General features: G+C 41.1%; 1 protein-coding gene across 2 annotated transcripts; it reads right to left on the bottom strand.

Moving 5' to 3' along the window:
- Positions 1-41,700: 41,700 nt before the first annotated feature.
- Positions 41,701-54,076, bottom strand: LOC306940408 (uncharacterized protein). 2 transcript variants are annotated; one of them, XM_079525471.1, is made up of 8 exons: positions 53,961-54,076; positions 53,353-53,584; positions 52,580-52,708; positions 51,971-52,153; positions 51,444-51,591; positions 44,760-44,964; positions 43,975-44,270; positions 41,701-41,988 (listed from the first exon to the last, which is right to left on the bottom strand). In XM_079525471.1, exons 4-8 carry the CDS (start codon positions 52,120-52,122, stop codon positions 41,980-41,982), a joined length of 810 nt encoding a protein of 269 aa, XP_079381597.1. In that variant the 5' UTR covers positions 52,123-52,153; positions 52,580-52,708; positions 53,353-53,584; positions 53,961-54,076; the 3' UTR covers positions 41,701-41,979. The 2 variants fall into 2 exon arrangements, 1 of the variants encoding a protein (XP_079381597.1); XR_013792011.1 differs by lacking the exons at positions 51,444-51,591; positions 51,971-52,153; positions 52,580-52,708; positions 53,353-53,584; positions 53,961-54,076 and adding an exon at positions 45,074-45,124.
- Positions 54,077-72,089: the final 18,013 nt, after the last annotated feature.

The following is a 72,089-nucleotide window of genomic DNA, read 5'->3' as shown; positions in this document are numbered from 1 at the left end:
TTTAAATTGGAAAGATACAGAGAAGATTGGGATCAAACCAATAGGAACTGAAATTGGAACGATATAGAGAAGATTGGGATCATAGGAAGTGAAATTGCAACGATACAGAGAAGATTGGGATCATAGGAAGTGAAATTGGAACGATACAGAGAAGATTGGGATCATAGGAAGTGAAATTGGAACGATACAGAGAAGATTGGAATCAAACAAAAGGAACTGAAATTGGAACGATACAGTGAAGATTGGGATCATAGGAAGTGAAATTGGAACGATACAGAGAAGATTGGGAGGAACTGAAATTGGAACGATACAGAGAAGATTGGGAGCAAAACAATAGGAAAGATCCCGGCCATTCTTCTCTGTTTTGCTCCCCTGCCGTATTGGCTCCCGAAAAGCGTGCGGTCTCCCATTGGCCCAACCGTTTCAACTCCCTCGGCCAACGGGAGACCTCCCTTGTTCCACTCGCGTTGCCACGTCTATCTATCTATCTATCTATCTATCTATCTATCTATCTATCTATCTATCTGGTCAAGCCAGGGTGCTCCTGTGTCAGCTTCTGCTGCACATATAATACAATTGGAACAATACAGAGAAGAATGGGATCAGACCAATAGGAACTGAAATTGGAACGATACAGAGAAGATTGGGATCATAGGAAGTGAAATTAAAACGATACAGAGAAGATTGGGATCATAGGAAGTGAAATTGGAACGATACAGAGAAGTTTGGGATCAAACCAATAGGAACTGAAATTGGAACGATACAGAGAAGATTGGGATCATAGGAAGAAAAATTGGAACGATACAGAGAAGATTGGGATCATAGGAATTTAAATTGGAACGATACAGAGAAGATTGGGATCAAACCAATAGGAACTGAAATTGGAACGATACAGAGAAGATTGGGATCATAGGAAGTGAAATTAAAACGATACAGAGAAGATTGGGATCATATGAAGTGAAATTGGAACGATACAGAGAAGTTTGGGATCAAACCAATAGTAACTGAAATTGGAACGATACAGAGAAGATTGGGATCATAGGAAGTAAAATTGGAACGATACAGAGAAGATTGGGATCATAGGAATTTAAATTGGAACGATACAGAGAAGTTTGGGATCAAACCAATAGTAACTGAAATTGGAACGATACAGAGAAGATTGGGATCATAGGAAGTAAAATTGGAACGATACAGAGAAGATTGGGATCATAGGAATTTAAATTGGAACGATACAGAGAAGATTGGGATCAAACCAATAGGAACTGAAATTGGAACGATACAGAGAAGATTGGGATCATAGGAAGTAAAAAGATCCCGGCCATTCTACTCTGTTTTGCTCCCCTGCCTTATTGGCTCCCGAAAAGCGTGCGGTCTCCCATTGGCCCAACCGTTTCAACTCCCTCGGCCAACGGGAGACCTCCCTTGTTCCACTCGCGTTGCCACATCTATCTATCTATCTATCTATCTATCTATCTATCTATCTATCTATCTATCTATCTATCTATCTATCTATCTATCTATCTATCTATCTATCTATCTATCTATCTATCTATTTGGTCAAGCCAGGGTGCTCCTGTGTCAGCTTCTGCTGCACATATAATAAAATTGGAACGATACAGAGAAGAATGGGATCAGACCAATAGGAAGTGAAATTGGAACGATTCAGAGAAGATGGGATCAGACCAATAGGAACTGAAATTGGAATGATACAGAGAAGATTGGGATCATAGGAAGTGAACTTGGAACGATACAGAGAAGATTGGGATCATAGGAATTTAAATTGGAACGATACAGAGAAGATTGGGATCAAACCAATAGGAACTGAAATTAGAACGATACAGAGAAGGTTGGGATCATAGGAATTTAAATTGGAAAGATACAGAGAAGATTGGGATCAAACCAATAGGAACTGAAATTGGAACGATACAGAGAAGATTGGGATCATAGGAAGTGAAATTGCAACGATACAGAGAAGATTGGGATCATAGGAAGTGAAATTGGAACGATACAGAGAAGATTGGGATCATAGGAAGTGAAATTGGAACGATACAGAGAAGATTGGGATCATAGGAAGTGAAAAAGATCCCAGCCATTCTGATCCCAGCCATTCTTCTCTGTTTTGCTCCCCTGCCTTATTGGCTCCCGAAAATCGTGCGGTCTCCCATTGGCCCAACCGTTTCAACTCCCTCGGCCAACGGGAGACCTCCCTTGTTCCACTCGCGTTGCCACGTCTATCTATCTATCTATCTATCTATCTATCTATCTATCTATCTATCTATCTATCTATCTATCTATCTATCTATCTATCTATCTATCTATCTATCTATTTGGTCAAGCCAGGGTGCTCCTGTGTCAGCTTCTGCTGCACATATAATACAATTGGAACGATACAGAGAAGAATGGGATCAGACCAATAGGAAGTGAAATTGGAACGATTCAGAGAAGATGGGATCAGACCAATAGGAACTGAAATTGGAACGATACAGAGAAGATTGGGATCATAGGAAGTGAAATTGGAACGATACAGAGAAGATTGGGATCATAGGAAGTGAAATTGGAACGATACAGAGAAGATTGGGATCAAACCAATAGGAACTGAAATTTTGGAACGATACAGAGAAGATTGGGATCATAGGAAGTAAAATTGGAACGATACAGAGAAGATTGGGATCATAGGAATTTAAATTGGAACGATACAGAGAAGATTGGGATCAAACCAATAGGAACTGAAAATGGAACGATACAGAGAAGATTGGGAGCAAACCAACAGGAACTGAAATTAGAACGATACAGAGAAGATTGGGATCATAGGAATTTAAATTGGAAAGATACAGAGAAGATTGGGATCAAACCAATAGGAACTGAAATTGGAACGATATAGAGAAGATTGGGATCATAGGAAGTGAAATTGCAACGATACAGAGAAGATTGGGATCATAGGAAGTGAAATTGGAACGATACAGAGAAGATTGGGATCATAGGAAGTGAAATTGGAACGATACAGAGAAGATTGGAATCAAACAAAAGGAACTGAAATTGGAACGATACAGTGAAGATTGGGATCATAGGAAGTGAAATTGGAACGATACAGAGAAGATTGGGAGGAACTGAAATTGGAACGATACAGAGAAGATTGGGAGCAAAACAATAGGAAAGATCCCGGCCATTCTTCTCTGTTTTGCTCCCCTGCCGTATTGGCTCCCGAAAAGCGTGCGGTCTCCCATTGGCCCAACCGTTTCAACTCCCTCGGCCAACGGGAGACCTCCCTTGTTCCACTCGCGTTGCCACGTCTATCTATCTATCTATCTATCTATCTATCTATCTATCTATCTATCTATCTATCTATCTATCTGGTCAAGCCAGGGTGCTCCTGTGTCAGCTTCTGCTGCACATATAATAAAATTGGAACAATACAGAGAAGAATGGGATCAGACCAATAGGAACTGAAATTGGAACGATACAGAGAAGATTGGGATCATAGGAAGTGAAATTAAAACGATACAGAGAAGATTGGGATCATAGGAAGTGAAATTGGAACGATACAGAGAAGTTTGGGATCAAACCAATAGGAACTGAAATTGGAACGATACAGAGAAGATTGGGATCATAGGAAGAAAAATTGGAACGATACAGAGAAGATTGGGATCATAGGAATTTAAATTGGAACGATACAGAGAAGATTGGGATCAAACCAATAGGAACTGAAATTGGAACGATACAGAGAAGATTGGGATCATAGGAAGTGAAATTAAAACGATACAGAGAAGATTGGGATCATATGAAGTGAAATTGGAACGATACAGAGAAGTTTGGGATCAAACCAATAGTAACTGAAATTGGAACGATACAGAGAAGATTGGGATCATAGGAAGTAAAATTGGAACGATACAGAGAAGATTGGGATCATAGGAATTTAAATTGGAACGATACAGAGAAGTTTGGGATCAAACCAATAGTAACTGAAATTGGAACGATACAGAGAAGTTTGGGATCATAGGAAGTAAAATTGGAACGATACAGAGAAGATTGGGATCATAGGAATTTAAATTGGAACGATACAGAGAAGATTGGGATCAAACCAATAGGAACTGAAATTGGAACGATACAGAGAAGATTGGGATCATAGGAAGTAAAAAGATCCCGGCCATTCTACTCTGTTTTGCTCCCCTGCCTTATTGGCTCCCGAAAAGCGTGCGGTCTCCCATTGGCCCAACCGTTTCAACTCCCTCGGCCAACGGGAGACCTCCCTTGTTCCACTCGCGTTGCCACATCTATCTATCTATCTATCTATCTATCTATCTATCTATCTATCTATCTATCTATCTATCTATCTATCTATCTATCTATCTATTTGGTCAAGCCAGGGTGCTCCTGTGTCAGCTTCTGCTGCACATATAATAAAATTGGAACGATACAGAGAAGAATGGGATCAGACCAATAGGAAGTGAAATTGGAACGATTCAGAGAAGATGGGATCAGACCAATAGGAACTGAAATTGGAATGATACAGAGAAGATTGGGATCATAGGAAGTGAACTTGGAACGATACAGAGAAGATTGGGATCATAGGAATTTAAATTGGAACGATACAGAGAAGATTGGGATCAAACCAATAGGAACTGAAATTAGAACGATACAGAGAAGGTTGGGATCATAGGAATTTAAATTGGAAAGATACAGAGAAGATTGGGATCAAACCAATAGGAACTGAAATTGGAACGATACAGAGAAGATTGGGATCATAGGAAGTGAAATTGCAACGATACAGAGAAGATTGGGATCATAGGAAGTGAAATTGGAACGATACAGAGAAGATTGGGATCATAGGAAGTGAAATTGGAACGATACAGAGAAGATTGGGATCATAGGAAGTGAAAAAGATCCCAGCCATTCTGATCCCAGCCATTCTTCTCTGTTTTGCTCCCCTGCCTTATTGGCTCCCGAAAATCGTGCGGTCTCCCATTGGCCCAACCGTTTCAACTCCCTCGGCCAACGGGAGACCTCCCTTGTTCCACTCGCGTTGCCACGTCTATCTATCTATCTATCTATCTATCTATCTATCTATCTATCTATCTATCTATCTATCTATCTATCTATCTATTTGGTCAAGCCAGGGTGCTCCTGTGTCAGCTTCTGCTGCACATATAATACAATTGGAACGATACAGAGAAGAATGGGATCAGACCAATAGGAAGTGAAATTGGAACGATTCAGAGAAGATTGGATCAGACCAATAGGAACTGAAATTGGAACGATACAGAGAAGATTGGGATCATAGGAAGTGAAATTGGAACGATACAGAGAAGATTGGGATCATAGGAAGTGAAATTGGAACGATACAGAGAAGATTGGGATCAAACCAATAGGAACTGAAATTTTGGAACGATACAGAGAAGATTGGGATCATAGGAAGTAAAATTGGAACGATACAGAGAAGATTGGGATCATAGGAATTTAAATTGGAACGATACAGAGAAGATTGGGATCAAACCAATAGGAACTGAAAATGGAACGATACAGAGAAGATTGGGAGCAAACCAACAGGAACTGAAATTAGAACGATACAGAGAAGATTGGGATCATAGGAATTTAAATTGGAAAGATACAGAGAAGATTGGGATCAAACCAATAGGAACTGAAATTGGAACGATATAGAGAAGATTGGGATCATAGGAAGTGAAATTGCAACGATACAGAGAAGATTGGGATCATAGGAAGTGAAATTGGAACGATACAGAGAAGATTGGGATCATAGGAAGTGAAATTGGAACGATACAGAGAAGATTGGAATCAAACAAAAGGAACTGAAATTGGAACGATACAGTGAAGATTGGGATCATAGGAAGTGAAATTGGAACGATACAGAGAAGATTGGGAGGAACTGAAATTGGAACGATACAGAGAAGATTGGGAGCAAAACAATAGGAAAGATCCCGGCCATTCTTCTCTGTTTTGCTCCCCTGCCGTATTGGCTCCCGAAAAGCGTGCGGTCTCCCATTGGCCCAACCGTTTCAACTCCCTCGGCCAACGGGAGACCTCCCTTGTTCCACTCGCGTTGCCACGTCTATCTATCTATCTATCTATCTATCTATCTATCTATCTATCTATCTGGTCAAGCCAGGGTGCTCCTGTGTCAGCTTCTGCTGCACATATAATAAAATTGGAACAATACAGAGAAGAATGGGATCAGACCAATAGGAACTGAAATTGGAACGATACAGAGAAGATTGGGATCATAGGAAGTGAAATTAAAACGATACAGAGAAGATTGGGATCATAGGAAGTGAAATTGGAACGATACAGAGAAGTTTGGGATCAAACCAATAGGAACTGAAATTGGAACGATACAGAGAAGATTGGGATCATAGGAAGAAAAATTGGAACGATACAGAGAAGATTGGGATCATAGGAATTTAAATTGGAACGATACAGAGAAGATTGGGATCAAACCAATAGGAACTGAAATTGGAACGATACAGAGAAGATTGGGATCATAGGAAGTGAAATTAAAACGATACAGAGAAGATTGGGATCATATGAAGTGAAATTGGAACGATACAGAGAAGTTTGGGATCAAACCAATAGTAACTGAAATTGGAACGATACAGAGAAGATTGGGATCATAGGAAGTAAAATTGGAACGATACAGAGAAGATTGGGATCATAGGAATTTAAATTGGAACGATACAGAGAAGTTTGGGATCAAACCAATAGTAACTGAAATTGGAACGATACAGAGAAGTTTGGGATCATAGGAAGTAAAATTGGAACGATACAGAGAAGATTGGGATCATAGGAATTTAAATTGGAACGATACAGAGAAGATTGGGATCAAACCAATAGGAACTGAAATTGGAACGATACAGAGAAGATTGGGATCATAGGAAGTAAAAAGATCCCGGCCATTCTACTCTGTTTTGCTCCCCTGCCTTATTGGCTCCCGAAAAGCGTGCGGTCTCCCATTGGCCCAACCGTTTCAACTCCCTCGGCCAACGGGAGACCTCCCTTGTTCCACTCGCGTTGCCACATCTATCTATCTATCTATCTATCTATCTATCTATCTATCTATCTATCTATCTATCTATCTATCTATCTATCTATCTATCTATCTATCTATCTATTTGGTCAAGCCAGGGTGCTCCTGTGTCAGCTTCTGCTGCACATATAATAAAATTGGAACGATACAGAGAAGAATGGGATCAGACCAATAGGAAGTGAAATTGGAACGATTCAGAGAAGATGGGATCAGACCAATAGGAACTGAAATTGGAATGATACAGAGAAGATTGGGATCATAGGAAGTGAACTTGGAACGATACAGAGAAGATTGGGATCATAGGAATTTAAATTGGAACGATACAGAGAAGATTGGGATCAAACCAATAGGAACTGAAATTAGAACGATACAGAGAAGGTTGGGATCATAGGAATTTAAATTGGAAAGATACAGAGAAGATTGGGATCAAACCAATAGGAACTGAAATTGGAACGATACAGAGAAGATTGGGATCATAGGAAGTGAAATTGCAACGATACAGAGAAGATTGGGATCATAGGAAGTGAAATTGGAACGATACAGAGAAGATTGGGATCATAGGAAGTGAAATTGGAACGATACAGAGAAGATTGGGATCATAGGAAGTGAAAAAGATCCCAGCCATTCTGATCCCAGCCATTCTTCTCTGTTTTGCTCCCCTGCCTTATTGGCTCCCGAAAACCGTGCGGTCTCCCATTGGCCCAACCGTTTCAACTCCCTCGGCCAACGGGAGACCTCCCTTGTTCCACTCGCGTTGCCACGTCTATCTATCTATCTATCTATCTATCTATCTATCTATCTATCTATCTATCTATCTATCTATCTATCTATCTATCTATCTATCTAACTATCTATTTGGTCAAGCCAGGGTGCTCCTGTGTCAGCTTCTGCTGCACATATAATACAATTGGAACGATACAGAGAAGAATGGGATCAGACCAATAGGAAGTGAAATTGGAACGATTCAAAGAAGATGGGATCAGACCAATAGGAACTGAAATTGGAACGATACAGAGAAGATTGGGATCATAGGAAGTGAAATTGGAACGATACAGAGAAGATTGGGATCATAAGAAGTGAAATTGGAACGATACAGAGAAGATTGGGATCAAACCAATAGGAACTGAAATTTTGGAACGATACAGAGAAGATTGGGATCATAGGAAGTAAAATTGGAACGATACAGAGAAGATTGGGATCAAACTAATAGGAACTGAAATTGGAACGATACAGAGAAGATTGGGAGCAAACAAACAGGAACTGAAATTAGAACAATACAGAGAAGATTGGGATCAAACCAATAGGAACTGAAATTGGAACGATACAGAGAAGATTGGGATCATAGGAAGTGAAATTGCAACGATACAGAGAAGATTGGGATCATAGGAAGTGAAATTGGAACGATACAGAGAAGATTGGGATCATAGGAATTTAAATTGGAACGATACAGAGAAGATTGGGATCAAACCAATAGGAACTGAAATTGGAACGATACAGAGAAGATTGGGAGCAAACCAACAGGAACTGAAATTAGAACGATACAGGGAAGATTGGGATCATAGGAAGTGAAATTGCAACGATACAGAGAAGATTGGGATCATAGGAAGTGAAATTGGAACGATACAGAGAAGATTGGGATCATAGGAAGTGAAATTGGAACGATACAGAGAAGATTGGGATCATAGGAAGTGAAATTGGAACGATACAGAGAAGATTGGGATCAAACCAATAGGAACTGAAATTGGAACGATACAGAGAAGATTGGGATCATAGGAAGTAAAAAGATCCCGGCCATTCTTCTGTTTTGCTCCCCTGCCTTATTGGCTCCCGAAAAGCGTGCGGTCTCCCATTGGCCCAACCGTTTCAACTCCCTCGGCCAACGGGAGACCTCCCTTGTTCCACTCGCGTTGCCACGTCTATCTATCTATCTATCTATCTATCTATCTATCTATCTATCTATCTATCTATCTATCTATCTATCTATCTATCTATCTATCTATCTATCTATTTGGTCAAGCCAGGGTGCTCCTGTGTCAGCTTCTGCTGCACATATAATAAAATTGGAACGATACAGAGAAGAATGGGATCAGACCAATAGGAAGTGAAATTGGAACGATTCAGAGAAGATTGGATCAGAACAATAGGAACTGAAATTGGAACTATACAGAGAAGATTGGGATCATAGGAAGTGAAATTAAAACGATACAGAGAAGATTGGGATCATAGGAAGTGAAATTGGAACGATACAGAGAAGTTTGGGATCAAACCAATAGGAACTGAAATTGGAACGATATAGAGAAGATTGGGATCATAGGAAGTAAAATTGGAACGATACAGAGAAGATTGGGATCATAGGAATTTAAATTGGAACGATACAGAGAAGATTGGGATCAAACCAATAGGAACTGAAATTGGAACGATACAGAGAAGATTGGGATCATAGGAAGTAAAAAGATCCCGGTCATTCTACTCTGTTTTGCTCCCCTGCCTTATTGACTCCCGAAAAGCGTGCGGTCTCCCATTGGCCCAACCGTTTCACTCCCTCGGCCAACGGGAGACCTCCCTTGTTCCACTCGCGTTGCCACGTCTATCTATCTATCTATCTATCTATCTATCTATCTATCTATCTATCTATCTATCTATCTATTTGGTCAAGCCAGGGTGCTCCTGTGTCAGCTTCTGCTGCACATATAATAAAATTGGAACGATACAGAGAAGAATATGATCAGACCAATAGGAAGTGAAATTGGAACGATTCAGAGAAGATGGGATCAGACCAATAGGAACTGAAAGGAATGATACAGAGAAGATTGGGATCATAGGAAGTGAAATTGGAACGATACAGAGAAGATTGGGATCATAGGAATTTAAATTGGAACGATACAGAGAAGATTGGGATCAAACAAATAGGAACTGAAATTGGAACGATACAGAGAAGATTGGGAGCAAACCAACAGGAACTGAAATTAGAACGATACAGAGAAGATTGGGATCATAGGAATTTAAATTGGAAAGATACAGAGAAGATTGGGATCAAACCAATAGGAACTGAAATTGGAATGATATAGAGAAGATTGGGATCATAGGAAGTGAAATTGCAACGATACAGAGAAGATTGGGATCATAGGAAGTGAAATTGGAAAGATACAGAGAAGATTGGGATCAAACCAATAGGAACTGAAATTGGAACGATACAGAGAAGATTGGGATCATAGGAAGTAAAAAGATCCCGGCCATTCTACTCTGTTTTGCTCCCCTGCCTTAATGACTCCCGAAAAGCGTGCGGTCTCCCATTGGCCCAACCGTTTCAACTCCCTCGGCCAACGGGAGACCTCCCTTGTTCCACTCGCGTTGCCACGTCTATCTATCTATCTATCTATCTATCTATCTATCTATCTATCTATCTATCTATCTATCTATCTATCTATCTATCTATCTATTTGGTCAAGCCAGGGTGCTCCTGTGTCAGCTTCTGCTGCACATATAATAAAATTGGAACGATACAGAGAAGAATATGATCAGACCAATAGGAAGTGAAATTGGAACGATTCAGAGAAGATGGGATCAGACCAATAGGAACTGAAAGGAATGATACAGAGAAGATTGGGATCATAGGAAGTGAAATTGGAACGATACAGAGAAGATTGGGATCATAGGAATTTAAATTGGAACGATACAGAGAAGATTGGGATCAAACCAATAGGAACTGAAATTGGAACGATACAGAGAAGATTGGGAGCAAACCAACAGGAACTGAAATTAGAACGATACAGAGAAGATTGGGATCATAGGAATTTAAATTGGAAAGATACAGAGAAGATTGGGATCAAACCAATAGGAACTGAAATTGGAATGATATAGAGAAGATTGGGATCATAGGAAGTGAAATTGCAACGATACAGAGAAGATTGGGATCATAGGAAGTGAAATTGGAAAGATACAGAGAAGATCTATCTATCTTTCTATCTATCTATTTATCTATCTATTTGGTCAAGCCAGGGTGCTCCTGTGTCAGCTTCTGCTGCACATATAATAAAATTGGAACGATACAGAGAAGAATGGGATCAGACCAATAGGAAGTGAAATTGGAACGATTCAGAGAAGATGGGATCAGACCAATAGGAACTGAAATTGGAATGATACAGAGAAGATTGGGATCATAGGAAGTGAACTTGGAACGATACAGAGAAGATTGGGATCATAGGAATTTAAATTGGAACGATACAGAGAAGATTGGGATCAAACCAATAGGAACTGAAATTAGAACGATACAGAGAAGATTGGGATCATAGGAATTTAAATTGGAACGATACAGAGAAGATTGGGATCAAACCAATAGGAACTGAAAATGGAACGATACAGAGAAGATTGGGAGCAAACCAACAGGAACTGAAATTGGAATGATACAGAGAAGATTGGGATCATAGGAAGTGAACTTGGAACGATACAGAGAAGATTGGGATCATAGGAATTTAAATTGGAACGATACAGAGAAGATTGGGATCAAACCAATAGGAACTGAAATTAGAACGATACAGAGAAGGTTGGGATCATAGGAATTTAAATTGGAAAGATACAGAGAAGATTGGGATCAAACCAATAGGAACTGAAATTGGAACGATACAGAGAAGATTGGGATCATAGGAAGTGAAATTGCAACGATACAGAGAAGATTGGGATCATAGGAAGTGAAATTGGAACGATACAGAGAAGATTGGGATCATAGGAAGTGAAATTGGAACGATACAGAGAAGATTGGGATCATAGGAAGTGAAAAAGATCCCAGCCATTCTGATCCCAGCCATTCTTCTCTGTTTTGCTCCCCTGCCTTATTGGCTCCCGAAAATCGTGCGGTCTCCCATTGGCCCAACCGTTTCAACTCCCTCGGCCAACGGGAGACCTCCCTTGTTCCACTCGCGTTGCCACGTCTATCTATCTATCTATCTATCTATCTATCTATCTATCTATCTATCTATCTATCTATCTATCTATGTATCTATCTATCTATCTATCTATCTATCTATCTATCTATCTATCTATCTATTTGGTCAAGCCAGGGTGCTCCTGTGTCAGCTTCTGCTGCACATATAATACAATTGGAACGATACAGAGAAGAATGGGATCAGACCAATAGGAAGTGAAATTGGAACGATTCAGAGAAGATGGGATCAGACCAATAGGAACTGAAATTGGAACGATACAGAGAAGATTGGGATCATAGGAAGTGAAATTGGAACGATACAGAGAAGATTGGGATCAAACCAATAGGAACTGAAATTTTGGAACGATACAGAGAAGATTGGGATCATAGGAAGTAAAATTGGAACGATACAGAGAAGATTGGGATCATAGGAATTTAAATTGGAACGATACAGAGAAGATTGGGATCAAACCAATAGGAACTGAAAATGGAACGATATAGAGAAGATTGGGAGCAAACCAACAGGAACTGAAATTAGAACGATACAGAGAAGATTGGGATCATAGGAATTTAAATTGGAAAGATACAGAGAAGATTGGGATCAAACCAATAGGAACTGAAATTAGAACGATATAGAGAAGATTGGGATCATAGGAAGTGAAATTGCAACGATACAGAGAAGATTGGGATCATAGGAAGTGAAATTGGAACGATACAGAGAAGATTGGGATCATAGGAAGTGAAATTGGAACGATACAGAGAAGATTGGAATCAAACAAAAGGAACTGAAATTGGAACGATACAGTGAAGATTGGGATCATAGGAAGTGAAATTGGAACGATACAGAGAAGATTGGGAGGAACTGAAATTGGAACGATACAGAGAAGATTGGGAGCAAAACAATAGGAAAGATCCCGGCCATTCTTCTCTGTTTTGCTCCCCTGCCGTATTGGCTCCCGAAAAGCGTGCGGTCTCCCATTGGCCCAACCGTTTCAACTCCCTCGGCCAACGGGAGACCTCCCTTGTTCCACTCGCGTTGCCACGTCTATCTATCTATCTATCTATCTATCTATCTATCTGGTCAAGCCAGGGTGCTCCTTTGTCAGCTTCTGCTGCACATATAATAAAATTGGAACAATACAGAGAAGAATGGGATCAGACCAATAGGAACTGAAATTGGAACGATACAGAGAAGATTGGGATCATAGGAAGTGAAATTAAAACGATACAGAGAAGATTGGGATCATAGGAAGTGAAATTGGAACGATACAGAGAAGTTTGGGATCAAACCAATAGGAACTGAAATTGGAACGATACAGAGAAGATTGGGATCATAGGAAGAAAAATTGGAACGATACAGAGAAGATTGGGATCATAGGAATTTAAATTGGAACGATACAGAGAAGATTGGGATCAAACCAATAAGAACTGAAATTGGAACGATACAGAGAAGATTGGGATCATAGGAAGTGAAATTAAAACGATACAGAGAAGATTGGGATCATATGAAGTGAAATTGGAACGATACAGAGAAGTTTGGGATCAAACCAATAGTAACTGAAATTGGAACGATACAGAGAAGATTGGGATCATAGGAAGTAAAATTGGAACGATACAGAGAAGATTGGGATCATAGGAATTTAAATTGGAACGATACAGAGAAGTTTGGGATCAAACCAATAGTAACTGAAATTGGAACGATACAGAGAAGATTGGGATCATAGGAAGTAAAATTGGAACGATACAGAGAAGATTGGGATCATAGGAATTTAAATTGGAACGATACAGAGAAGATTGGGATCAAACCAATAGGAACTGAAATTGGAACGATACAGAGAAGATTGGGATCATAGGAAGTAAAAAGATCCCGGCCATTCTACTCTGTTTTGCTCCCCTGCCTTATTGGCTCCCGAAAAGCGTGCGGTCTCCCATTGGCCCAACCGTTTCAACTCCCTCGGCCAACGGGAGACCTCCCTTGTTCCACTCGCGTTGCCACATCTATCTATCTATCTATCTATCTATCTATCTATCTATCTATCTATCTATCTATCTATCTATCTATCTATCTATCTATCTATCTATCTATTTGGTCAAGCCAGGGTGCTCCTGTGTCAGCTTCTGCTGCACATATAATAAAATTGGAACGATACAGAGAAGAATGGGATCAGACCAATAGGAAGTGAAATTGGAACGATTCAGAGAAGATGGGATCAGACCAATAGGAACTGAAATTGGAATGATACAGAGAAGATTGGGATCATAGGAAGTGAACTTGGAACGATACAGAGAAGATTGGGATCATAGGAATTTAAATTGGAACGATACAGAGAAGATTGGGATCAAACCAATAGGAACTGAAATTAGAACGATACAGAGAAGGTTGGGATCATAGGAATTTAAATTGGAAAGATACAGAGAAGATTGGGATCAAACCAATAGGAACTGAAATTGGAACGATACAGAGAAGATTGGGATCATAGGAAGTGAAATTGCAACGATACAGAGAAGATTGGGATCATAGGAAGTGAAATTGGAACGATACAGAGAAGATTGGGATCATAGGAAGTGAAATTGGAACGATACAGAGAAGATTGGGATCATAGGAAGTGAAAAAGATCCCAGCCATTCTGATCCCAGCCATTCTTCTCTGTTTTGCTCCCCTGCCTTATTGGCTCCCGAAAATCGTGCGGTCTCCCATTGGCCCAACCGTTTCAACTCCCTCGGCCAACGGGAGACCTCCCTTGTTCCACTCGCGTTGCCACGTCTATCTATCTATCTATCTATCTATCTATCTATCTATCTATCTATCTATCTATCTATCTATCTATCTATCTATCTATCTAACTATCTATTTGGTCAAGCCAGGGTGCTCCTGTGTCAGCTTCTGCTGCACATATAATACAATTGGAACGATACAGAGAAGAATGGGATCAGACCAATAGGAAGTGAAATTGGAACGATTCAAAGAAGATGGGATCAGACCAATAGGAACTGAAATTGGAACGATACAGAGAAGATTGGGATCATAGGAAGTGAAATTGGAACGATACAGAGAAGATTGGGATCATAAGAAGTGAAATTGGAACGATACAGAGAAGATTGGGATCAAACCAATAGGAACTGAAATTTTGGAACGATACAGAGAAGATTGGGATCATAGGAAGTAAAATTGGAACGATACAGAGAAGATTGGGATCAAACTAATAGGAACTGAAATTGGAACGATACAGAGAAGATTGGGAGCAAACAAACAGGAACTGAAATTAGAACAATACAGAGAAGATTGGGATCAAACCAATAGGAACTGAAATTGGAACGATACAGAGAAGATTGGGATCATAGGAAGTGAAATTGCAACGATACAGAGAAGATTGGGATCATAGGAAGTGAAATTGGAACGATACAGAGAAGATTGGGATCATAGGAATTTAAATTGGAACGATACAGAGAAGATTGGGATCAAACCAATAGGAACTGAAATTGGAACGATACAGAGAAGATTGGGAGCAAACCAACAGGAACTGAAATTAGAACGATACAGGGAAGATTGGGATCATAGGAAGTGAAATTGCAACGATACAGAGAAGATTGGGATCATAGGAAGTGAAATTGGAACGATACAGAGAAGATTGGGATCATAGGAAGTGGAATTGGAACGATACAGAGAAGATTGGGATCATAGGAAGTGAAATTGGAACGATACAGAGAAGATTGGGATCAAACCAATAGGAACTGAAATTGGAACGATACAGAGAAGATTGGGATCATAGGAATTTAAATTGGAAAGATACAGAGAAGATTGGGATCAAACCAATAGTTACTGAAATTGGAACGATACAGAGAAGATTGGGATCATAGGAAGTGAAATTGGAACGATACAGAGAAGATTGGGATCATAGGAAGTGAAATTGGAACGATACAGAGAAGATTGGGATCAAACCAATAGGAACTGAAATTGGAACGATACAGAGAAGATTGGGATCATAGGAAGTAAAAAGATCCCGGCCATTCTTCTGTTTTGCTCCCCTGCCTTATTGGCTCCCGAAAAGCGTGCGGTCTCCCATTGGCCCAACCGTTTCAACTCCCTCGGCCAACGGGAGACCTCCCTTGTTCCACTCGCGTTGCCACGTCTATCTATCTATCTATCTATCTATCTATCTATCTATCTATCTATCTATCTATCTATCTATCTATCTATCTATCTATCTATCTATTTGGTCAAGCCAGGGTGCTCCTGTGTCAGCTTCTGCTGCACATATAATAAAATTGGAACGATACAGAGAAGAATGGGATCAGACCAATAGGAAGTGAAATTGGAACGATTCAAAGAAGATGGGATCAGACCAATAGGAACTGAAATTGGAACGATACAGAGAAGATTGGGATCATAGGAAGTGAAATTGGAACGATACAGAGAAGATTGGGATCATAAGAAGTGAAATTGGAACGATACAGAGAAGATTGGGATCAAACCAATAGGAACTGAAATTTTGGAACGATACAGAGAAGATTGGGATCATAGGAAGTAAAATTGGAACGATACAGAGAAGATTGGGATCAAACTAATAGGAACTGAAATTGGAACGATACAGAGAAGATTGGGAGCAAACAAACAGGAACTGAAATTAGAACAATACAGAGAAGATTGGGATCAAACCAATAGGAACTGAAATTGGAACGATACAGAGAAGATTGGGATCATAGGAAGTGAAATTGCAACGATACAGAGAAGATTGGGATCATAGGAAGTGAAATTGGAACGATACAGAGAAGATTGGGATCATAGGAATTTAAATTGGAACGATACAGAGAAGATTGGGATCAAACCAATAGGAACTGAAATTGGAACGATACAGAGAAGATTGGGAGCAAACCAACAGGAACTGAAATTAGAACGATACAGGGAAGATTGGGATCATAGGAAGTGAAATTGCAACGATACAGAGAAGATTGGGATCATAGGAAGTGAAATTGGAACGATACAGAGAAGATTGGGATCATAGGAAGTGAAATTGGAACGATACAGAGAAGATTGGGATCATAGGAAGTGAAATTGGAACGATACAGAGAAGATTGGGATCAAACCAATAGGAACTGAAATTGGAACGATACAGAGAAGATTGGGATCATAGGAATTTAAATTGGAAAGATACAGAGAAGATTGGGATCAAACCAATAGTTACTGAAATTGGAACGATACAGAGAAGATTGGGATCATAGGAAGTGAAATTGGAACGATACAGAGAAGATTGGGATCATAGGAAGTGAAATTGGAACGATACAGAGAAGATTGGGATCAAACCAATAGGAACTGAAATTGGAACGATACAGAGAAGATTGGGATCATAGGAAGTAAAAAGATCCCGGCCATTCTTCTGTTTTGCTCCCCTGCCTTATTGGCTCCCGAAAAGCGTGCGGTCTCCCATTGGCCCAACCGTTTCAACTCCCTCGGCCAACGGGAGACCTCCCTTGTTCCACTCGCGTTGCCACGTCTATCTATCTATCTATCTATCTATCTATCTATCTATCTATCTATCTATCTATCTATCTATCTATCTATTTGGTCAAGCCAGGGTGCTCCTGTGTCAGCTTCTGCTGCACATATAATAAAATTGGAACGATACAGAGAAGAATGGGATCAGACCAATAGGAAGTGAAATTGGAACGATTCAGAGAAGATTGGATCAGAACAATAGGAACTGAAATTGGAACGATATAGAGAAGATTGGGATCATAGGAAGTAAAATTGGAACGATACAGAGAAGATTGGGATCATAGGAAGTGAAATTAAAACGATACAGAGAAGATTGGGATCATAGGAAGTGAAATTGGAACGATACAGAGAAGTTTGGGATCAAACCAATAGGAACTGAAATTGGAACGATATAGAGAAGATTGGGATCATAGGAAGTAAAATTGGAACGATACAGAGAAGATTGGGATCATAGGAATTTAAATTGGAACGATACAGAGAAGATTGGGATCAAACCAATAGGAACTGAAATTGGAACGATACAGAGAAGATTGGGATCATAGGAAGTAAAAAGATCCCGGTCATTCTACTCTGTTTTGCTCCCCTGCCTTATTGACTCCCGAAAAGCGTGCGGTCTCCCATTGGCCCAACTGTTTCACTCCCTCGGCCAACGGGAGACCTCCCTTGTTCCACTCGCGTTGCCACGTCTATCTATCTATCTATCTATCTATCTATCTATCTATCTATCTATCTATCTATCTATCTATCTATCTATTTGGTCAAGCCAGGGTGCTCCTGTGTCAGCTTCTGCTGCACATATAATAAAATTGGAACGATACAGAGAAGAATATGATCAGACCAATAGGAAGTGAAATTGGAACGATTCAGAGAAGATGGGATCAGACCAATAGGAACTGAAAGGAATGATACAGAGAAGATTGGGATCATAGGAAGTGAAATTGGAACGATACAGAGAAGATTGGGATCATAGGAATTTAAATTGGAACGATACAGAGAAGATTGGGATCAAACCAATAGGAACTGAAATTGGAACGATACAGAGAAGATTGGGAGCAAACCAACAGGAACTGAAATTAGAACGATACAGAGAAGATTGGGATCATAGGAATTTAAATTGGAAAGATACAGAGAAGATTGGGATCAAACCAACAGGAACTGAAATTGGAATGATATAGAGAAGATTGGGATCATAGGAAGTGAAATTGCAACGATACAGAGAAGATTGGGATCATAGGAAGTGAAATTGGAAAGATACAGAGAAGATTGGGATCAAACCAATAGGAACTGAAATTGGAACGATACAGAGAAGATTGGGATCATAGGAAGTAAAAAGATCCCGGCCATTCTACTCTGTTTTGCTCCCCTGCCTTAATGACTCCCGAAAAGCGTGCGGTCTCCCATTGGCCCAACCGTTTCAACTTCCTCGGCCAACGGGAGACCTCCCTTGTTCCACTCGCGTTGCCACGTCTATCTATCTATCTATCTATCTATCTATCTATCTATCTATCTATCTATCTATTTGGTCAAGCCAGGGTGCTCCTGTGTCAGCTTCTGCTGCACATATAATAAAATTGGAACGATACAGAGAAGAATATGATCAGACCAATAGGAAGTGAAATTGGAACGATTCAGAGAAGATGGGATCAGACCAATAGGAACTGAAAGGAATGATACAGAGAAGATTGGGATCATAGGAAGTGAAATTGGAACGATACAGAGAAGATTGGGATCATAGGAATTTAAATTGGAACGATACAGAGAAGATTGGGATCAAACCAATAGGAACTGAAATTGGAACGATACAGAGAAGATTGGGAGCAAACCAACAGGAACTGAAATTAGAACGATACAAAGAAGATTGGGATCATAGGAATTTAAATTGGAAAGATACAGAGAAGATTGGGATCAAACCAATAGGAACTGAAATTGGAATGATATAGAGAAGATTGGGATCATAGGAAGTGAAATTTCAACGATACAGAGAAGATTGGGATCATAGGAAGTGAAATTGGAAAGATACAGAGAAGATCTATCTATCTTTCTATCTATCTATTTATCTATCTATTTGGTCAAGCCAGGGTGCTCCTGTGTCAGCTTCTGCTGCACATATAATAAAATTGGAACGATACAGAGAAGAATGGGATCAGACCAATAGGAAGTGAAATTGGAACGATTCAGAGAAGATGGGATCAGACCAATAGGAACTGAAATTGGAATGATACAGAGAAGATTGGGATCATAGGAAGTGAACTTGGAACGATACAGAGAAGATTGGGATCATAGGAATTTAAATTGGAACGATACAGAGAAGATTGGGATCAAACCAATAGGAACTGAAATTAGAACGATACAGAGAAGATTGGGATCATAGGAATTTAAATTGGAACGATACAGAGAAGATTGGGATCAAACCAATAGGAACTGAAAATGGAACGATACAGAGAAGATTGGGAGCAAACCAACAGGAACTGAAATTAGAACGATACAGAGAAGATTAGGATCATAGGAATTTAAATTGGAAAGATACAGAGAAGATTGGGATCAAACCAATAGGAACTGAAATTGGAACGATATAGAGAAGATTGGGATCATAGGAAGTGAAATTGCAACGATACAGAGAAGATTGGGATCATAGGAAGTGAAATTGGAACGATACAGAGAAGATTGGGATCATAGGAAGTGAAATTGGAACGATACAGAGAAGATTGGAATCAAACAAAAGGAACTGAAATTGGAACGATACAGTGAAGATTGGGATCATAGGAAGTGAAATTGGAACGATACAGAGAAGATTGGGAGGAACTGAAATTGGAACGATACAGAGAAGATTGGGAGCAAAACAATAGGAAAGATCCCGGCCATTCTTCTCTGTTTTGCTCCCCTGCCGTATTGGCTCCCGAAAAGCGTGCGGTCTCCCATTGGCCCAACCGTTTCAACTCCCTCGGCCAACGGGAGACCTCCCTTGTTCCACTCGCGTTGCCACATCTATCTATCTATCTATCTATCTATCTATCTATCTATCTATCTATCTATCTATCTATCTATCTATCTATCTATCTGGTCAAGCCAGGGTGCTCCTGTGTCAGCTTCTGCTGCACATATAATAAAATTGGAACGATACAGAGAAGAATGGGATCAGACCAATAGGAACTGAAATTGGAACGATACAGAGAAGATTGGGATCATAGGAAGTGAAATTAAAACGATACAGAGAAGATTGGGATCATAGGAAGTGAAATTGGAACGATACAGAGAAGTTTGGGATCAAACCAATAGGAACTGAAATTGGAACGATACAGAGAAGATTGGGATCATAGGAAGAAAAATTGGAACGATACAGAGAAGATTGGGATCATAGGAATTTAAATTGGAACGATACAGAGAAGATTGGGATCAAACCAATAGGAACTGAAATTGGAACGATACAGAGAAGATTGGGATCATAGGAAGTGAAATTAAAACGATACAGAGAAGATTGGGATCATAGGAAGTGAAATTGGAACGATACAGAGAAGTTTGGGATCAAACCAATAGTAACTGAAATTGGAACGATACAGAGAAGATTGGGATCATAGGAAGTAAAATTGGAACGATACAGAGAAGATTGGGATCATAGGAATTTAAATTGGAACGATACAGAGAAGTTTGGGATCAAACCAATAGTAACTGAAATTGGAACGATACAGAGAAGATTGGGATCATAGGAAGTAAAATTGGAACGATACAGAGAAGATTGGGATCATAGGAATTTAAATTGGAACGATACAGAGAAGATTGGGATCAAACCAATAGGAACTGAAATTGGAACGATACAGAGAAGATTGGGATCATAGGAAGTAAAAAGATCCCGGCCATTCTACTCTGTTTTGCTCCCCTGCCTTATTGGCTCCCGAAAAGCGTGCGGTCTCCCATTGGCCCAACCGTTTCAACTCCCTCGGCCAACGGGAGACCTCCCTTGTTCCACTCGCGTTGCCACGTCTATCTATCTATCTATCTATCTATCTATCTATCTATCTATCTATCTATCTATCTATCTATCTATCTATCTATCTATCTATCTATTTGGTCAAGCCAGGGTGCTCCTGTGTCAGCTTCTGCTGCACATATAATAAAATTGGAACGATACAGAGAAGAATGGGATCAGACCAATAGGAAGTGAAATTGGAACGATTCAGAGAAGATGGGATCAGACCAATAGGAACTGAAATTGGAATGATACAGAGAAGATTGGGATCATAGGAAGTGAACTTGGAACGATACAGAGAAGATTGGGATCATAGGAATTTAAATTGGAACGATACAGAGAAGATTGGGATCAAACCAATAGGAACTGAAATTAGAACGATACAGAGAAGATTGGGATCATAGGAATTTAAATTGGAACGATACAGAGAAGATTGGGATCATAGGAATTTAAATTGGAACGATACAGAGAAGTTTGGGATCAAACCAATAGTAACTGAAATTGGAACGATACAGAGAAGATTGGGATCATAGGAAGTAAAATTGGAACGATACAGAGAAGATTGGGATCATAGGAATTTAAATTGGAACGATACAGAGAAGATTGGGATCAAACCAATAGGAACTGAAATTGGAACGATACAGAGAAGATTGGGATCATAGGAAGTAAAAAGATCCCGGCCATTCTACTCTGTTTTGCTCCCCTGCCTTATTGGCTCCCGAAAAGCGTGCGGTCTCCCATTGGCCCAACCGTTTCAACTCCCTCGGCCAACGGGAGACCTCCCTTGTTCCACTCGCGTTGCCACGTCTATCTATCTATCTATCTATCTATCTATCTATCTATCTATCTATCTATCTATCTATCTATCTATCTATCTATCTATTTGGTCAAGCCAGGGTGCTCCTGTGTCAGCTTCTGCTGCACATATAATAAAATTGGAACGATACAGAGAAGAATGGGATCAGACCAATAGGAAGTGAAATTGGAACGATTCAGAGAAGATGGGATCAGACCAATAGGAACTGAAATTGGAATGATACAGAGAAGATTGGGATCATAGGAAGTGAACTTGGAACGATACAGAGAAGATTGGGATCATAGGAATTTAAATTGGAACGATACAGAGAAGATTGGGATCAAACCAATAGGAACTGAAATTAGAACGATACAGAGAAGATTGGGATCATAGGAATTTAAATTGGAAAGATGCAGAGAAGATTGGGATCAAACCAATAGGAACTGAAATTGGAACGATACAGAGAAGATTGGGATCATAGGAAGTGAAATTGCAACGATACAGAGAAGATTGGGATCATAGGAAGTGAAATTGGAACGATACAGAGAAGATTGGGATCATAGGAAGTGAAATTGGAACGATACAGAGAAGATTGGGATCATAGGAAGTGAAAAAGATCCCAGCCATTCTTCTCTGTTTTGCTCCCCTGCCTTATTGGCTCCCGAAAATCGTGCGGTCTCCCATTGGCCCAACCGTTTCAACTCCCTCGGCCAACGGGAGACCTCCCTTGTTCCACTCGCGTTGCCACGTCTATCTATCTATCTATCTATCTATCTATCTATCTATCTATCTATCTATCTATCTATCTATCTATCTATCTAACTATCTATTTGGTCAAGCCAGGGTGCTCCTGTGTCAGCTTCTGCTGCACATATAATACAATTGGAACGATACAGAGAAGAATGGGATCAGACCAATAGGAAGTGAAATTGGAACGATTCAAAGAAGATGGGATCAGACCAATAGGAACTGAAATTGGAACGATACAGAGAAGATTGGGATCATAGAAAGTGAAATTGGAACGATACAGAGAAGATTGGAATCATAAGAATTGAAATTGGAACGATACAGAGAAGATTGAGATCAAACCAATAGGAACTGAAATTTTGGAACGATACAGAGAAGATTGGGATCATAGGAAGTAAAATTGGAACGATACAGAGAAGATTGGGATCAAACCAATAGGAACTGAAATTGGAACGATACAGAGAAGATTGGGATCATAGGAAGTGAAATTAAAACGATACAGAGAAGATTGGGATCATAGGAAGTGAAATTGGAACGATACAGAGAAGTTTGGGATCAAACCAATAGTAACTGAAATTGGAACGATACAGAGAAGATTGGGAACATAGGAAGTAAAATTGGAACGATACAGAGAAGATTGGGATCATAGGAATTTAAATTGGAACGATACAGAGAAGTTTGGGATCAAACCAATAGTAACTGAAATTGGAACGATACAGAGAAGATTGGGATCATAGGAAGTAAAATTGGAACGATACAGAGAAGATTGGGATCATAGGAATTTAAATTGGAACGATACAGAGAAGATTGGGATCAAACCAATAGGAACTGAAATTGGAACGATACAGAGAAGATTGGGATCATAGGAAGTAAAAAGATCCCGGCCATTCTACTCTGTTTTGCTCCCCTGCCTTATTGGCTCCCGAAAAGCGTGCGGTCTCCCATTGGCCCAACCGTTTCAACTCCCTCGGCCAACGGGAGACCTCCCTTGTTCCACTCGCGTTGCCACGTCTATCTATCTATCTATCTATCTATCTATCTATCTATCTATCTATCTATCTATCTATTTGGTCAAGCCAGGGTGCTCCTGTGTCAGCTTCTGCTGCACATATAATAAAATTGGAACGATACAGAGAAGAATGGGATCAGAACAATAGGAAGTGAAATTGGAACGATTCAGAGAAGATGGGATCAGACCAATAGGAACTGAAATTGGAATGATACAGAGAAGATTGGGATCATAGGAAGTGAACTTGGAACGATACAGAGAAGATTGGGATCATAGGAATTTAAATTGGAACGATACAGAGAAGATTGGGATCAAACCAATAGGAACTGAAATTAGAACGATACAGAGAAGATTGGGATCATAGGAATTTAAATTGGAAAGATGCAGAGAAGATTGGGATCAAACCAATAGGAACTGAAATTGGAACGATACAGAGAAGATTGGGATCATAGGAAGTGAAATTGCAACGATACAGAGAAGATTGGGATCATAGGAAGTGAAAAAGATCCCAGCCATTCTTCTCTGTTTTGCTCCCCTGCCTTATTGGCTCCCGAAAATCGTGCGGTCTCCCATTGGCCCAACCGTTTCAACTCCCTCGGCCAACGGGAGACCTCCCTTGTTCCACTCGCGTTGCCACGTCTATCTATCTATCTATCTATCTATCTATCTATCTATCTATCTATCTATCTATCTATCTAACTATCTATTTGGTCAAGCCAGGGTGCTCCTGTGTCAGCTTCTGCTGCACATATAATACAATTGGAACGATACAGAGAAGAATGGGATCAGACCAATAGGAAGTGAAATTGGAACGATTCAAAGAAGATGGGATCAGACCAATAGGAACTGAAATTGGAACGATACAGAGAAGATTGGGATCATAGGAAGTGAAATTGGAACGATACAGAGAAGATTGGAATCATAAGAATTGAAATTGGAACGATACAGAGAAGATTGGGATCAAACCAATAGGAACTGAAATTTTGGAACGATACAGAGAAGATTGGGATCATAGGAAGTAAAATTGGAACGATACAGAGAAGATTGGGATCAAACTAATAGGAACTGAAATTGGAACGATACAGAGAAGATTGGGAGCAAACAAACAGGAACTGAAATTAGAACAATACAGAGAAGATTGGGATCATAGGAATTTAAATTGGAAAGATACAGAGAAGATTGGGATCAAACCAATAGGAACTGAAATTGGAACGATACAGAGAAGATTGGGATCATAGGAAGTGAAATTGCAACGATACAGAGAAGATTGGGATCATAGGAAGTGAAATTGGAACGATACAGAGAAGATTGGGATCATAGGAATTTAAATTGGAATGATACAGAGAAGATTGGGATCAAACCAATAGGAACTGAAATTGGAACGATACAGAGAAGATTGGGAGCAAACCAACAGGAACTGAAATTAGAACGATACAGGGAAGATTGGGATCATAGGAAGTGAAATTGCAACGATACAGAGAAGATTGGGATCATAGGAAGTGAAATTGGAACGATACAGAGAAGATTGGGATCATAGGAAGTGAAATTGGAACGATTCAGAGAAGATTGGGATCATAGGAAGTGAAATTGGAACGATACAGAGAAGATTGGGATCAAACCAATAGGAACTGAAATTGGAACGATACAGAGAAGATTGGGATCATAGGAAGTGAAATTGCAACGATACAGAGAAGATTGGGATCATAGGAAGTGAAATTGGAACGATACAGAGAAGATTGGGATCATAGGAAGTGAAATTGGAACGATACAGAGAAGATTGGAATCAAACAAAAGGAACTGAAATTGGAACGATACAGTGAAGATTGGGATCATAGGAAGTGAAATTGGAACGATACAGAGAAGATTGGGAGGAACTGAAATTGGAACGATACAGAGAAGATTGGGAGCAAAACAATAGGAAAGATCCCGGCCATTCTTCTCTGTTTTGCTCCCCTGCCGTATTGGCTCCCGAAAAGCGTGCGGTCTCCCATTGGCCCAACCGTTTCAACTCCCTCGGCCAACGGGAGACCTCCCTTGTTCCACTCGCGTTGCCACGTCTATCTATCTATCTATCTATCTATCTATCTATCTATCTATCTATCTATCTATCTATCTATCTATCTATCTATTTGGTCAAGCCAGGGTGCTCCTGTGTCAGCTTCTGCTGCACATATAATAAAATTGGAACGATACAGAGAAGAATGGGATCAGACCAATAGGAAGTGAAATTGGAACGATTCAGAGAAGATTGGATCAGACCAATAGGAACTGAAATTGGAACTATACAGAGAAGATTGGGATCATAGGAAGTGAAATTAAAACGATACAGAGAAGATTGGGATCATAGGAAGTGAAATTGGAACGATACAGAGAAGTTTGGGATCAAACCAATAGGAACTGAAATTGGAACGATACAGAGAAGATTGGGATCATAGGAAGTGAAATTGGAACGATACAGAGAAGATTGGGATCATAGGAATTTAAATTGGAATGATACAGAGAAGATTGGGATCAAACCAATAGGAACTGAAATTGGAACGATACAGAGAAGATTGGGAGCAAACCAACAGGAACTGAAATTAGAACGATACAGGGAAGATTGGGATCATAGGAAGTGAAATTGCAACGATACAGAGAAGATTGGGATCATAGGAAGTGAAATTGGAACGATACAGAGAAGATTGGGATCATAGGAAGTGAAATTGGAACGATTCAGAGAAGATTGGGATCATAGGAAGTGAAATTGGAACGATACAGAGAAGATTGGGATCAAACCAATAGGAACTGAAATTGGAACGATACAGAGAAGATTGGGATCATAGGAAGTGAAATTGCAACGATACAGAGAAGATTGGGATCATAGGAAGTGAAATTGGAACGATACAGAGAAGATTGGGATCATAGGAAGTGAAATTGGAACGATACAGAGAAGATTGGAATCAAACAAAAGGAACTGAAATTGGAACGATACAGTGAAGATTGGGATCATAGGAAGTGAAATTGGAACGATACAGAGAAGATTGGGAGGAACTGAAATTGGAACGATACAGAGAAGATTGGGAGCAAAACAATAGGAAAGATCCCGGCCATTCTTCTCTGTTTTGCTCCCCTGCCGTATTGGCTCCCGAAAAGCGTGCGGTCTCCCATTGGCCCAACCGTTTCAACTCCCTCGGCCAACGGGAGACCTCCCTTGTTCCACTCGCGTTGCCACATCTATCTATCTATCTATCTATCTATCTATCTATCTATCTATCTATCTATCTATCTATCTATCTATCTATCTATTTGGTCAAGCCAGGGTGCTCCTGTGTCAGCTTCTGCTGCACATATAATAAAATTGGAACGATACAGAGAAGAATGGGATCAGACCAATAGGAAGTGAAATTGGAACGATTCAGAGAAGATTGGATCAGACCAATAGGAACTGAAATTGGAACTATACAGAGAAGATTGGGATCATAGGAAGTGAAATTAAAACGATACAGAGAAGATTGGGATCATAGGAAGTGAAATTGGAACGATACAGAGAAGTTTGGGATCAAACCAATAGGAACTGAAATTGGAACGATATAGAGAAGATTGGGATCATAGGAAGTAAAATTGGAACGATACAGAGAAGATTGGGATCATAGGAATTTAAATTGGAACGATACAGAGAAGATTGGGATCAAACCAATAGGAACTGAAATTGGAACGATACAGAGAAGATTGGGATCATAGGAAGTAAAAAGATCCCGGCCATTCTACTCTGTTTTGCTCCCCTGCCTTATTGACTCCCGAAAAGCGTGCGGTCTCCCATTGGCCCAACCGTTTCACTCCCTCGGCCAACGGGAGACCTCCCTTGTTCCACTCGCGTTGCCACGTCTATCTATCTATCTATCTATCTATCTATCTATCTATCTATCTATCTATCTATCTATCTATCTATCTATCTATCTATCTATCTATCTATCTATTTGGTCAAGCCAGGGTGCTCCTGTGTCAGCTTCTGCTGCACATATAATAAAATTGGAACGATACAGAGAAGAATATGATCAGACCAATAGGAAGTGAAATTGGAACGATTCAGAGAAGATGGGATCAGACCAATAGGAACTGAAAGGAATGATACAGAGAAGATTGGGATCATAGGAAGTGAAATTGGAACGATACAGAGAAGATTGGGATCATAGGAATTTAAATTGGAACGATACAGAGAAGATTGGGATCAAACCAATAGGAACTGAAATTGGAACGATACAGAGAAGATTGGGAGCAAACCAACAGGAACTGAAATTAGAACGATACAGAGAAGATTGGGATCATAGGAATTTAAATTGGAAAGATACAGAGAAGATTGGGATCAAACCAATAGGAACTGAAATTGGAACGATATAGAGAAGATTGGGATCATAGGAAGTGAAATTGCAACGATACAGAGAAGATTGGGATCATAGGAAGTGAAGTTGGAAAGATACAGAGAAGATTGGGATCATAGGAAGTGAAATTGGAACGATACAGAGAAGATTGGGATCAAACCAATAGGAAGTGTAATTGGAACGATATAGAGAAGATTGGGATCATAGGAAGTGAAAAATATCCCGGCCATTCTTCTCTGTTTTGCTCCCCTGCCTTATTGGCTCCCGAAAAGCGTGCGGTCTCCCATTGGCCCAACCGTTTCAACTCCCTCGTCCAACGGGAGACCTCCCTTGTTCCACTTACCTTTGTTTGTTTGTCATGTTTATTTCAAATATGCCAATAAAAAATAAATAAAAACAGTAACATTTCTTGCATTTTCTAATCACAAAGAAAAACAATTTAAATAAATAAATTCAAATATAGTGAGTGAGTGAGTGAGTGAGTGAGTGAGTGAGCGAGTGAGTGAGACGTTAAGTATGTGTTAAAGGATCAGTTCGCCACTATAACATGGCCTTTGTCATGCTTTAGTATGACATTCGTTCATGAAAGAAATCTAAATATTTTCGTTTGGCGAAACAGCGGCTGAGAACGAGTCATGTAACCAGCCGAGGCACGGTAATATAATTTCCTACAGTACCCACAGTGCATTCCGCTCCGCTCCCGCGAAGCAAAAAAAGCGCGCCGCCCGAGTCCGCCCTTTGTAGCGTGTAGGAGTTTTGAGAGCAAAGTTGGAAGCCGTAGTTGAAGCAGTAGTTGTGATAGAAATAGTAAGTTATACCTTTAGATTTAGACATTTAGTAGTAGTAGTTGTAGCAGCAGTAGTAGGAGTAGTAGTAGGAGTAATAATAATAATAGTAGTAGTAGTAGTATTAGTAGAGGAGACGGAGGAGTAGTATACGGAGGAGGAGGAGGAGGAGACGGAGTAGTAGTAGTAAGTTGTACCTTAGATTTAGACATTTAGTAGTAGTAGTAAGTAGGAGTAGTAGTAGTAGACGGAGTAGTAGAAGTAGACGGAGTAGTAGACGGAGTAGTAGAAGGAGTAGGCAAGTAGGAGTAGGCAAGTAGGTGTAGTAGAAGGAGTAGGTGTAGTAGGAGTAGGAGTAGGCTAGTAGTAGCATAGTAAGGACTCGGTGATCAACAGACAACATGCCTATGTTTTGTGTTGTTCCTGGGTGTGACGACCCCAGAAAGAAGAAGAAGGAAGGAGTACTGTCGTATCACCGTTTCCCTAAGTCGGATCGGCGGGAGCTTTGTAAGCAGTGGCTGAGAGCTATTAAAAACCCCCGGTACGACGAGAACACGGATGAAGGCGTTCTCTTCCCTCTTCGCGTGTGTAGTCAGCATTTCAGAGAAGATGACTTCACCCGCAATATGTTGGCAGAGTTGATGGACAAGGGAAAACGTAGGAAAGCAAAGACATTGCTGAAGGACGACGCAGTTCCCTCAGTATTCCCCCACCCCCAGCCTGGGGCATCAGCATCCCTGCCCCTCGTCAAGAGAAGCACAACAGAGGTATGATTGCCATACTAAGATGTGTATTAGTAATGTAAAAGCAAAAGCTAGCCACTTGACTCGTGTAATGTAACACTGGTTGTTCTGTGGTTCTAACACTGTCATGTAAATGAACAGGTACCCTACGTGACAAACACTTGTGAAAAAACAGTCAATAATATGTTGTATGAATTGATTCTTATACATTCTCTCTTGGGTTAACTTATAGCTGGTAAAATAATAGTGATTAAACTCTTTTTTATTTTGCTAGGACCTCCAGGGGTCCATGGAGAGACCCTGTGCTTCAACTGCTGACCTGACCCTGGCCAAAAGAAGTAGGAACGAGGTATTTTTGGAGTTAAAATGCTGCAACCTATGGCCCTCATTTATCAACCGTGCGTACGCCAAAATATGGGTGTACGCCGAAATTACCGCAATTTTCGGCATTTACCATTTGCGCCAACGTTTGATTTTGAACTTGAGCCAAGACAAAAACCACGTCTGGTCGGGAGCTGTCGTACGCTTTGTCCTCACCTGTTTTTCTGTCGTAGAACAGCGGAGCAGCATTGTTTGACCAGCTGAGAGGCTGTCACAGGCATCGAAACATATGTATTCACTCCTAAAATGTTTATATAAAACTGTATGTATATGGGCTAAATGTAAAAAAGAAAAAAAAGTTAAGGAATACATCAACGATGTGTCTTTGTGTCATATGAAATTAGTAGGAGATTTCCAACTTTACAAGCAAGCAATTAAAATCGCGCATTTAAAAACAATGTTGCAAGTTAGATGCGTAAGCCATTTAAACAGTGTTTTGCATGATGAGCGCATACATGCGAGGATTTGGGCTGAGGATATTTCCATGACGGGACGTTGGAGAGTAGGCTATAGTGCAGCGCTGCAGCTGCGGAGAGTCCCAACATGGGTAGCCTACTGTAGCCGAATCTACAGCAGGCCGATGTCTTTCTGGAGTTACAGTAGCCTATGTGCAATCTCCTCCTCGTTTAATAAACCCGACGCGTCGCTCGAATGCCAAAATGTGCCGTGCCGGCGTGCCAGCGCAAAATTGGGGACCGCTGACCGCATCGGAGTTAGGTATAGGCTAAACCACCCAGCCAGGCTGCCAGCCCACCAGTGCCAGTGTGCCACATGAGGCTGGTTTAGGCTGCACATTTATATAATTGTCAGTTGACTACTGCGACTAGCGAGGTAATCTAAATAGATTGTCATGAACGTGTATGGTCGCGGTGTCATGAACGGACCACAGTGATAGAGACAGACAGGACAGGAGAGGAGGAAAACAGCAGCGTGTGTGTGCGCCTATTTGTTATTTAATTCATTGTTCACATGCAGGTTCAGATTTTCGTTCAGTAATATATTGTTGTAGGCTATATTAAATGAATAAATACTTTAATAATTTAATATAGGCTACAACTAACAACACACGGCAGGCGCGTAGCGCGGATCAAATGATTGACTGGGCAAATTAGCATGGGGGGGGGGGGGGGGGGCGCATCCACGGCCGATAGAGAAGTGTGAACTGTGAACGGTTTGGGGAACCATTTTAAAACAAAGGCGGCTTGCATGCTGTGGTTTACTAACCAGAAAGTTGCATGCACAAGGCTCAGTTGGGCCAGCTCTAAACTGACTGGGCCACGGCCCGTATGTGCGTGTGTGTGTGTGTGTGTGTGTGTGTGTGTGTGTGTGTGTGGGGGGCAGCAAGGCAAGCGAGGCGAGAGGAGAAACAGACAGGGTACTTTACAGCTACAGCTTTATTTAATTCATACAGGTGTTCGTTCTTTATTTATTTAAGATAGGCGACAACAAACCAGTTGGACTTGCAAGTTGCGTGTGCGTGCGTGCGTCTGTGTGTGTATGAGAGTGGGGGTGACTTTTTTATTGACTTTTTTCGTCATGTAACTATGGTTTCCAAGGTCGTACTGCAGTTGTTCATGTCGCAAAAACGAGGGCGAGGCTTGATTTCATAGGGCGTGCCAGATAGATTTCAGCCGTCACATTTATAAACGTCCGAACGAAATTAAGGAAGAAACAGCTGTCTGCGATCACTTTGTAAATGCCGACCCGACGTGGGTGTACTACGAATCCTACACTCGAATTTGGGCCAGATTTTACACTCGATTGATAAATGAGGGCCTATGTGTGTATATTATAATGTGCATATATATATATATATATATATATATATATATATATATATATGTGTAATATACAAGCAAAGGCTAGCCACTTGACTCGTATAGCACTGATTGTGTTGTCAACCTCTTCTCTGTAGAGTCGCCCACCTACAGAGGCTTCAAATGAAGAGGTCCTCTTTAGAGAGGTAAGAAAGTCACTGTTTAAGTGTTTATTAGTGTCTATTTTGAGACCCACTGCCTAAGGGTGTGTAGAATGAACCAGGTAACAGACACTGGCAAATGGCGATTGCATAACCTATACCTATACATATATATGGTTATTATTGTGATATCTGTAAATTAATTTGACCTATCGAGAGTCTCTGATGCTGACTGTGAGAATGAGATTTGAGAATGCTAATAACTTTTGTATTGTTGTTTAGTTTGTAGCTGGAACACCCTCCTCTTCGACACCAGGCACGCCAATCCCATATGGGCTACATATGCTAGGTCAATCTGTAAGTACCAGTTTACTTGTCTCAGTTTGAACTAATTCACATAGACTCTCTGTGTAAATGTGGAATCATGGATAAGTAGCTACGGTAATTGTTTTTCCATTGTACTTGGGAATTGTTGTTATTTTCCACATCAAGCTGCACTACAAACTGTAACTCTTAAAACCGGGAAAGCATCTGTGTAATTGTATGTATTTGCATTGGCTATTAAAATGGCAGATATATGTTATGTATATGTTCAAAAATAGCAGATGTATTTCTGAACCCCTGATTTAGAAGCCATTTGTAGAATCTGCCTCAGATGCGGTTAGAGTGAGACATTATCAACGGCCATTGTTAGTGTGGTCAGTGTGTTAGCTTATTATTATTTTTTGCTCTACACTTTCTTTGTAAATTAGGCTCTTATGGACACCAGTAGCAGCAGTGTTGACCCCAACGATCCACCATATGTCACTGAAGATGACTCAAGCACCACTGCCACCCCAGTTTCATCTCAGGAGGTGAAGGTGGAGGTGAATGGTTGGCAGGAGCCGAAGGTGATCATATACGAGTCCAGGATCAAAGAGCTTTTTCGGATGTGTCAGGAGTGTGGGAAGCCCATCAACGACACACACGTGACCTATGTCGGGGCACAAATGAAGGTTCGATGGGACTGCCTTGGAGGACACTCTGGTACTTGGACTTCATCTCCTGAAATCAGAGGCATGCCTGAGGTGAACTTGCTCAGTGCTGCCTCTGTGCTGTTCACAGGGAGCACCATCACAGAATTGGTGGATTGGGCCGCACTAATGAAGCTACATATGATCCAACCCACCACCTTCTATGACGTGCAGAAGTCATACCTCGGTCCTGCCATAGAGGCACAATATACAGCACAGAGGGACGAGATTCTGGCCAGACTCTGTGTTGAAGAGGAGGAGAGGAAAGATGGAACCGGACCATCCATACCAGTCCACCTGTCCGGAGATGGAAGGTGTGTACGAAGAATATAAAGGAAACATCAGAAATAGTAGTACTTGTGTGTATATAAAATGAAAACAGTATTAGTTTTAGATTCATTGCATTGATTGAACGTTTTTTTGTTTGTTTTGTTTTTTTACTTCATCACCTCAGATGTGACTCACCAGGGTTTTCGGCCAAGTACTGCCATTACACCATGATGCTGGATGGCACACAAGAAATTTTGCAGACTGACCTAGTGCAGGTAATTTAGGTCGATATTGCATAACGTAATCGACTGTTACTATATATATTTTCCCCGCCCTTCATCCCTCTAACTTCTTGTGCTTCTTGCTGGTTACAGAAGCCTCCAGTTCAGTGGCCATGGAAGCACTTGGCTTCGAACGGGCACTCAACACGCTCCTAGATGTGGGACTGCAGGTGGAGGTGGTCGCAACTGACCGGTCACCATCGGTGAGGAAGATGATGAGGGAGCAATATCCCGACATCGATCACCAGTTTGATCTCTGGCACACTGTCACAGGCAAGTGCAAGATAATGTGTAAATGGATTGTGATTCATAATCTGATTTGATATTTTCTATGTTGTATTCTATGTTTTGTATTTTTAGTCTGGAGGTGATGATTCAGAAAATAAACCCAACATTGTTTTCATATTTAAATTACTATTTCAGGTTTCAATAAGAAGCTGATGGCCAAATCCAGGAAGAAGGGTCGGGGAGAACTGGCTGACTGGTCAGGCTTCGTACACACAAGACGGACAGGTTTTCCGATGCTCGGCCCATGTTTCATGGCGGCTCCAATTCATTTTCAATGGGAGTCACGTGGTTAGACCGGACGGCGTTGTTCAATTGGGGGGGGGAGGGCAGGGCATACACATCGGATACGTTGTAGTCAAAACAGCCAACGACCAGGGCGGAACTTCAGACTGGACAGAGGGTGGGTTTTAACCGCCAACCAATAGGAGAGAAGGGCCGTGCTTTGATTCCACAGGGCGGAGTTTCGGTGTAGTCTTGAGTGACAGCTAAGAATCGTCAGACTGGAGACAGCCATGCGTAACTTGGGTCTCCCCAAGTTACGCACGGCTGTCTCCAGTCTGGTAATAAGCTCTATCTACAGAACTTTCTAGAATTGACAAATGTGGTACTGGTTGTCAATCAGTCCCTGGTTCAAGTCTGGTACTGATTCTGTAGCCCCCACAGCCCCCAGAGAGCAGTCGACATGGCGACATTCGAGGCGCGCATTTTTGATGAGCGACTCATATTTGCTGTTTCTCAGTACCCTATAATTTTCCAAAAAAAACATCCTTTTCATTACAGGTCTGACAGACGAGATGCAGCATTTCGTGCTGTTAGCAATGAGACAGGCTATGACCGTAAGTATAGGATAACATGGGTAACAGGTGGGCAGGTGGACAGGTGGGCAGACTGGGCACCAAGGAAGAGTAGGCACCTCTGTGTTAAATACGCTATTTGTTCCAACATGTAAAAGAAAATAAATAAGAAAATGTGTTGAAGTGAGTAGTACATGATTAGAACATGCTTAACATTCGACAATACGGTCTAATATGTCATTTTGCTACATGCCATACACAGATGTGATTGATTGACATTCTTAACATTGGAGACAATGTTTTGTCATGTGGGCTACTTTCGTTATTTATTCCGTCATTGTTGCAAAGTCAATGAGGCAAAACCCGCAATTGGCCTAAAGAAAAGTCCTAAACTGTACATACATTATGTAGCCTACACACTATAGCCTATACTTGACAAAAATATAAATACGGCCGAGCTACACCGAGCGCGTCTGTGCGCGCCTAGGCCTACTGCGCGCATACAGCGCGTTTGGAAAGCGTAAAGGTTGGATAGCTGAAACGAATTGTGTCATGTCACATGTGAGCCATATGGAACAATGTGATTAGAATTTATTGCAAAAATAAGCTTTGAATATATTTTGGAGTACGACCCTCCCGTCTTTTTCAAATGGCATGTATGGTGACTGGTGAGTGACCATGTATGTTCCTGTTACCACAGCGCCCTGGCCACCTGCCTGTGCGTTAACAGGAAGAGTGGTCAGTCGATTTTTCCTCCCAAAATGTTGAACAAGTCAGGCTGAAGTAACGTTAAGTATACATGAGTACCATGACTACATTTTATTTTAAATTAAAGGTATATTTAGCCACACATTTCTCCAAAACCTCTATATCCAATCAATTTTCCCATAAACAATACCTTGATGGATAAATGTAGGTATGATAATGATGTAGGTAGACTATGTCCAATCATGTACTTTACATTACTTATGGTCATTTTCCTAATAGCCTATATACATTTCTTCTACATTTCGAATAACTTTGCCAATTTTAGATCGAGGTGCTCACTCTTCTATTCCTGTCGATACAGAGTAGTATACTTTGAATATACACTAAAACATCAGTATAGGCCTACCTAATGATCATGTGAATATGAAAGGGAGATGCTTGTTGTAGGGATCAGACATCATAAAGTGGTGTAAACCCAGGCCTCTGCAATGTATTGCCTTGGCCAACTATGTCAATAGGATTTAATACAGACCATGTTGATCGATTGATTCATTCTTTAACATTTCGATAGGCCTATGACTACATATCTATCAAAAGCATGTTATACTTCATGTCAAATGTTTTCTGTTGTCCATACACAGTAAAAAGGTGTGTGGATAGGTGGGGGGGCCTCCGGAGCCAATACCTGAGGGAAAGGAGGAGGTTAAGAAACCTACCCAGTGGCAGTGCGGGGGGGAACATACACAGATGGCCTTTGTATGACATTATGCAGTTCATGGAGCCCCATGTAATGGAGAGGGGTACCTCCTCCAACTTCTCACCAACTGGTAAGATAAATATTAGTCATGACTGTTTACAAATGTCGAACACACAAGGTCAAAAAGCTCTACAATAAATCTTTCAACCTTAATAGATAACAGTCAGCCCACCTCCAGTCACGGCAACTTCACTGCTGGAAGTGCAGGTAAGAATACATATACCACTCATGAGTTTCAAAATTCAAAACCACCCCTTAATGCACTGTGTACACAATAAATGTTTTTGAACCTTTCTCAGATGAAAGTCAGCATCAGTACCAGGACTTCTTGGTGGCTGGCAGTGGTAAGATGCATAATTTATTACTCATGACTGTAAAGAATTGCCACACTTAACACATATTTGCAAACTTTTTTTCTTTATGTACTTTTTATTTGGGAATAGAACAGATAAATGTGTTTCACATTAGTGTTTTTGCTTTTCTAGTTTGTCTATATGCTTGCATCGTTATGCAATCTGTGTGGAAGTACCTCTTGTCCATTATTTGTCCTTTCACATACAATAGAATATCTGCATATTTTTCAATGTTCCCTTAATTTTTCTGAGTGCAAAAAAAAACCCTGATACATATATTCACCATGTGGGTAGACACTTCTCTTTATCAAAATGATTAGCGTCCCCTCATCTCAAACATCCTGAAACTCTTAGCTCTGGTCCATAGCTATGAGCCTCCCACCATGGGTTTTTTATGAGTTGGAGAATTTAGACTTTGTGTCCTGCCCAAAATAGTCTCCCATTGATGTTTATCAAATTTGTTCCACACCTTTCGTTAACATGCAATGTGAATTTCCTGAAGACCCTTCTAAAATCTGAAGATAATTCTACAGCATGATTCTGAGCATCTGTTCACTTTCCCATTTAGACCTGAGGAAACAGCTGTGTCACCTTATAGCTTTTAACAACTTTAAACATTATTTTAAACTTTAGCTGTTGAAGAATAGCAAATACTTTAGACCAATCAGCAGCATACAATTTCAGAGGCCTCTCAGGAACAAAGTGGAGGTGCCGTGGAGCCAGCAGCAGGGTCACCAGCCAGGGAGGATGAGCACGTCATCCAGGAGCTTGAGTTCCTGAATCCAACAGGTAACCTAATGTGATGAGTCATCCAAGCAAAATTACACTTTGCTAGAGGTTTAGGTTGTGTAGCAACATAGCCATAGTCGAACATTTTGGATACATTGGTGGAATCATTTTGACGTTTGCCTGTGTGAAGTCTGCATTTGAGACCTCTTTCTGTCAACGGGGAGATTATTCTGGATTATCTAGCAACAGAGCAGCTGATTAAGATATCACACAAATGTTTGATATCTTAATCAGCTGCTCTGTTGCTAGATAATCCAGAATAATCTCCCCGTTGACAGAAAGAGGTCTCAAATGCAGATTTTTCACACAGGCAAACGTCAAAATGATTCCACCAATGTATCCAAAATGTAGTTTTGCTTTAAGTTTTACATATCCAATAGAAAAGTCTACTGACGTCTTTGCAACGTTATATAACAGTGCCCAGTCAGTCTCTGATATCAGCACCATCCAGGAAGCGGCTTACTAAAAGTGGTAAGATGTTCAGACAAGTCATTGACATTTACAAATCCAACTAAAACAAGTCAAGCTCAATATCATAGTATGATCCAAACTTACTTCATAGTGGCAGGTCGCAGAGGTGCTAGCAACAACCTTGGGGAAGGGTCCAGTCGGGGGCTGCTGTCACAAGGTCCACCACCACCACCTGGACACAGCACCACTGGTCACCCTATGCTGTCACCAGCTGTAGAAAGTGGTAAGATAAAGATATTCAGACCAGGCATTAGTACAAATCAATAACATTGCAAGGTCAATATATGAATAACCATATTTCACAGCAGCCAGTCACACCAGCTACATGAGAGGGAGAGGAGTGAGAATGAGAGGAGGAGGGACAGCGTTGTCAACGAGAGACAACTCATTGACATTTGCAAAACAAAAAACAATTAAATCTCTATAGATGATTCAATCTTACTTCATAGCGGCCAGACTACACTGTAATAATAATAATAATAATAATAATAATAATAATAATAACCAGTAAGACGCCCTGAGGGCAAGAATCCGTGCATGCATCTGCCTGGGTGACAGACAGCAGACTGCTGGGCGAGCGCTGGCGCTTTGGCATGGGGGTCAGAGTGTCAGAGTGTTTTGAGTGTACAGGGTTTAATGAGGTCAGATCAACATATGAAATGTCAGAACAGGAAGGACTGGTGGGGAAGGACCTGTTCTGACAGGAGATCTAAGGGTTTGAGGTTGAGTTGCTGGCCGGGTCCATATACGCATACGCAGATGTAGGTGATGATTCAGTCTTCTCCATGTGTAGTTATGCAGGGTTAGATGAATTCAATGTCGTGATCTTCATATATGGAGATGGCCATATATGGTGGTGTGATGTCAGGAAGCGTAACCACATGGATGTGTGTTGTCACAAGGCATGACCATATATGGAGGCGTGACTAACGGGAGATACAGGTTTTCATAGTAAATGTGACCTACGGCCGCAATAATAATAATTATGATGATTATTAGTGTGGTTGTTGTAGGCATTGTCCATTTTTATTCTACCTCTACCTACAGTAACCTTTTTTTCTGTAAACCGTAGAAAATGTGATACACAGTCAAATCCTCTGTGTGATTTTATCCATTTGTAACTCTGAGAGAGTATACAAATTATTAATATATGAAGAAATACTACTTGACCCTAAGCTCATGTGTAGGTGTAGAATCTTGGACCAAGCTTAGGCCTATGTGCTAAAGGTCAGGTCAAGGTCACTCTCGCACCCTCTCATCCAATCAGGTGTCCAAGCATGCAGCAGATATGGTCACTGTTGACATGGGAATGGCACCATATTCCCCTCACCATTGACATGCAGCTGTTTGTTCTATACTTGCAGGTATGCTCGAACCGTACAGCTCTAAAATGTGATTTTGCATCACGGTGGGATGCATGCTATAGCCTACACCTTACAATAATTCCTCAGCTGCATTGCAAAACCGATGCACTGGAAATGAATATACCAGTATCTGCTGAAGATGTGCATTGTGCTCCATGCCATAGAGGCTATGGTTGGCACCAAGCTGGATTATGGAACACCAGTTTGGACGGCAGACTGCCATAAAGATGCTGTAATGGGCATGACACTGTGACAGTGTGTGAGTGGACTGACACCTTCCCCACAATTTGGGGGGGGGGGGTTGAGGCCAAGTAGGAGCCTGACCAGTTTGTTTTGGGAAGTCTGGAGCCTTGTTTTAAGGGCCTTTGAGGTGCTGTGGTACCAAGAGGTGCATGCATAGTCAAAGAAACCCTGTACGAGGGCTCCTGTTAGGGTCTTCAAGGTGTTTTTGTTGACCAGTGAGGAGATCCTTTAAAGGAATCTTGTTCTTTGGTTGACTCTTTTGATTCCATTGGTGGCCATTTTATCACAGGAAAGATTAGCCTCCAGGATGGAACCTATGGTGTGAATAATGTCCTTCCTTCAAGTAGACTTAGTAGAGGCTGGTGAGCATACACTTTCAGTGTTGACTGTGGATAATATGGCGAGGCAGACATCACCATGGGTATGAGTTGAAACATACCGATATTGACACTCATGTTATTATGAATACCAGTTATTGTGACATGAATACACTGAACCATGAATGTTCGTCAACTTGTTTCCATTTTTTGTTCTTACGGAGTATAACCTTGACCTGACCTTTAATATGTGAGGTTGAGCAGATATGAATAACAAACAACATCATGACTGGTTTCTACTATATGAAAACCATAAACAAAATCTAACGAGATATTATACGTCATTCTTTGAAAAGCAGACCAAAAGTTATATTTTCTGTAGGCGTTCAATGGTCAATTTGCATATCTTATTTTTGATTGCATTTCATAATACATCTTCTTACTCCATGTATACATCTTACATATTTCATGAAAACAGAAGTATCTTTAGAAAGAGCTTTATCCCAAACCATCTTTCCAAAACAGAGGGTCTAATCTATAGAGGGTGTGCACAAGTGAGTGGCAAAGTGATGTTCAAAGTCAGTTTAAGTTGTTTAATGTAATCAGATAGGACTTTTCTGTTTGGATACATGGGCTGTCAAGGACAGAGCCACCAGTTTGAAGTAGGATGCTCCATGACCATGAGGTTGGATGTGCTAACACACAATTTGACTTTGATGCAATACCTCTTGTCAACAGTAGGTGTCACACTGCCTGCCTGCCACACACATTACATTGACTTTCATCATACTCTAGCATACTCCAATCAACTCGATCCATACTTTCTATTGTTGGCTGGCATAGCACAGCACAGTTCTGTGCTGTGATATGCTCTGTGCTCTCTCTCAAAACTACTAGTAACTGGTGTACTGACCATGGTATTACTGTGCTTAACTGACCAGCCAACTGGCCTGATCTGAACCCCACAGAAAATCTGTTTTATTGTCAACAGGAAGGTGAATAGAATAGAATAGACTTATTTGTCATTGCACACCAAGCATACACTGAGCATACAACGAAATTTCAAGGGAGCTCCCACATAACCGTAGTACATAAACACAACATAACACGTAACATACAACACAAAGTAAAGTGCATGGTGATATTTTAAAGTGCATGATGGATGAAAAGGGAACCAATAAATTATCACAGTCCAATTAGAGTCAGAATGCATGATGCATATGAGGGGACAGTCAATGCTCATGTCGTTCGTTTAGCAGTCTGACTGCGTAGGGGAAAAAGCTGTTTGTCAGTCTTGAGCTACTAGCACTGATGGACTGGTATCTCCTCCCTGAGACATTAGATTCAATACAAATTAGTTTAAAGCTGCCATCAAAGCAAACCTGGGCTTCCATAACACTCAACAATGTCATAGGCTTACGTCCAAGCCACACCCCGTTTAAATAATTTGTTTAAAAGCCAAGTTGAGTGCATAAATTACATACTTTTCAGATGGTCAACATTTCTGTATTTTCTTTTAGTGTTCTCATAACATTTTGAAATAGGATGTTTTCATGAGCTGTATGCCAGAATCAAGATTAACACAAGGTTTAAATATTTCTTTAGGCACAATTAATCTAGAATATATGAACATTTCACTTTAGATGGACCTGAATTTTACCATCTGGATATTTTTTCATGCAAGTGTAAATACAGGTTAAATCATGCATGATCAAAAGTCTACAGGTGCTTTGACTATGCGCCAAGAACCCTGACATAAATCAACGATTTAAATGTTTCACTATTAGCATGTGGGTGAAATCCATAAATACTTTACTACTATTTTTAAAGATAATCCACAAAGTTCCACTCTGGAACTCCATACTGCAACACATGTCCTGTAAAAGATGACGGAAGCTCATTAAGTGCAATGCCATTTAATTGTAATAATTAATTATAACAAAATTGTATGTTGCATAGTCATAGTGCACATAAGAACCAATTATTGTCGAAACAACAGTCTCAAGTGGTCGCTTCTCTGAATGTTGAGGTGCAGATCAGTGGCCCTCTACTGCAAGTCAGAAGAGGAGCTGAGAGATTCAGCGGATTTTCAGCACTGGACTTTGGGGGGTGTGTACTGCAGCAACCGGTGTTTGATAACCACTCATTGATGTGTGAAGTGGGAAGCGGGCACCAGGAATCAGTCATGCTAGAGTTGAAGAGAATACTATTAATACAGTCAAACGATTTGAAGTTCAATAGGTATGTAATAGGTAAGGTTACAATGAGACACACAATGGCTGTTTGGATAGGACAATCGTAGCCTAACCTGGAATAAACTGTTGTTTCATGACTTTGACCTCTAAAGCCCTAACCACACCAAAGGGTCACCATGCAACTCCTTGGGTCCAAACAAGGAGTTAACGCTAAAACCGTCTCGACCCTTTGGTGTGGTTAGGGCTTTAGATATTCCTGGGGGGGGTCATTTGCTGTTTGTTTTGTTGTTTCTGTCTCACGCTTCCTTGCACTGACCATATGACAATTTATTGTTTGGCTTTGCACTGTTGCCTTTATTTTTCTCGTCTTTCTTCTGACGTGACGCAGTGATACACTATGATGCATTGATTGACTGTATATAGACACCTTATTTGTTAATGCTTGTGTGCTCTGTATTATTATTATTACGCCAACGACTAACCTCTGCCCCAAATTCTTCAGAACGCCACCATGAGGCTGGTTTTTGCTAAACACATTTTATTTGCCAGCCAGCAAATTGGTGCTCTGGGAACCAACACACAGGCATAGATCACGAGGACGTCCCACACTAACATACGTGGATGTACTCAAGAACGATGCAGGAGCTCAAAGCACCAACGAACTGGCCAGATGTATGGAGAACCAGGATGACTGGAAGCGACGATGGAGGGCTCGTCTGAGGACGACCTAGAGACATTTTATTACATTACTCACACATTTTATCCATACATCACGCAAATTGGTATACACTATCTCTATAGTCATGTGATCAACAAGGATCTGTCACATTTCCCATATTCCATCCCGAGATTACCTTCCAAATCTTTGGATTGGTCCGTTCGGAATAAAATGCCACAACAAATCATGAACACAGCATGCGTTTTCCATTAAATTATACACGCACATGCCCACTAGGCTGTGGACGAAATCTGTGTACAACTTTGTATGCACACTCCCTAGAGGCCAAGGAAAAACCTTTGCCCTTAATTTTTTACATCTGTCTTACAGTATAGTGCCACCATGACGCCGATTTCTTTTATTTATTTATTTAAAGATTGTCTTTTTTGCTATTCTGCCTTACAAGCGGAACATTGACAGGAAAGCGGGAGAGAGAGAAGGGGAGAGACATGCAGCACCTTTGCTGCATGTCTCTCCCCTTCTCTCTCTCCCGTCATGAACGGGACTCCAACACGCAACATGCTGTCAGGCATGCGCTTGGACCACTAAGCCCCATGATGCAGATTTTAGCGAAACACATTTCTTTATATTACTCACACAGATTTCACCTATCCTAGCTCAGTCATGTGATCAACAAAGATCAGTTAGATTTTTCATATTCCATCCTGATTGGCTCCGATTGACAAAAAAAGGCTCAAATCATGAACACAGTGTGCGATTACCGTCAGTCCCACTACGCCAAGGAAGAAATGCCACTTAATATTTTTCAAATCAGTCTTATGGTGGCGCCATTAAAAAATATAAATTATAATATTATATCATTTTATTATTGTTTCTTGATGCATCGTCTTTCTTTTTGCCCTATTTCTTCTGTATAGTACAGTACTTTCTTTTTTCTTCCTTTTCTTATACTTACATGTAAGTTGTAACCTTGTTCTGCTGTGCCGCCTCTGGGCGACTGATTTTCCCCGGGGGATAATAAAGGTATCTATCTATGCCATGAATATTGAACGTAAGGCAACTAAAACAACTGTAAAGGTTGTTTGCTGTAGAAAAAAAGCCAGTGTGTTTGAATCTGCATACAGGGCTCTCGCCCTCCCACCCCTTACTAGTGCAAAATTGGGTAGGAAAAACAGGGACCCATCTATGCCCCTCCAGTGCCTCCACCACCCTTGTATCTAATTTGTACATATGTTAAAGGGGGATGAATCACAAGGCAGATTTTGTTGTTTGTTTCCCAGAGAGAGAGAGACATACATACTTGAGAACAAAGATGAATCAAATGCAACATTGCATCTTGGTAGGGCCGGAAGTTTTGCTTCAATGCCTCCTCTAACAGGACTGTGATGTCCGGACACGCCTCGTTGAAACGCCTCGCGGCCTGTTGGCGTTCCGTGGCATCTGTGAAGGGGTCTATACCGAACACTGATGTCCTAGTTAGGTTGGAGCCTCTCTCTCCGTCATAAAGGTCAGCAGCTTGACTTGCAGTTGGAAGTTGATCCGCTGTGAACTTCACCCTGCAGCCACCTTCCGCCAAAACATTTGGAATGCCTCTACCTGGGTATTAAAATGAAGAAAATTATTAGAAGCGGAAATGCAAACAAAATTACCATATCGGTGTGTGTGTGTGTTTGTGTGTGTGTGTGTGTGTCATTTATTAATCTAGGCAGTCTTATTGTAACAAAAAAAATACTACTTTTACAGAAACACACTATGACATTGTCTTTTGTGTTTTCTCGTTTACATTCTGTGTTCTCTTGCCTGCCTATGTTTTTTTTTCCACTGATCTGTAGGCCTACAGCACTTTGGTCAACCTTGGTTGTTTTAAAACGTGCTTTATAAATAAAGTTTGATTTGATTTGATTTGATTTTGTTAGGACAAGATACAACAATAAAACAAAAGCCTTTACAGTATCCCACCTTGATAGCAAAACAATTACACAAGATTGAGCACCTACTACGCATTTGCTATATGATATGATGTCTGTGCAAGTATAACTGGAAAATGTTTCATGTGGTGGAGATAACTAGTAAATATTGCAAAACCTGAAACTGCATGGTGATTCCACGCATTAACAAAACGCTGAAGTCCGACACTGGCGAGTTGGCGCGTCAAGCTAGAAACACAGAAACGCACAGTTTCGTCTTCCATGTTTAGCCTCTCCTGTGCCTCTAGCTCAATGAGGGCAGCCTTCAAAGGATAGGACACCCTGTTGTTGACCTCAGACCATATACGTTCAATCCTATGGTTCTGCACAACAATTTACAACAGGAAGAAATACAGATGGTTAGGTCAGGCTAACTTAAAAAGGTATCTTTGAAAAACAAAGAAGGGTCCCGCACACTGTCAGAAAACTTGCCAGAAATGTTGCTCTTTATTCAACGTTTCGGTCTATTCGACCTTCATCAGGACAGACAATACAGGACACAATAACCACCAAACATTTATAGACCACACCCCCAGTAAGAAGGTCATGGAGATGCAGGTCATTGGCTGCACAGATAACCAGAACCCTTAAGACACTCCCCTTAAAACCATATTGAACCCACCCTAAATAGAGAAAAGGTGTATGCAATCCCATAAAACAAAATACAACAATGTATCAGGGTCAGGGCATCACTAAAGAACAAAGGATCATATGACAGTGTAAGTCATCCAGGTCTTCAATATCTAAAAGACAAGAAAAGTCAAATTAGTGGACCCAAAAGTTTAAAAACACACATTGAGAATACAATATTATAGAGAAGCCACAAGAGTACAAAAAAATACAAAAAAATAAAAGCACAAATATATAAAGGCAGTCCATCCAATCAACGCATGATAAATCACAGCATAATGTTAAGTGTGAATTCATCATTAAGACCCTTAGGGGCCAGGGTTTGCAATGTAAAGATCCAGAATGTTTCTCTTCTTTTTAGCATGAGGTCAAGGTCGCCACCTCTGGGTGGCATTTGGACTTGTTCTATCCCCTGAAATCTAAAAGAGGATATGTCATGCTTTAGGTCATTAAAATGAACAGCGACAGGATATTCTCTGTTATTCCTGCGGATTGAGCTCTTGTGCTCACTCATGCGTTCTTTTAATTTTCGGGTGGTTTTACCGACATATGCCAGTCCGCAGGGGCATGTAATTAAATAGATAACATGGGTGCTATCACAGGTGATGACGCTTTTTATGGGAAACTTTTTCCCTGTGTGTGGGTGCCTAAAGTGCATCAATTTAACAGTGTTATTACACTGTGCACAGCGGCCACACCGGTAGTTTCCTTTAGGTAAGGGGCAAAGGCGTGTTTGGCTGGACTGTGGTTCGTTTTGTGAAAAATATGCATTGACAAGATTGTCTCTCAGATTGCGGTCACGTTTAAAAACAAACAGAGGAAGATCACGAAAGGCAGTGGTTAGTTCAGGGTCCGACTGTAGAATGTGCCAGTGTTTTTTAAAAACAGATTTAATGGCTTGCGAGTGGGGCGAATATGTTGTGATACAGGTCACTGAGAATTTCTTTTCGGTCTTATTGCTGGTAGTTAGTAATTCGGAACGAGGCTTGTGGAGCGCTGCATTATAAGCTTGATCCACCCAAGTGGTCGGGTAGCCACGTTGCACAAACCTTTCTCGCATATCTGAGGCTTTCTCACAAAAGTCTTCAGTAGAGTGGCACACTCGTCTTAGTCTATAGAATTGGCTTTTAGGGAGACCTCTTTTCAGGGGTGTAGGATGAAAACTACTAGCCAAGAGAAGTGTATTTCTATCGGTCTCCTTTCTGTATAGTGTAGTGAATAGACTTCCATTGCCTTTTATGACCCACATGTCCAGAAAATGTACTTTCTCTAAACTGTGGTCCATAGTAAATTGTAAATTGCAATCATAGCTATTTAGCAATTTCAAAAAATCATCAAGTTCATCAACATTACCCTGGTATATACAGCAAATGTCATCAATGTAACGGTACCATTTTAAAATTCTCTTCAAATGGGTGTTGATGTCAGGGTTGGAAACAAAAGTATGTTCAAAATATCCCATATATAGGTTTGCATAATTAGGGGCGCAAATTGAGCCCATGCTCGTGCCCGAAACCTGGAGATAAAAATCATTGTCAAATTTAAAGTAGTTGTACTTCATGACAAGGCGTGCCAACTCAATGATAAACTCATTGGGGGGGTTTATAGAATCGTCTCGATGCAACAGAAAAAACTTTAAAGCTTCAAGGCCGCCGTCATGTGGAATATTAGTATACAAACTTGTCACATCCAAAGTTACTAGTAAAGCATCATCTGGGATATTTTGAATACTGGAAATCTTATTAATAAAGTCTGTAGAGTCTTTAATATAAGATGGTAGGGATTGTGCAAAAGACTTAATATGGGAATCAACAAAAGCAGATAGTGGAGACAGCAAGGAGTCGGTCTGGGCCACAATAGGCCGACCTGGAGGGTTTTCTAAAGATTTATGTATTTTGGGTAGGGTATAGAAAACAGGTCGAATTGGGTGCTGGTTATGTAGAAAATCAAATTCCGGTTTAGAGATCCAACCTTTCAATTTAGCCTCTTCCAAGTAGGATAAAACAATAATCTGAAATGAGTTAGTTGGGTCAGATTTCAATTTCTTATAGACGTTGTCATTACACAGTTGGGAGAGAATTTCTGCTTTATATTTGGCAGCATCTTGGATGCAAATAGCCCCTCCCTTGTCGGCAGGTTTAATAACCAAGTCTTTAGAGTCCATAAGTTCCTTTAATGCCGTTTTCTCTGCAGTTGATAAATTATGGGAAACACGATATGGTTGAGTTACAGTGTGCAGAATGTCTTGATCTACTAAGCGACAAAATGTATTAATAGAAGCGTTAGAGACATTTGGACTAAATCTACTTTTTGGTCTGAAGGACGAGGCAGGTGCGCTGGTCACGGTATCATTGTTTTTAAAGAAATGTCTCAGTTTGATCTGTCTAAAGCACTTAAACAAGTCCACTTTAAGGCCAAACACATTTATTCCTCTTTTAGGAACAAAAGATAGACCCTTGGATAATACGTTCATTTGGTCAGTAGACAGTTCCTTTGAGGATATATTGATTACAAGTCCAATGAAGCCTTTGTAAAAAAATGGGGAGAGATACTAAACAAAGCCTCCTTTGACCTCATGCTATTGATCATTGAGTACTCGTCAACTGAAGTCATTGAATTTGAGAAAGAAATCACAACTCATGAACTGACTTTGAAAGAGAAGTTTGACGCTGATTTTGGTCCTATTGAACAATCTATAAAAGAGACTGCGCGCCGCTATAAAGAGTATCTACACGGCATTAAGCTGTCCAAATACAAGCGAGATACAGAAGATTACATGACAAATCAAGTCTACGACTGGGACACCAAGATTGAGGAAGAGGCCAGCCAGCCCATTGAGCCCATCGCTACCAGCTCCCAACAACCAGCACCAACTTTACGCACCAACCAGCAGCGCGCACAGCAGCAGCAGCAGCACAGCTCAAACTCATCTCGCCACCAGCAGAGAGAGCCTGTGCAGTCTGACAGCGACTTCACCCTCGACAGCGATTCCAGCCAGCACTCCCGCGAACAGCCTTTTTTAGGACAACGCAAGAGGTTCAACGGACGAAAAGGAAATGCAGGAGGGGGAAGAGGTCACGCCAACACCGGGAACGCTGGGAAGCGCCCATGGACGCGCAGTCAGAAACGGTAATCAATATATCCTCAAAGGAACTGTCTACTGACCAAATGAACGTATTATCCAAGGGTCTATCTTTTGTTCCTAAAAGAGGAATAAATGTGTTTGGCCTTAAAGTGGACTTGTTTAAGTGCTTTAGACAGATCAAACTGAGACATTTCTTTAAAAACAATGATACCGTGACCAGCGCACCTGCCTCGTCCTTCAGACCAAAAAGTAGATTTAGTCCAAATGTCTCTAACGCTTCTATTAATACATTGTGTCGCTTAGTAGATCAAGACATTCTGCACACTGTAACTCAACCATATCGTGTTTCCCATAATTTATCAACTGCAGAGAAAACGGCATTAAAGGAACTTATGGACTCTAAAGACTTGGTTATTAAACCTGCCGACAAGGGAGGGGCTATTTGCATCCAAGATGCTGCCAAATATAAAGCAGAAATTCTCTCCCAACTGTGTAATGACAACGTCTATAAGAAATTGAAATCTGACCCAACTAACTCATTTCAGAGTATTGTTTTATCCTACTTGGAAGAGGCTAAATTGAAAGGTTGGATCTCTAAACCGGAATTTGATTTTCTACATAACCAGCACCCAATTCGACCTGTTTTCTATACCCTACCCAAAATACATAAATCTTTAGAAAACCCTCCAGGTCGGCCTATTGTGGCCCAGACCGACTCCTTGCTGTCTCCACTATCTGCTTTTGTTGATTCCCATATTAAGTCTTTTGCACAATCCCTACCATCTTATATTAAAGACTCTACAGACTTTATTAATAAGATTTCCAGTATTCAAAATATCCCAGATGATGCTTTACTAGTAACTTTGGATGTGACAAGTTTGTATACTAATATTCCACATGACGGCGGCCTTGAAGCTTTAAAGTTTTTTCTGTTGCATCGAGACGATTCTATAAACCCCCCCAATGAGTTTATCATTGAGTTGGCACGCCTTGTCATGAAGTACAACTACTTTAAATTTGACAATGATTTTTATCTCCAGGTTTCGGGCACGAGCATGGGCTCAATTTGCGCCCCTAATTATGCAAACCTATATATGGGATATTTTGAACATACTTTTGTTTCCAACCCTGACATCAACACCCATTTGAAGAGAATTTTAAAATGGTACCGTTACATTGATGACATTTGCTGTATATACCAGGGTAATGTTGATGAACTTGATGATTTTTTTAAATTGCTAAATAGCTATGATTGCAATTTACAATTTACTATGGACCACAGTTTAGAGAAAGTACATTTTCTGGACATGTGGGTCATAAAAGGCAATGGAAGTCTATTCACTACACTATACAGAAAGGAGACCGATAGAAATACACTTCTCTTGGCTAGTAGTTTTCATCCTACACCCCTGAAAAGAGGTCTCCCTAAAAGCCAATTCTATAGACTAAGACGAGTGTGCCACTCTACTGAAGACTTTTGTGAGAAAGCCTCAGATATGCGAGAAAGGTTTGTGCAACGTGGCTACCCGACCACTTGGGTGGATCAAGCTTATAATGCAGCGCTCCACAAGCCTCGTTCCGAATTACTAACTACCAGCAATAAGACCGAAAAGAAATTCTCAGTGACCTGTATCACAACATATTCGCCCCACTCGCAAGCCATTAAATCTGTTTTTAAAAAACACTGGCACATTCTACAGTCGGACCCTGAACTAACCACTGCCTTTCGTGATCTTCCTCTGTTTGTTTTTAAACGTGACCGCAATCTGAGAGACAATCTTGTCAATGCATATTTTGCACAAAACGAACCACAGTCCAGCCAAACACGCCTTTGCCCCTTACCTAAAGGAAACTACCGGTGTGGCCGCTGTGCACAGTGTAATAACACTGTTAAATTGATGCACTTTAGGCACCCACACACAGGGAAAAAGTTTCCCATAAAAAGCGTCATCACCTGTGATAGCACCCATGTTATCTATTTAATTACATGCCCCTGCGGACTGGCATATGTCGGTAAAACCACCCGAAAATTAAAAGAACGCATGAGTGAGCACAAGAGCTCAATCCGCAGGAATAACAGAGAATATCCTGTCGCTGTTCATTTTAATGACCTAAAGCATGACATATCCTCTTTTAGATTTCAGGGGATAGAACAAGTCCAAATGCCACCCAGAGGTGGCGACCTTGACCTCATGCTAAAAAGAAGAGAAACATTCTGGATCTTTACATTGCAAACCCTGGCCCCTAAGGGTCTTAATGATGAATTCACACTTAACATTATGCTGTGATTTATCATGCGTTGATTGGATGGACTGCCTTTATATATTTGTGCTTTTATTTTTTTGTACTCTTGTGGCTTCTCTATAATATTGTATTCTCAATGTGTGTTTTTAAACTTTTGGGTCCACTAATTTGACTTTTCTTGTCTTTTAGATATTGAAGACCTGGATGACTTACACTGTCATATGATCCTTTGTTCTTTAGTGATGCCCTGACCCTGATACATTGTTGTATTTTGTTTTATGGGATTGCATACACCTTTTCTCTATTTAGGGTGGGTTCAATATGGTTTTAAGGGGAGTGTCTTAAGGGTTCTGGTTATCTGTGCAGCCAATGACCTGCATCTCCTTGACCTTCTTACTGGGGGTGTGGTCTATAAATGTTTGGTGGTTATTGTGTCCTGTATTGTCTGTCCTGATGAAGGTCGAATAGACCGAAACGTTGAATAAAGAGCAACATTTCTGGCAAGTTTTCTGACAGTGTGCGGGACCCTTCTTTGTTTTTCAAAGATACCTTTTTAAGTATACTTTATTGCCCTACGCACCTGTCAATAGCCTTGAGGTGTGCATCGGCCTTTTGCTAATAGGTCAGGCTAACAACATAGAATATACATAGAGGCATACATGTTTAAAAGATTTGACAGACCAAGCCATCTGTGTATATTGATATTTGGAACCACAATCCAGTAATCATTCATCATTATTTTGACACACATTTTTATTTTAAATCACATTGTTTTGGTTTAAATTTATTTTTGCTTAGAACATGAAGACAGAATACAGTTTGATTATAGAAACAAATACATACTTTTGTTGATGTAGTCTGTAGATAAGGTGGCTTTTCTTGGGCTAATCTGCACCCAGACAGCTTCTCTTGGATAAACAGAGTCAACACAAACTCCCGACCATGGTCAACCCGAACTTGGTCCCAAAGTCCGTAATTGAGAACTGCAGACCTGTTAAAACATAATGTGCGTAAAAGTTGATACACATCCTATAACACTGAATAGACAGGAGACATGGATTTATATAATGATCACAACTATGATTTGGGTATTTATTTTCCACATGATTTGTTTCTACATTATTTGTTTTCTACATGCTTTATTTTCTACATTATTTGCTTACTGCTTTCGAATGGTTTGGGTTCCAAGTTCAATTATATTGATGCCGTAATTTCCGGCTTGTTGACCATATAGGGTCTAGACTAGTCGCCTCACAGCACAGCCATGGTGCTTCCGTCTGTGCGCTGAACCTGAGTGTGTGACACTTAACCATCTTCACAAAACCAACACACATTTGAGTTCATTAGTGAATGTTATGACCGATACTCACTTGTACACTTCATCATATATGATCAGATTATTTTGTATTGGCATGATGGAATATCCAACCAGTTTCCCGCTGTATCCATCAATGGCTATGACATATGTCACGCCATACTTGACCAGTTTCTCGTTCTGGTCTATATGCAACTTGTGATGCATAGTAGGGTTTGGGATTCAAGTTTCTTAATCCCTAGATCAGTACACATAAGACAAATGGAAGAAAAATGAAGATATGTGTGGCTGTGACATGAAATAGACAGTTCTCCTAAAACACAATGAAGGCAACTCTTTCAATTACATCAAAAAGTTTGACATTATTTTTGTTTTATATTTTGTTTGACAAATCTTCTCACCATTTCTTACTATCACGCTGGTACAATAAAAACAAATTGAGAGAAATAATTTTGTGTTCAAAGCACTTTTTTTTAAGATACATTGAAATGGAATTCTATATTTTCTTTCCCCATTATGTTCTGCGATTTGTTAAAAATATTGCCTTTTATGAATGACTGTCAATGTAGGTTACATATTGTAAGATGTATGCATCTTTATTGGACAGCACATTAATGAGAGATAATTCAAGGCATATTTTAAGACAATTAAAGCTTTTACTTACTTGTCTGCGTGCCATGTGGTTTGGAGGGTGCACAGCACGAAGTGCATGTCTAACACGATTTTCTGCAGCATGCACACCTTTGCTGGCTAGATAGCCAGACATCATCCGTCGACCATACGTTGTACCTGTCTAATAAAATAATAATAAAATGTGTTGCTCATTTTTGCCAAATATTTCAATTGAATAATAGCTGCACCTGCTATGCCCTTGCTTAGCACATTAACGCAAAGCAATTCATGTACTGTACATACTATCAATGTCAAATGTTATGCTACCATATTCGCCATGACTGTATTACAGCAGTTTGTGGATAAACTTAAGAAAGTCTTAAGACTTAAGACACATACTTAAGATCACTTACAGTATGTGTTCCTCTCACAAGAAACAACTAATTCGTTTTAAACACTACCCAATAGAAAATAAAATCTACGTGCAGTAACACTAAAGTAACTAATTACACAAAAACACACAAATTATCTATCTATTCCCAGACAAACCTTTTACAGAGGAACCTTTTCTAATGACAATCGGCTTTTTAACTTTTTTTCTACACTGGTGGCAAGGCTGTTGCACTTTTTGCAATTAAAACGCACTCTGGTTAAAACATCCAACAGATTATGAATATGGTGACATCTACATACACATATACAGTATAATTGTATATGGTTGCCATACCATAGTCTGGCAAGGGGGGCCTGCCTGATCTGGGGGCCTACCGGTATACTCCTATAGGGTCCAACCTTAGAATGACCCTAGCCTTTATCTTAATTTACCTCTTGAACAGCTTCAACTACTGCTGCTTCCAGCTGGGCGTTGGACACCACTCCTCTCCTTGCTAGGTTGTGTTTTCTAAGGAATTTCTTAATATTGGGAACAGAACCACCCCTTTCCAAGCCCATGGACATGAGTTTGGAAGACATTTCTTCACATGTGATGTCTTGCAGCACCATGCACTTAATTGTATCAAAGTAGGGTTCAAGTGCCATTGTGTCATTGGCAGCAGGACTGAGGAAAGAGTGAAAGACAGTATTAGTTTCCATGTGTGGCATTGCTTTCATGAAACTGAATCAAGCCTCAACATATCCAGGTTAACTGGCAAAGCTTTCATGAAACCGGTTAATCGCTGATCCAGGATATATTAAGCCAGAATATCTGTTAAATCCCGGTTTAATCTCTAATCCAAGTTTCGTGAAACTTGATATGTAACAACAAAGTACAACCTTGAACCTTGTATCTTTTGCATCTGCCCGTGTGAATGAATGCAGCATAAGACACGCACACGCACACACACACACACAGCATAACAAATATCGACCAGTTAGATTAGTTTGCTAATATTGTGCAGGAGCAACGGAGAGGACACAGTGACAGCCACACTCACCACACTCACAACTATGTGACCAGCAGCCAGGACAGACTATTCCCTTTCTGTGTGTCAGGCTGTGAGCGCAATGTTTATTTTACCGATTCACCACCTCCAAAACGTCATTGAACGTATGATGTATCTGAACCATGAGAGCCCCGGAGAAAAGTTGTGACACACGGCAGACAGCAGAAGCAGATCCGAGATGATGTTGTTTATTTCACAAGTACACAGCGCAGCAATGCATACAGGTTAAAGCTCACGCCAGCCAGAGATGGCCTGACGTGCATCCACAAGGCTCGCGCCCGACTGACAAAGAGTCCCATCTTGGTCAACCTTTTAAGCAGTTTACATGAGTGTAGGGTGTCAACAGTTAGTGACAAGTCCTTTGATCAATCAGTCTGTTCCTTCATGTCAACAAACTCCTTTGTCATCACATAGCCACAGGAAGGCACATAGCAAATGGCATTGCCCTCACCACATGGGACTGGGTGTGTGAGCCTGGAGTGGAAGACAGTCACAGACACCCTACAGACACCTCCAAATGAAAGTCAAGATGAGCACAGTAGCACACATTACTAAGAATTATGAATTCCAGATTCATCATAACCCCCCTTATGACCGTCCAAAAGACTGTCATACTAAAATATGGAATCATAATTCTTACCACCCCCCTTGATCCTCAGCTGGACGGTACATTCAAGACATCAGAAACAGCAGCATTACAGTAGGACTTTCCCCAAAATGGTTTACAGACATTTAAGATTACAGCTTGTCATAAATGATTACATTACATTACATTTCATCCTCGATGTGCTTTTAGGACTCTCTCTGTGTTACTTTAATCTTAGGCTAAAACATAAAAAAATAAACACTTACAACATTCACTTCATGACCCCTTAGGTCATGGACGGACCATCGTGAGACCTGACCACCTCTTTGTGATTCACACCCACGGAAACAACATATAAAAAACTACATTTAGCTTAAAAACCACAGTAAAAATCCCCTTTACACCTCGATAACTCAGCTGTCTGTAATTCAAATCATTTTTCTGACAAATACCTAATCCCAAACAAAGAATAATGGTCAAATGATTAGTACAAATAATAACTGACATTTAACAGACGTTGCCGCTTTCAGGAAATTTAGGACGTGCAATAACATATACGTTTATAATGCTTTAAATAAAACTCTGCTCTACTAGCGTAGTACATAATAAATGACAGTAATAAGAAAAGATAAAAATACATTAACAGGCCAGAGTTTAAGCAATATTCAACTAATATTCTCTACACGTCGAGGAAATCACCTCATTGTTGCATAAGTAGGCTACTCATGACTCAACTTATCTAATTATACGACAAAAACATACACCAACATAATGCCTATTAATTCATGTTGAAAACAAACGCGACACACGATTTGTAATCAGAGAGAAGGGAAGTTCATCTTCGCCTCTGATATATGGACAAAGGAAAATCTTCTGTATCCTGCATTCCGTTACCTCAATGTTCGCCAGGCCACGGATCAAGTTGAGAAAAAGTTCACACTGTTTCCGCTGTCCTCATCATCATCTCATCTCCCCCCTCCCAACTCAGAACTCATCAGAGTTGGGAAGAAAAAGGCCGCTGCGTAACTTCATCACAGACGCCGCGTATGACGACTGCAAGGCCCTCAGCTCGTGTTGGTCAGTCGGCCAAGGAAAGTGAAAACCACCGCCGCGCCATGCGTCGAGTGGTCGCCTCTCCCCCGGGGAACCATGGGGTCCCCGCCGCCGCGCTGCGCTGCGTCCCATCACCTCGTCGTCCACCGCCAGCGCGCTGATGCAAAGACGATGGTCCCCGCCAACCGCAGCCGCACACCGCACACCGTCTCCCCGCCGTCGATGCGACCGCTCCTGTCCATCCTCTCGCAGGGCAGGGTCGTGAGGCAGCCTGTAGCCGGCGAAGGCCTCCATCTCCATGTAGACGCACTGAACGCTGGATCACACGTCCCCGTCGTTGCTCACAAAAACTCCCCACCTCGAATTAGACTGAATAAAAAAGCCGCCGGTTCTGTTTGTCTGGCACATAAAAAATGTCCAATGACAACGGATTTCGGACACCATCTGATGTATCTGAACCATGAGAGCCCCGGAGAAAAGTTGTGACACACGGCAGACAGCAGAAGCAGATCCGAGATGATGTTGTTTATTTCACAAGTACACAGCGCAGCAATGCATACAGGTTAAAGCTCACGCCAGCCAGAGATGGCCTGACGTGCATCCACAAGGCTCGCGCCCGACTGACAAAGAGTCCCATCTTGGTCAACCTTTTAAGCAGTTTACATGAGTGTAGGGTGTCAACAGTTAGTGACAAGTCCTTTGATCAATCAGTCTGTTCCTTCATGTCAACAAACTCCTTTGTCATCACATAGCCACAGGAAGGCACATAGCAAATGGCATTGCCCTCACCACATGGGACTGGGTGTGTGAGCCTGGAGTGGAAGACAGTCACAGACACCCTACAGACACCTCCAAATGAAAGTCAAGATGAGCACAGTAGCACACATTACTAAGAATTATGAATTCCAGATTCATCACGTACACATTTGATTATGCTCTAGTCTGGAGGACTGGAGTGTTCCTCTTCTTCTTCTTCTTCTTCTTGATTTCCGGTGGTGCGCCGCGTATTACTGCCCTCCACTGGTCTGGTGGTTTATTCACTTAGATAAATCAATTGATGTTTCTCACTGTGGCCAAACAAAGAAAAAACTGAAAAAGCCTCCACTCCTACCTAACTCCTTAAAAAGAGCAAGTGTCTTTCTGTGTTGTAAATAGGCCTACTACACTCTAGGAATACATGTTTCACTGTCTCCGGCTGCCCACACTGACATAACCCTGTGTCATGCTTCCTTATTAGCAACAAGTTTTTATTTAAGCCACAATGCCCCAGCCTCAATCTGCATAGTTTTACTTCATCTCTGCCAAGGACTATCTAAAGAGGATGCCATGTTGCTCCTTCCAGGGAGCAACATGGCGTCCACCGTACGGTCTTCGCTTCTCGTCCTCTTTAGATAGTCCTTGATCTCTGCATGATGTATTACAACCATAGTCCTAGAGACCTCTCAGTGCCTGCTATCCCCCAAGAACACACAAGGCAGAGAGAGCTTCCTGTTCTGGCAGGAGAGAAAGGACAGTGGGTGGGTCCACGGGGGGGGTGCCCTGGGCGCGGCGGTCGCTGGGGTGTGGCCAGTACTGGCTTGCTGCACTTGGCCGGCAGGTTTTGAACCACAGCCTGTTGGCCGGGTGTGGCCTTCTCTCCCGGTGCTGGTTGCGCCTCGGTGATGGCTGTGCCCGGGGGGCCCCTCCGTGGACTTGTCTATAGCTGGAAGCCTGGAGGAGAGGGGCAGTGACTTGACCAATCACTGCTGACCCGCCAACTGGAGAGTGTAGTGGTTGATGGTTGGAGACCACCTGATGACCTCTCTTCCAGGCCAAGGCATCCATTAGAAATGGATTATATTTGCATCTTTGATGTATGTACAAACTAAACAGAAGCACTCTCTATTCACATTTGGTTGCACCTGGAAATAATGCCTCCCCTTACCCTCCTTCTCCGATCCTGTTTACCACTCCTTTACCAAACCTTCTTTGCTTAACTTCTCTTGGTGAAGTTTAAGAACGGACAAAGGTGTTAAGGTTTAACATGTATTTAATCACATTGCATAAAGATAAAATATTACAGATTGAATAATAGAATGAGTTTACAGAGCTCTGGGCGTCCAAAATGCTCTCCCTCTCAGCAATACAGAGTCACAGAGTGGCAGTTCATGAAGTCTGGCGCACCCGTTCTATCTATCCCTCGCCCATATATACGTTTTAAGGGAGTGTGTGTGCAAAGTTTGGCATGGATCGGGCCAACGGTGGCAGAGATTAGCTGGTAACAGACGGACGGAAGGAAGGACGGAGGCACACACACACACACACGGACGGAGTGCAAAACATACTCTCTCCCCATGCCTTCGGCCTGGTGGAGACAACAATCATTCAACTGAGTGTGAGGTAAGCTATATTGTACAGTGTGGAACAAGAGCCTAACCTTAAATGAATGAGGGTGAACCGCAAAGGCCCTACATAAGGCTCTGGTCAGGCTCTGCCAGTGATGAGCCTAATGAGCCTAAGTCCCCTAACCTGTAGAATTCCCAGCCTCTGCCTCAGCCAATTGATTGCCATGGCAACCCCACACCTGCCAATTGATTACTTACAGTCCACTTTTCACAGTCAGTTTGCACTCTTCAGACACAGGCAGACAGGCAGATACAGAGAGTTAAAAAGGGTGCTTTGACAACGGGTTTTGTTAGGTTCCCAAGTTGCATCGTTCCCATGTAGGCCGGTGGCCGACGGGCACAGGTCTAGTTTTATGAACAGACAAAGTAGTACATGCATACATAATTGCATATAGCTGGTGCTCATTTGGATTTAGGTCAAATGAGCACCATACAGGAATAGGGTCTATGCACAGCATGCAGCCATATCTTCATATTGACTATAGGTTTGTAAATGTAAGCTTGATGTCCTTGTTTCGGTCTTCCCATAAAGATCATGTTACACAGAACACTGAAGACCGTACAGGCCACATCACAATATGAACCCAATAGGCCTAGCCTACAATATATTTTGATGAAAATGAACTCTGTTTAGTAACTTGTACAACTTTTTTTTTAAATATATATTCAACTGTAAATGGATTGAATTAGGCTTGAGCAACCTTGAGGCCCTACCTATAGGCCCTCATCAAACCCTGACACACAAGAGAATGTCCCCACTACCAGCCTTAGATCTCCATATACTGTATGGAGCTAACCTGACATTCCATATGTTGATCTGACCTCATCAAACCCTGTACACTCAAGACATGCTCCTTATATGGCCAGTGCAGAATTCATTCCATGTTGATCTGACCCCCCATGCCAAAGCGCCAGCACTTGCCCAGCAGTCTACCGTCAACGAGGCAGATGCATGCAAGCAACCTTGCCCTGAGGGCGAGAAGCGAGGTCACGCTGAAACAACAGAGCTTCTTAATCGTTTACCCGCCAGGAACATAGGAATATTAACACGTAGAATCTTGTAGCCTGCCACAAACGGAAAAGCCGTTTTAACAGCGATGTATTCATTAATGCATGTTTTAATACGATCGTATCGAAATCTACCGTCCGTTAGCTTTGTTATGCTTCTGACACAATGGGCGCGGCCATTTTGAAAATGCGCGCGCATCCACTAACATTGCCGGCTCTGTTTTCAGACGGCTTTATCTCACAGAAGCGACATTGCAGAGGACGCTTTGTCCCAGACAAGCGTTTTCAACGGCCTGTAGCAGGCGCTGTGATACTCGCGGTCCACTTTTTCCACCACCGACCGAGAGAACGAGCACCAGCTTCGTCAACACACACGGAATGGTTTCATAGTAAAATGCGATACGGATATTTGGCTCTTCAAAGTAAGTGTCACGCGTGATTAAACCATGGCAATACGCAATCGAGGGATTAATTAATGGCGGCAGGCTAAGAGTTAATACGGCACAGTTGAATAGCAGGAGTTAAACTATTAATCTGGTGTCAGTGAGGTCAGATGTAGAGTTGCTGGCCGGCTCATATGCAGATCGAGTATGTTAAACCATGTATGGCTATCCGGGGTTTGATGTGTTCAGTGTCGTGATCATCATATATGGAGATCCAGTCTCCTCTGTGAGAGTATGGAGGTCGCGCTGCTGGGGCAGATCGGCACGTGCATGCATCCGCCTGGGTGACTGCAGACTGCTTGGGCATGCGAACAACTTTGACCTGCACAATGATATATGGAGATATAGGGTCTCCATGATGTCACTTGATGTCACGACATGTCATGACCTTTGGTCGCAATTATTATTATTATTAATAATTATAATTAATCATAATAATAATAATTATTATTATTATTACTTGCGCAAGCAGAGCGTGCAAGTACTGTGGTCGACTGCGTATGAATGGTATGTAGGCTATAGGCCTGTCCTCGGTGGTCCCTAATTGGCTGTTGATGGTGACGTAATTACGATATGTTTCAATGTTGTACTGCGATCGGCTGGGTATGTATGTCAGTGTTGTCCACCGGCCAAATAAGGGACCACCATTCTTGATGACGTAACTAAGGTGTCGAGTGCCCGGTGTCGAGTCGGTCGGACCCACGGTTGCCCCAAAGGGCCTCTGCCCGGGCTCTGGACCGGGCCCCTGCCCAGTGTCCATATATGGAGCTGGCCTGTTCTGAAATCACAACACTCCATATTTTGGCATGGCTGACACAAAACTCCATATATAGGAATAAAGGGACACAGAGAGACACATACAGAAATCTTACATCAATGTAAAATATTCCATAAAAAGTATTTCTCATCTAAATATATTGAAGTGCAGCAATACATGGCAACTTGAGCTACTCCTCTTTAAAATGTCATTGTGCAAAATCGGTGAAAACGTGCATATTATTTTTTAAATATTCCTAAAAAAAGAGATATTAAATTGGGAACTTCTCCTTTGGTCCACCTACTCCTAAGACATGTACGTGAGATTGGTCCAATGAAGAAAAAAATAAAACATGTATGGGAATTTTTTACACCCGAACACCTGCCTGTAGAAAAAACAGGGATGTCACTGAGCATCATGAAGGTACTGAAAGACCCACCCACCTCAGACATTAACATTATGCAAATTGCAAAAATATAATCGTTGTTTAGTGTTCTAGGGTTAAATATTGTTTTATTCAAATGCACTGAAAGGCTAGAGTTTAAGATGCAAACAAAGGTTGGGGCAAAGTGGCAGTTGACACTTACAGTATGTTGATTGCATAATGTCCATTGCCTATGGACAATCAAAATAATTTGGAAGTAGGCCTAATGAATTTTGCTGTGGCGTCATAAAAATCAAAATTATTATGGGGTCTTTAAATGGGGCAGATTGATTGTGAGCTTGTGAATCTGCTATTTTCAGGTAGGCCTATTGTGTTTCAATTTCAGTCACCAGATCAGGTTTGATTGATTGATGAATTTATTAACAGATTGGAGATCCTACTGTGCAACTTCCTTTAGGCAACACAGTTGTAGCATTGTGTCATTAGAGTTAAGTGTTAACTCACCTTATAGGTGACCTAGGTCGCCCTATAAAGAATGCCCATTAGCCTAATCGGCAGCAGGCCAGCAAGTTGCAACAGCGAAGATGGAGCGTGTGTCACTGGTGAAGGGAGAGAGAACGAACACATTGCGTGCAATGGATATTAACATCAAAAATCTTGCAAAGATCTTCAAGGTTTGTAGCGATTATAAATGTATATATTTAAAACATGGAAACGTAGCCTACTGTAGGAGTAGGCCTATCATCATTATGAACTGGTTTACCTTACCATTCCACGCTGCATAGTGCTGAGACTTGACTAATGATCAAGGCCAGCCGGTCCTGTTACCTGTAGGCTACTCCATGCTCACTGAACAACGAGAACGTTTGATATATAAAACCTTGCACACTAGTTTGGAATGCAATTTTTATTTATCTGACGAAGATAACCTAACGTGTTGTGCATTTTAAGACTGCATGACGGAATCCAGTTTGGTCTGTAGGCTACATAGGCCGCGGCGTGGGGTGGCTGGGCCTTATTGGCAGCATTTCGTCTTGTGGGTGTGCATACGAAATGATTTAAAATATAGGCCTATTTAATGGTAATTTCAATATGGTGCACAAAACCACATTAATGTGTTTTTGTTTTTGCAGCATTGCCATATTGAGATTGCTTCATCACCAGTGTCCACAGACTTATTTTAGACTTAAAAGAGTTATACTTATTGATAACTAGGCCTGTAGCCGCATTTTCAAATCTGCTTTTGGCTGATTATTGTTTAATTGTAAATGCACTGCAGCCAAAGTTATGATGCCACAAAATTAAATCTTGACACATTGTGCTTACAGTTGAGGCAAGAAACCATTTACCTCCTCTCGAGAGGAGGCGATTTGGAGACCCCCGGCGAGGATGGATCTTTCATTCTGCCAGAATTGGACGGACAGTATGCACAGTACGAGGTCTGTGGGGAGGAGGGGGACCCTTCCCCTGGTCCAACTTCAGGTATGGCATCAGTGATATAACTTTAATACTTAATTAAGGATCAACTTTAGTTTTGGGGCTAAATATGTATTTATTTTTAATTATTTACTATAGTACAGATGTCATTTATTTGGGTCTAGTAGGACTATAGGCCTATAGTAAATAATACAAAAAAGAAATTGCTATACAATGTTGTACAAAAAGACATGTTTAGCCCCACGCTCGAATGCTCCCTGTCAAAAACAGCTAAAATCCCTAAAATGAAAAAGCAGCAAAAGAAAAAATAATAATACTCATTCGTTTTAGGGCTTTCAGCCGTTTTTAACTGGGGGGGCGGGGGCATTCGAGCATGGGGCTAAATATGTATTTTCTTTTTTTACAAATCTGTATAGCGATTTATTTTTGTATTTACTATAGTCCTACTAGACCACAAGAAATTACATCTGGCCACAAAAGATCACGGGATCTACTGAATGTGTCAAACTGACATATTGAGCCTATGACACAGTGTGGCTTGCCCCCATGTAGACTACCTTCATATTCAGTAGATCCTGTGATCTTTTGTGGCCCACAGATGTCATTTCTTGGAGTCTAGTAGGACTATAGTAAATGATAAAAAATACATTTAGCCCCATGCTCGAATGACCCCCTGTCAAGTTAGCCCCATGCTCGAATGACCCCCTGTCAAAAACAGCTATTATGTAAGCGTTATGTAAAACTATAGAATGTGGAATTGGTCAATTTTTATATATTTATCTTAACTGCATGAAAAATGTTAAAGTGGTGTGTTATGGATACTGTTGTTGTCAACAACTATTTGACCACTGATATGTGCTGGTGCAGGTGGTGCAGGTGCAGTCACACCAGGAACATCAAGAGAGGTGTTCCAGTTCTCTACCCCAACCTCTGGTGCAGCAGCACAGCACAGCACAGCTGCCAACACCTATAAGGCCGCCTCCAAGTTACAAAATGTATGAATCGAAGTCAAATAATTGGAGCACTGTGAATGCAGTTAATTGAATGTACAGCTATTTTATTCATACAAACTTAACACTTGGAACCCTTACCTTTTTGTCTTTAAAGCTCCATCCAAATTGGGACTGTGGAGAATGGTTCTTTAATCATCACACACACGGTTCCAATTGCATTCCAGGCCGCAGAGGCTAACCTGACAGCCAAGGTAAAAGAGATTCTGCAGACTGAGGAGGCCATGTGCCTGTGTAGCCCTTCCGGGCTACCACTTATGGAGAGCGAGGTGACATCAAGTATGTTAATAAATTATGCATAACATGTTTTGTACACTTGTAAATGCTACAAGACTGACAGCCCATGTATTTTAACAATTCTGAACTGTGTGACTAGGGTTGTTTCCTGGAAATCAAATGCATGTATTTTGATTCCATGTTCTGTAGAGCTTGCATACTGGAAGGCTGCTGCACGCAAAGTTGTTGCCTTGAGGACGTCTCACTTGGAGGAGATGCAGGAGTTCCAGAGGAACAAGAGGCGGAGAACTAGGTAATGAGCATTGCAATTAAACATGTGTAATCTCAAAATGGTGCCTTAAATAGACATGCACATCTGCAGTGTTTGATTTGGGAGGTGTCACCATGTAATGTTAGAACATCTCTAATTGGGGTAAAGGAGCACATGTGGCGGTATGAATGTGACTGGTAACTGAAGCTAGAGTTAATTGCAATATTACAGCCATTTGGACTTGTAAGAAAAATGTTGACAGACTATTAGAATCAAATTTATTATCAAATGACTGTGAAACGGTGCGTGGAGTTATTTCCATAAGAGAAAGGGCCGGAACCCGACCTTGTGTTCTCACATTCACTAATCTGATGGTAACTTAAAAATGTGACTTGCATTTAAGTTATATGAAATGCTATAATGTAGGTGTTTGGTTAAGTAAATTGTCTCATACAATTGTCCTTCTTCCCCCAGTGCCAGGAACTTTGTTCAGGAGACCATGGAGAGGATCCTGCAACTGGTGGAGTCTGCAGAGGGGCTGACCGTCATAAGAGCCAGACTGGATGAGCTGATTCAGCATGCCCGCTCCGACAGGGCCGCAAATGTCCTCCTCACAGAGGCAGAGATTGTCACAGTAAAAGATTGCCTCCGCTGTGCCATCTGCAGAGGTTTGTAAATCATTTTAAATCGTCGTACTTGGGGGGGCACCGCCATGGTGTGTAAATGAAGCTCACTTTGACCTTTTTTTTTTAACGTTTAATTTAGGAGCATCATTGGTATTCAGATCAGTGCAAAGTGATATCAAAGGCCATTTCTGTATACTTGTGCTCTGCCCTTTCTGGTCCTGGTTGGAACTCAGACTTGAAGTAGCCTATATGTTTTACATGCCACATTTTCTTTACTTTACTCTCAGTTCAGTACACATGCACCAAATGCCCTGTACCCAATGGTTCAGTATAAATATGCCTTCCTTAGACGCCTCTAATATGGAACATAAGGTTACATTATTTTGATGTCGAATGTTTGACTCTTGCAGATCCAATGACCGAGCCAGTGGTGGACCCACACTGCCGCAGCCTTGTTGGCTGCCGCCGGTGTATTTTGCAGTGGTTGGAGGAGGACTCCTCCTGTCCAAAGTGCAGGGATGCAGACTTTGGCACCGACTACTTCGTGTTGAATGGCCTGGACGGTGTCATTGACCCCCTCCGGCACACCATTCGAGACTAGATTTATTTTTTATTTATTTTACATAACATACATATTATTGTTAAAACACTGTACACAATGTTCATTGTATTTAGAGATCAAAGATCCTAATTATATTGTTGACTGTTTTTAACAGTTATTTTTCTTTACATTTTATTATCTTACATTTGTATGTATGTACAGATTTTGTTGCAATTAAATTGCATATTGCACTGAATGCGCTTCTGTCATCTTTTACAGGACATGTGTTGCAACAGAGTTTGTTAAACTTTAACTTTGTTAAATCAATGCTTCCATGGATTATCTTTAAAATAGTAGTAAAGTATTTATGGATTTCACCCACATGCTAATAGTGAAACTTTTGATCATGCATGATTTAACCTGTATTTACACTTGCATGAGAATATCAAGATGGTAGAATTATGGTTAAGGTCGATGGTGCATTAATTGATGTCATTGAATGATGTTTTGTGGTAAAAATCTTTTGTTGGGAATTTGTCGAAGGAATGTAGGCTACTATACAGACTTGATTTGTATTCAACTATTTGGGCAACATCCAAGGTTGATCTAATTCATAGATCTGGTTAAAGAGGCTATGCTAAATTGTAATTAAATATTGAAATAAACACAAACCAGTTTGTAGGATGGGGAACACTCAAATATTTGACACATTTAATGTATTGCTTATGCCCAATTAATATATTTAATTTAATCGGCAGGTATAGGCTTTTATGACTCAATACGTCATAAAATCACATGTTTTTATAACTTAAATGATTCAATGGCCTCTTGTTACATTATTAAAAATGTGTTTAATCATAAGGGTCAAGTTTAATGTCTTGCACAAATTCAAATCGCAATGTTGTTTTTGACATGGTTAAATAGGAGGGCCCATGGGCCCATCATGTGCACCAGGCCCAGTCCATCTATCCATGGCGGCTACAAAGAGTAAGAGAAAATCTAGCAGAATATTGGTCCAGTCAAAACACTGGCGCTACCAACCAGAGAACTGTGCTGAAAGTATGGGTCAGTTGACCCATGCTAGAGTATGATGAAAGTCAATGTAATGTGTGGCAAGCAGGCAGTGTGACACCTACTGTTGACAAGAGGTATTGCATCAAAGTCAGTTTTTAAAATGACAGAACCAAATTAATAACTAGTAATTAATTACTAAAATTACAAAAGTTCCCTCTGTACATAAACTAAAGATTTACATGTTTATATACATAGATTCTAATAAGATGTATTATGAAATGCAAATTGAACACTGAACACCTACAGAAAATAACTTGGTCTGCTTTTCAAAGAAAGGCCTACTGTATAATGTCTCTTTTTAGATTTTGTTTATGGTTTTCATATACTGTAGTAGATCTCCAGTCATGATGTTTAGTTGTGTTCCATAACTGCTCAATCTCACATATTAAAGGTCAGGTCAAGGTTATATTTGACCTCTGGGAGAACAAAAAATGGAAACAACTTGACGAACATTTATGGTTCAGTGTATTCATGTCATGATTTATGTTTGTGAATAATGATAAGATTTATTTATTGTCAGTTTGCACTGAAATTGTCTTGCGACCCAACGGCCTTGTATGCAACACATATACACACATTTGACATAAAACAAAACAGAAAAGAAAATACAATGACTGGAACACCATATCTCCTTCCTGAAGGCAGCAACCTATACTCTCCATGCAAAACATGGCTAGTATTGGAGGTGATATCCCTTAGTAACCTTAGGATGCTGTTATCATATGTGGATAAAAAACAAAAGAAGAATCCGTCTACTAGTACCAAAGAATCTTAAACGGCGAAGGAAATATATTCTTTGTTTGTTTTCTTACACACTGATTCAATCTGATCTTTCCACGAAAGGAGATGATCTATTACAACTCCTAGGTAATTTATATGAACATACCTGGTTAATCTGTTCACCATGAATAGTAATGGGGGATCTGTGTGTCTCTAGTGGTGCACCAAATATAATCTCTTCTGTTTTTTTTGTGTTAATGATGAGAGCGTTGTTATCACTCCATTCAACCACCTTATTTACTCTGTGTTGGTGCAGTCCAGGATCACTGGAACTATCTAGAAGAGAAATTCACGGTCAAGGTCAAGGTAAACTTTATTGTCCACAGGGGAAATTTGTCTTGGGCTTTCACCACAGCTACATGCCACACAAAACATCAATGGCAAACAAAAAAACATTACAGAGGGAGACACAACATTACACAAGTGCACACGTGATGTGGATAATCTAGCCTCACACAGTTACTGCTGTTTCAGAGCCTAGTTCAACATCTTAGTTGATGCTGGTTCAAACATTTTTTTAAATCTGATGTACTTCCACTTTGGTTCTTTGTCCCAGAGGGCAGAAGTGCAAACTCGCCATTTAAAACATGGATATTATCACAGACAATTGTTTTAGCCTGTTGTAACGTGCTCATAAATAGACTGCAGAGAGGGGAGGTGTCTTATCCGCATGATCTTCCCTGCAGTTTGCACCAATCTGAACAATTTGGACCTCAGTTGCACTGAGAGATTACCGAACCAAACTGTGATGCCAAACCAGGCTTTCCAAGACTGCTCGATAGAACACTAACATCCAAGGAAGTGCAGTCTTTGCTGTAGTTTACTACAGAGCCTGTCAACATGTGTATTCCAAGTTAGTGAGGGTACAGATACCCAAGTATTTATATGAGGAGACCTGTGAGATGGTCGAGTCATGAATGACCACAGGCCTGTGATCACCAATACTCTTGGGGTCAAACACCATCTCCTGTGTCTTCTTAACATTACGAATAAGGTGGTTGTCATCACACCACTTTACAAAGCTCTGTACCTCTAAAAAGTATTCAGCTAAATCCCTATCCTTATCCAGAAGGGCAAAGATGGAAGTATCATCCGAGAATGTAATGATGTAATTGTTCAGGTTGCCACTTCTACACTCATTTGTATACAGAGTAAAAAGGACAGGTGAGCTAACGCAGCCCTGAGGTGTTTCAGTACTCGGGGTTCTGCGCTCTAGTGCCATTCACACTGACCCTTTTTGTAGGTTTAGTTAAAGTTGCAATACAATTAAAGTTGTATCATCTGAGTACTTTATGTATTGATCTGGTGTGTCAGTGCGACATTCAGACATATATTCCTCAGTACGACAGCTGTCAGTATAAAGGGTGAAAAGTACAGCTGAGCTCACACACCCCTGGGGGAGCACCAACATTAGTAGTTAAGGTTGAGGAGAGGGTTATGTTCTTTCACCCTCTGTTACATAGTATACTGTTAACATGTCACAATAACTGGTATTCATAATAACATGAGTGTAACATTAAACAATATTTATGTTGTGCAACTACATTCAATATCGGATGAGAGGGTGCGAGAGTGACCTTGACCTGACCTTTAGCACATAGGCTTAAGACCGCATGGTCCAAGATTCTACACCAGCTACATATGAGCTTAGGGTTAATTAGATTTCTTCATATATTGACCCATGTAATTTTTGCATGTAATTGTTATTATAAAATAAACTGAATGATTGCACCCAGAGTGTTTATTTAACTTGAGAGTATAATTTGATTATATAGAAGTATTTATACTCTGAAAACAGAGGAATCACACCACCATATATGGCCGTCAGTCCATCACGCCTCTTGACGATCACAACACTGACCTTATCAAACCCTGGATAGCCATACATGGAGAAGACTGGAATATCACCTAGATCTGCATATATGGAACTGACAGAAACTCTACATCTGAACTCAAACCTCAAACCCTTAGATCTCCATATATGGAGCTGACCAATACTGTCATTCCATATGTTGATCCCTCCCCCACCCATCCTTTTGACTGATACCTGTCCAATCCTATCTGGGCCCTAACTGCGCTGGCCTGAGGCCCCATCTAGCCTTACTAATTAGCACACAATTTTCGCCCCACTCAGCCCGAAAACGTCAATTAAAAAAGGTCCTTCCCAGACCTGTAGTTTCAGCGAGTATGGCATCAAGGTATTTAATAACACTGTATCTCTATCTATCTATCTATCTATCTATCTGTCTATCTGTCTATCTGTCTATCTGTCTGTCTGTCTGTCTGTCTGTCTGTCTGTCTGTCTGTCTGCCTAACGTATAGTATTTTATTTTGAAGTTGTAGAAAGACCAAGACCATGTGATGCAATCACGTGACCAAGGGAACAGACTTCTGTTTTTATTATTCAGAAACAAAAAATGGACTAATGGAGCAGTGCTGACTTTAGGGAATGAGACTGAATATTTAAAAAACAGAAAAACGAACCACAATTTGTTTGTTGGATTCAAACTGAACCAAGACATTTTAATAAGGTTCCTTGACCATTTTTGTGATTTTTCTATTAGTGTTTCCATAATTTTTAGATTCATAAGGAAACAAAAAGAAGAATTAGCTAATTTTTGTTTGCTGGATTAAATTGAACAAACATACTTATACTAAGGTCCCTTGACCAGTTTTTGTGATTTTGCAAATTTGCAAATTTCGATTTGTTGGACTCAAACAGAAGTATACTAAGGCACCACCATTTTTGTGATTTTTCGGTTAGCGTTTTCCCATTTTTCAATTTTGAACAAAAAAAGGAAAAATTTGCAAATTTCAATTTGTTGGACTCAAACAGAATTATACTAAGGCACCACCATTTTTGCGATTTTTCGGTTAGCGTTATCCCATTTTTCAATTCTGAACAAAAAAAGTAAAAATTAGCAAATTTCGATTTGCTGGACTCAAACAGAATTATACTAAGGCACCACCATTTTTGTGATTTTTCAGTTACGTTTTCCCATTTTTCAATTCTGAAAAAAAAAAGGAAAAAATAGCTAATTTCTGTTTGTTGGAATCAAATTAAACAAACAAAAATCACAAATGTGTTTTTCATATGTTGGATTCAGATTCACATAACCCAATTATACTAAGGTCCCCTGACCCCCAAGCTCTGCTTTCGCTGTATTAGTCACGCTTTGTAATGAATGGATAACTAAATAATTCAGGCAGAGTAGGTGGCAGAATACACTGCAGTTATTTTGAAATTCCAAATGTGTTGCATTTCTACTTTTTTCATGGTTTACACAGAACACATTAGTCTACTGCACAGTGTAAATAGATCATATTCTTTAGCCATTGCTTATTCATCCAAAAGTAATTTGCATTAACGATTCAGAAATGTCTTTACAATGGCCATCTCCATTTGTTGTTGTTGTTGTTGGGTGATAAAAGGCAGCATTGTCTAATTCACTATGGGAGACCATGTTGACCAAGTGTTACAATATCATAATTACCAAATGACTCAGGAGGTGGAGCAGCCGCCTTGAAATCGGTTCGCCGTCCCATCCTCTTTCCCTGGATGGCTTCCTGCACCGTCCGCGGGCGTGACTGCAGCTGGGTGTGGTCAGAGTACCTACACACATGTGCACACATATTTTTATTATCTCAGGAATATGCTATATGTACAGTAGCTTATCTGCAGTGGCTGGAGAGGGGTTATGCAACCACAGCAGTAAATCCAATCTTATACCAACAGAGCTACACAGGCAGAGACATGGTTTTCTGACCTTTGCTTAAGGGGCGAGGATGAGGTGGTCTGCTCCCCCGAGGAAGGCCAGCTTGGCCTGCATCTTCTCCGCTTGGCACAGCACTTTCTGCAGGGATAGGTGGACATTAAGCAAAGACAGCAGATGTACAAGCTCACAGCATGAGCAATGTTTGCATTGAGGTATGATAGTGGGGAAACTGAGAATACAGATTATAACATGTTAAAAATGGAGGATACCTTTGTGTTACGAATACGTGGGGAGACGGGCACACAGACAGCCCACACACGGTCCTTAACAGATGTGTGTCAGGATCCAGTCGCATACAGTCCAAGAAAGGTAGGGGCCCAATGCTGCTGCAGCCTTCAGGTCCACCTTCCCAGCTGCTGTGATGGTCCTGGGAAGTCAACGTGCATCTGGTCCTCCGTTCAGGTGTTGTTTGGATCGCACTTTGTCTGGAACCTCCCCCTTGAGCTTTCCGCCATGGGTGACCCTACCAGGAGCGAAGCTCCAGGCGGCATAGCTCTCAGGTTCATTGGAACTCACAAGCTTCTCCACCACTACAAGGTGACGACCCAAGGAGAAGACAAATTAAATGGAGAAGAAAATGGAACCTCCCCCTTGACCTTACCGCCATGGGTGACCCTAGCAGGAGCGAAGCTCCAGACGGCATCGCTCTCAGGTTCTTTGGAACACACAATCTTCTCCTAAAATAAAAATAAAAAAATGAAATAAAATAGAAGAAGAAAATGGAACCTCCCCCTTGACCTTACCGCCATGGGTGACCCTAGACGGCATCGCTCTCAGGTTCTTTGGAACTCAGTCTTCTTAAATAAGCAACAAAAAAAAGGGGGAAAAAAAAGATTAAAAACGGTCATACTGCCACGGCAAAGCACCGGCTGGTGAGTTGAAATACTCCATGAAAGTATCTTGGCAGTGCTCCTCTCGACCAGCAAAGTGCCTCCTGACTGTTCCACCTGCAGCATGTGGAGGCCCCACTGGAGGCACGTGGGCTGGGTCCTGCTGGCCCCATTTGAGGAAGTTGTGGAGGACGGTGGTTGCTTTCACGACCTTCTCAGCATGGTCAGCGTTGAGCTCGATGACTCCGTGGTACACCCTGAACTTCGCCACCAACACACCAAAGGCACTCTCCACAACATGCCGTGCACGGGACAGGCGGTAGTTGAAGATGCGGTGCGAGTCCGTGTGGAGTGACTGGCGCGTGAATGGCCGAAGCAGATTTCGGCCCAGAGGGAAAGCCTCATCTGCCACAAACACATACGGAAGAGGCCCGAGGTGCTCAGCGTTATGGAGCGGTGCATCATCAGGAAGGTCCAGTGTACCCTCCCTCAGAGCCCGACCAAAATGAGACACTGCAAGGACCCCACCATCACTGCCACCCCCATATGCGCCTATGTCCACCACACGGAACAGACCAAGCGCATCTACCACCGCCAGAAGGACAAATGAAAAGTGGCCTTTGTAATTGCGGAAAAGGGCTCCAGACCTCGCGGGTGCCTTGACAGCAATGTGTTTGCCATCTATGGCACCCACACAATGAGGAAATTGCCACTCCTCCCCAAATACATCAGCTACAGCTTTCCAATCACCCTTCCTTGGCACAGGCATGAACTCCTCCACCATGGCGTCCCAGATGGCAGCTGCCACAGTGGGCACAATGGCTGCCACAGTGGAGTGGCCAACACGGAAGTTGTTGGAGATGCCGTGGTAGTCTTGACCAGTGACAAGATATCTGAAAGATTTGTAGAGACAAAACTCACAATGTTAACCCATTTACGACTG

Source organism: Electrona antarctica, assembly GCF_951216825.1.
Source record: "Electrona antarctica genome assembly, chromosome: 17".
Classification (NCBI taxonomy): Eukaryota; Metazoa; Chordata; class Actinopteri; order Myctophiformes; family Myctophidae; genus Electrona; species Electrona antarctica.
This window is presented reverse-complemented; position numbering and strand designations above follow the sequence as displayed.

Bases quoted from the DNA above. Each gene is read 5' to 3' on its own strand.
- LOC306940408 (XM_079525471.1), bottom strand. From the start codon at position 52,122: ATGCATCACAAGTTGCATATAGACCAGAACGAGAAACTGGTCAAGTAT. The intron at 51,592-51,970 runs GTGAGTATCGGT...ATGTTTTAACAG, and splicing joins ATATATGATGAAGTGTACAA to GTCTGCAGTTCTCAATTACG. The intron at 44,271-44,759 runs GTTTTGCAATAT...TTTAATACCCAG, and splicing joins GAATCACCATGCAGTTTCAG to GTAGAGGCATTCCAAATGTT.